Genomic DNA, 55,974 nt, shown 5'->3' with positions numbered 1-55,974 from the left:
TACTCCCTTATAGGATATAGCCAAAACAATATAGTGCAGAATTAAAGGAGATGCAATACTCCTATGATGCTGTAACGAGGGGGGGTGGGGGGGTGGGAAAGAATATCCTGCACGGCGAGTTGAGCTCATTAAGTTGTTAGTATTGGAGATGAAAAAACAGTTGCAGTGAGTATGATCCTTGCTTAAATTTTCACTATCTTTTTATCTGTCTGTATGATAATGCTACTAGCAAAGCAACTTCACCTGTAAGACTCTACACGTTTAAATGATTCTGTAAATCTGTTTCTGTTGGATTAGTTTTATTAAAAAGATGAGGAAGGGATTGTGGAAGATAGGAAGTCTTTGATTCTTGGATGATCTTTAGACTCTCAGACTGCAAGGATAAGCAAAACAAGCTCCATATTTCAGGTCTGTTTGCTTTTTTTAAGTAACCATTTAAATTAATAAGTAAACTTTTTAAAAAAAGACACTGTCCTTAATAGTGCCAAGGTTTTTTAAAATGCATCTGCAGTTTGGTTTTAGTGAGTTGTTCCTTGTCTGTGGCACAAGCTTTGCTCATTGGTTTTCATTCTTTTTCTGTAACAAATTTTTCACTGAGATATTTTATACCTCTTTCCGTTCTGATTACCAAATAGTACAGAAATCTATGTCCAATTACTACCTTCAATAAATGGTTCTTGTTCTGAATTTTGTCTTTTGAACCCAAAACTATTAAAAATAAATGAAAGTATTGACAGTATCAAAAATTATGTTTTGTAGTGTACATGTGCTGGATATATTGGTTTGTGCTCCTTGCTCAATTGGCAAGATTCTTCCTGATCCTGCTCAGTTTGTCTCGATTCACCTTGATTCTTCTCTGCCTAATGGGTCATATTGAAATTTCAGTGCTCTAGAAGGCAACATTCATTAATATAAGAAGAATAAGTAAGATTGCAAACCATCAACATTTCAGTACAAAGTAGATCCTTCCTTCCCTTACAGTGCTTCAGTGAACTACTTAAAATGAGAGGTGAGTGTTTACATCTGTAAAAACTGGTCCTTTAATCTTCCGTGAGCTTCAGCTTGCTTAATGTTAATGAGAATTAGTACTTGTAAGAGGGTTTTTCTTAATTATATTTTATAAAGTTAGGTATAAAGTGGTAGGGAAATGGAAACTATTACATTAATAGGCAGGTTGATCAAGAACACCCTGTTTGATAGGACTCAAAACACAGCTCTGAATACCTCATTCAATTTTTCAACAGGCGACACATTCAAGTTGTGATGTATAATATTTATTAAAATTTAGTATTAGAATTACTTTTTAGAGAGACATGCAAATCATACTGTTTCTTCTGCTCAAATGTTTGCCTTCCTTTATTGAAAGGATTTGTGATGAAGAGATTCCTGCTGATCTTGAGGTCCAAAAACAGGTAGTGCTTTTTTTTGGCAAGCTTGCATGAACAGAGTTTACACCAGCAAGATACTTATTTAAACATGGCTAATTACTGGACCATCCACTGCAGCCCGTAGATTGTTTGTTTGTTTGTTTTCAAAGAGGCACTGGTTCTATAACTTGTAGGTAGTTTTACTAAACCCTTGCACTTAGGCTGCAATGTTGCTGAACTGTTCATTTGCAGGAGTGCTGTTCTTGTCATGTTACACCTACAGTGTAAAAACACATGAAGCCTTAAGCAGTAACACTTGCTTATTTCAGTTGTCTCAGATAGGACAAGTTTTTGAGAGTTGCTGAGCAGCTTCCACAACTATTGCCTTAATGAAAGTATTGCATGAGGAAAGGCTGAATTGAAACCTCGTTGTTTGATCTGTTGTGTCTTACTTGGTCTTTTTGTGAGAATATTCTTTCTGGTTTGCTTTTTTTTCCCTTGACACACATATAATGTCTATTTAGACCAGCACTGTATTAGACATTCATTTGGTTAAATGTTTTCTCACTATATTCAGTATGCTTTGCTGCATCTGGAGCAAAATTTAATAAAGCACACAGTTTAGCGTTTGCTAAAAATAAATAGGAGAGGGTGGCAAGGAATTTCTAATGTAACTATGAAAGTTTTACAACAGCTTCTTTACACAGAAGTCATCATTTTGCATTTCTTTCTGTGTTAATGGAAGTTATTTAGTTAAATCTCCTATACCTTTGGAGAGAATAGACACACATAATTTCTCTTTTAAAATTTTGGTGAAAGGTTCTATGGGAAGCTTTAAGATACAGATCTATCAGCACAGATGTGATTTTTAGTCCAGCATTAGACAGTTGTCAGTGACATAAAAAACAGTTTCAAAATTGACATGAATTGGCATTTTGGCTGGCAACATCACCAGAGAGACGTTTGCCCACTCATGACTGTATTTCTTGCAAGCCAGGATGGAATCCTGCTGAGAAGAAATTTATACTGATGTTGGCACTTCTTAGGCCTCTTTGAGGTAGTACTTAAATGCTCTTTCACAAAAATTAATTCTTTTGATTAACTCCATTGATTCCATAGGATGGTTCAGTGGACTAAAGATAAATGAATTTAATAGAGTAAATAAAGGAAATTTAAATGATTTGAATAAGATACATTTACAATTATGATCCATCTTCATATCTTAATGTTAAAAACTCTTCAAAGGACACCTGTTTGAAGCCAAAGTAGGTGGTGCCCTTACAGATCAGGCCCATCAAAATACAGTAGGTATTCCTACTCAACAGAAATTAAATTTGTACTAAATTTTCCAGGACATTAGTGGCAGATGCAAATCCAAATATGAATTATCTCCCAAGAAGAATATAATTCCTTAATAGATTTACAAGGAATGGATTAACAGAGCTGCTGGATCTTTATTTAACACATTTTAAAATTAATATAAACTCAATTTTCTGCCAGCGATTCAAAATATGCCCTGCCATATTTTTCAGAGGTTCGTTTCTCCACGTGCAAGCTTAAGCATTTGTGGGAAGAAATCAGGGACTTCTGTTCTAAACCCATTTTAGAGTGACAGATATCACAGAATCACAGAATCCCTAAGGTTGGAAAAGACCTGTAAGATCATTGAGTCCAACCATCAACCAGCAAACACCACCATGCCCATTAAACCATGTCCCACAATGCCTCATCCACACGTTCCTTGAACACCTCCAGGGATGGTGACTCCACCACTTCCCTGGGCAGTTTATTCCAGTGTCTCACCACTCCCTCAGTAAAGAAATTTTTCCTAATATCCAATCTGAACCTCCCCTGGCACAACTTGAGGCCATTTCCTCTTGTTCTGTCACTCATCACTTGGGAAAAGAGGCCAACACCCTCTTCTCTGCAACCTAAGATACTAAGGGGAAAACATTTGACTCAAATAAGCAAATTTCCTTTACTGATTGTTTTAAACCCAGTTTTCTTTAGCCAATTTTCCTTGGGAGCTATTTAAAATAATTTTGGATGCTGTAGTATTGGAACTGAGAAAGATGCCTCCGGTTATATAAAAACACTATTAAGTCGCTTCTGACTGAAAGTGGAGGTTAAAATCAGTGATATTTATTTTGTCTCTGTCAGGTGGAGAAGCAAATCACTTTGTTAAATATAAAAAGACAACACTGACAGGGAAGGAAAAGGTTACATATAAAAGGGTGAGAGACTTTTCTTTCAGGGGGAGGGAGAGCTGGGTGTGTGTCTCAATATTCATATATATGGAAACTAATCTTTATGCTTTAAACAGTGACCTGGAATAAAGACCTTGGTTCTGTAATCAGCTCTGTTCCTGATGCTCAGTGATACTCTGTTTTGTAGTAAGCAAATTGTGAATCTTTTGGGGCTTTATTCACAGTTACATTGAAGACCTTTAACACCCCTCTGGCAACTTGCTCAGCCTGCTAGACAATATTCTTTCCGCACCAATAATGTTATCAGAAATATTGAGGAAAACCAACTGAAAATAAAACCATCAACATCCTTTAGTTGATCCAATTATCTGTCTCCAAAAAAAGGTTTTAACACCTCCCACACGGAACAGCAGCTTCAGTAATTTGGCAATGATAACAGCGCATAATCAAGAAACATGAGGCTGTGATATGTGGTAATACATCCCATTTTGTGTACAGGAAGAGTTTTGTTTAAGTAAATATATTTTCTTTTTAAGTACCTTTTGGATTACTTGCTATTAGGTTGCTCAACCCATTAGTCTCATATAGTTACTACAAATGTTTAACTGCAGAAATCGTAAATGGGTGAATCGTAACATTCCTTATGATGGCTGATAGGAGATTAGGCTTTGCATCTTTGGTTTTTTGTGATGTTCATGGTGTATTTGAAGATAGGGAGTAACTGTGACTAACATGTAGAACAAAGGATTGGAAGGTTTGGTTATTTAGCTTCTACCAGTGACTAACTCACAGCTAACCTTAAGTGTACCATCATTATAGAATAGTGCTCTGACAAGTCCTTTTAATGATATGCTGCCATAACTTCCCAGATAATATTACAACATGATGTTTTATCAGCAAATTACATCAAAGGCCTAACATTCAATTATGATAGGGTGGGTTGGGAAATAAAGCAGTCTGCTGTGTTTAAAATGCAATGAATCGTTTTCACTATTGAAATGAGAACACCCTTGCATTGTAAACCTGCTGATAGGCTACAAATGAAGTTTTAAACTTTATGTCTGTAGCTACTACGAACCTCAAAATTATTTACTTACGGAATTTGCATGAGGTCAGTGACAGATCTCAGAAGTACCTTAGACCCTAGACACTGTAGTTGGTAGGTACACTGGATTCACCCATGTAGTTACACCACAGAAGTACAGTGTAGTTTGAATAATGCCAACTAGAAGGAGGCACATTCACATCCAGAGGCCCCAGCCCTGATGTCCATACTCAGTGGAAGGAGATTTGATAGAGTGAAGAATAAAGGACTAACTGTGACGTTTCCACTGGATATTTACAGTATACATAGAGAAAGACCCAGCTGCGTGCTTGTCACCAGCATCAGTTTTACATCACTACGGAGCTATTTAAATTGAGATGGTGGCTGTTTGTACATGAAAAAAAACCAAGTGTTACATATTGCATATTACATCTCACTGATTTTAAAGGGAAAGGACCACATTTTGCCTTCCCGGTCCATAAAATCTACAGACAGCCAGACAAGGAATACTTTGGGACTATTTATTGCTTTATATAGCTTTTAAAAAATAATTCACGATAAGCAGCATAATGCATTAATAATAGTTTACTAAAACAACAAAAGAGACGATTGTCTTCCATATCATTAGTCAAGTAAAATATTTCCCTTGGAAGAAAAATTAGAACATTTCAAAAAATATGGGTCATTTGGTAATACAGTTAGTGTCTTCAAGCCAGAGAGAGGCTATCTGGGGGTAGATGCAGACTTGTTAAGAGGAAAGTAGTTTGATTTTAAGTACATCCCTGTGGTAGGAGAAAAATTACCCTAGAAAAAATTCTTAGTGACAGAGAGGGGTTTAGGCTTATGTTGTGTCTTCCTGGACATCATGTTCCAAGTACTACTTTGAGCACAAAACTTTCCTTTCATGAAGTCCCAGGGGTGTACTCATTGTACATTTCTTTAGACAATCTGTGCTCCCAAAGTCATTATAAAATCTTGACATAATTAGCCTTTTTGCTAAATTATTTGGAAAATGGAAATCTAGTTTGTTAGTCATACGATATTTCCGTATTTCTTCAGAACACTGAGCCCCTGATAGCCTGACTCCCATTTATGCTGCTTAAAACTGTCACCTCGTTTTCATGTACTCTAAATTCAGCAGAATTACAAACCTAAACCTAAACCAGAATAATCCTTATTTCTGAATCCTGCTTCTATCATTAATTTAGCAAGGTCATTTCCAGCCTTGGAAACGCACAGGCTGCAGAGGTAGCTTATGCCCATCTCTGTGTCTAACGAGACTCCTCACGCTCCTCTTCCGCAGAGGAGCACCCGTAACCCAGGCGCGCAGCCCGAGGAGGGGTAGGGAACAGCACGGGGCAGCCGTGTGCCCGCTCCTGCTGCCCTGCGGGCGGGGGGCTGCCGTGGCTCCTCCGGGGAAGCTCTGCCGGAGGGCTCCGGGGCTTCTGAGGGAAGCAGGGTCTGCTTTTGACTGTTTCTCTCGGGTCTCCTCACCTGGGCTCTGGCACAGAGCCGAGCTGCGGATGCGCGGGGGGACAGCTGAACACGGGCTGCCCCGGCGGGGAGCTCGGCCACGACCCCCCGCCGGCGCAGTCGCCGGGGGAGTCTCCAGGCCCAGTCTGGCCTGGAAGAGCAGGACATCGCCGTGGTCTCGGAGACACGAGGGCATAGGTTTGGGCCTGTGCTCCTCGGTGCGGGGGGGATCCCTGCGCAGGGGCTTGTGTCTACGGAAGGGCCCGCCATGGCCGCACGGGGGTCCCAGGGCGCCTTAAGCGCGGCTTCGGGGAGGCCCCGGCGGGCACTGCGGACGGGCGCCGCGCCTGCAGGCGGCGCTGTTCCCGTTCCTCCCGCGTGTCCTGCGCACGGGCTCAGCCAAGCCCCTCCTCCTGCTCCCGCCCTCGGGAAAGGCGCCGCCAGCCGGTTGGCGGAGCGCGCCTTCAATCCGAGGGAAACACCGCCCTCCTCCCGTCTCCCGGAGAGCGGCTTGATTGGCAAGTGCGTTCCGCCGTTCTCGCGCCGCAGCCTTCGCTCGCCCTAGCTCGCCCTCTTCGGAGCGACTGGCTGATCTGGCTGTCAGTCAGGGTTTAACCCCGTCCCAGCCAGTGATCCCGCCTCCTGAGCGGGTTGATTGGTGCATTGGGCTATCAATCAGCAACGCGCTCCACCCCCTCCCGGTCAGGTAGCCCGGAAGATGGCGGCGGCGGCGGTGTCCGCAGGGGCCGGCGGGTTTCTGTGAGGGGAGCGGGTTTGTGGGGTCCGATGCTGCGGGCAGCCGCGCCGCGGAGGCGGGGGGCAGCGGCTGCCGCGGGGGCTCGCCGGAGACGCTGAGAACCTCGAGCCCCTCCTTCAGCGCCGAGCCTCGGGCCGGGAGCGGAGGGCATGCAGAAGCGCGGGGGGCTCGGCGGGGTTGCCGGCCGGCGGGGTGGCGGCTCGCTGCCCCTCGGACCCCGGTGCCCGCTCGGGCTCGTCCTCCTCCTGTGGCTTCTCCTGGGGAGCGGCGGGGCCGCTCCGCTTCCGCGAGCAGGTGCAGGTGAGGCGCGGGAGGCGGCGGAGTGAAGCCGGTTTGGGGGAGCGGTTCCGCGCTGGGGCCTGCGAGGGGAAGCCTGGGAGCGGGACAGCAACGGGGGCCTCGGCGCGAGGTGCCTCCGGTGGGGGCCCGGGGCTCTGTGGTGGTGGAGCGAGGGGGCTGCGGGTTTCCAAATCCCCCGTCCTACCCCCTGTGCTGCGGCCAGGGCTCCGGGCCACGCTCGGCGCTCTCCCCTCGCCGAAGCGTCGGGAAGGGCACGGCGGGTGGATGGGGCTCCCGTCCGGTGGGTCGCGTCCTGTGCTTGTATTGAGCGATACCCCGCTGTAGGTATCTCCGTCTCTGTAGATGGAACTACGTGCTGCTTCTCTCTGTGCGTTTACCCACATACGTTCTTTCTATAGTGGCTGTCGTTCCAGCCTATACAGACCTCAGTGTGATTTATCTTTTTTCTTATTGTGACTGTGAATCACCGGGACTCCCGTTCCTGGGTGGAGGCTCTTCAGGGCAGGCGGCGCTTCCCTCCTTTCCGGTCAGATTAGTTGGATTCCCCCCCGGCCCCCCCGTCCCAGTCTCTCTAAATAGTCATGTAGTTCACATTTATTTGTCTCTTATGTTAGGTAACGCTAACCTCCTTCAATTTTCGTGCTTATTTTCCTGTTTGTCTTAGAAGCACAAACTAAAAAGTATGCCCTCTTAATTGTATCAGTTACTGATTAGAGGTTTATTCATACTGATAGGTAACAACTATCTCTTTGATTCGGGTTTTTTTTTTTATTATTTCATTGGGGCTTGCAACCATAACGTTGTATTGGAACTGAATTTTGTTAGGTTTGGTTTGAATGTGTACTGAGATTCATTTCTAGCTGTGAAGAGCTGAACAGCTGAAATAGACAGTATGTTCAGGGAGGAGGAGGAGCAGTGGGGAGGGAGAGATCTGAAGCACAGAGATTAGGTAATTCAGCTTCTGTTCCACAGCAAGTATCAAAACTCAGAGTGGAACCCATACTTCCTTTATTTTTGGACCTATGCCTCTTTCCCATTTTTTTTTCTTCCCAGGAGTATTTTTGAATTGTTTTTAAGTTACTCCCTCCTTCAGCTTTCTTTGAGATCTTTCATATTTTCTATAAAAGTAAACTTCTGAAAAAGAGAAAACTCAGTCAAATCAGTATTTCCTTTGAGACTAAATGATAGTTTTCTCATATATTAAATACTTGGAAGTTTGTTCAAAATAATATTAATTTGTCATCAAGCCATAAAGTAAGACAGCAGAATCAGTTCTGTGTGTGGGTCTTTTCCACCTTTTCTGTGTCTTACTGTTCCTGAAATGCAGTTAATTTTTCTATTTAAAAGTAGATGTCGGAGTGTCTGCATCAAGGGTTCCCTTCTTTTTTTTTCTTTTTTTTAAATAAAAATTCCTCTTTCCTATCAGGATGATGCTATATACCTTACAAAGCTGGGAGATCAAAACATAACTTCCATCACACTGGTAAAAAGCTTCATTCTCAGAATGAAAAGTTGATTGGACAAAATGCAAGAGATAGTATTAAAGTGTTGGGGTTTTTTAATTTTTTTTTTGAAGGACGAATCAGGCTTGTTAAGTGCAGTACTGCTAAGAGAAGTACTTACGATGTTGTAATATTGGACAAATACAAAATTAATGAGATACCGTTATTTTGTATGTTGTCTTTGGTTATAATTTTAGCCCAAAGTATGTCTGCATGAGATGGTAGCTGAAGTTTAGCAAACTGTGCCAAATCCTGTGATGGAAAACCCAATGAACCCTGGAAACGAAACTGCTGCTTTTTACTGTATCTTTGCCCATATAGTAAGAAGCAATGTATTCAGATTATTTTATTGACAGATATTTAGTATTTAAACCTTTAAAGCCTCAAGAGGGACCTCTTCCAGTTTCACTGGCATCACTTTTTTGCTGGGAAGACTTCCTACTGAATTAAATAATGTGCGCAAATGGGTTTGCGTGCAACGGATTCTTAGTCTGCAGCATGTCCTGTATCATCACTACAGCAGTAACCAGTTAGAAAGCTACAAGGACTCTCTTTTTTTCCTTCCTTTGAATAGCTTACGAGCAGATGGCAATGAGGCTGTTTTGTCTTGAACCTTCTCTGTCATACTAGGCAAATTTTATAACCTGTGTAGAAGACAAACCTGTGACTTTATTCTGCTGGGTTAAGAATCATGAGCTGTGTTTAAAAACGACTTCAGCCATATTGTGAATTTCTCTCTCACATACCCCATGACACGTTGCTTTGATTTCCTGTATTGGGACTGGCAACTGCTGATGGTCTCCGTTCTGGGCTGTGGCAGTTCTTGCAGTTCACTGTAACGCTCAGTCTGACACACACGAGTTGTAAACTTGTGAAGAATTTAATGGGCTTTCATAAAATAATTAGTAACTGGTTTCAGAATTATTTCAGGATCCCACAATTCTTCACTGAGCAAGAAGGGTTGCTTCTTTGACAGTGGCGAAACATTTTGATGTGTCTTGCCCTGACCTTGTCACAGAAAAGGTGGGAATCCACAGAAAAAGGAGGAAAGCGTCTGTAGTTGTTGTAGTGAACTTTGTGGAATAGTTCACGGAATATACCCATAATAAATTAACTTCTCTTTCGGGGAAGAAGCTGGAAAGCAGGAAATAGTGATGGGCAGTTTCTAGCAAGAGTAGATTGGATTCCTTGTTCAAAAATGCTCCATTTTGTGGAACTGCTGTAGAAGTATGCCAGACTGTATGGCTGGGGAACTGTCAAGTTCCCAGGGCCTTGATTGAGATGAATGATGCTGCTCTTTTTAAGTATGGCTTCACAGTGTTTGCAGATGAAGGCGCGCATTGATGATGTGTCCTACATTCATCTTGCATTTTTGAGGTTATATATTTCTAAACTCATTTTTTCTTTTCAACAATAAGGAGAAGAGGTAAAAGAAAGAAGGTTTTAACTGTTCCCCTGGTAGGGTTCATAGCAATTATTGTAGAAAATAGGGAAAACCAAGATGTTGAATATGCTACTAGCTAAAATTACTTTGACCAACTTAGATTTAATTTATTCTGTGAATGGAAAAGGAGGATTCTGATATGTACTGTGATAGTTCTGAATTTAAGGTTTTACTTTATACTGGAGGTGAGAGCTGGGGGTAGGTCTACTGGAAAGGAGTTCATAGAATGAAGTGCTGTAGTTGTTTTGAGCTTGTGGAGTATTAGTGATTTTTACCTGAATGCGTCAGGCTGAGATGACTTCCACTTTTTTAGTACTGTGTGGCTGAAGAAAGAGCATTTGGGAACTACTCTTTAGCAGCAGTATTTTACAGCCAAACATAGTGCATTATAATCAGACACGTCTGCTTTACTGGGCTAAAGCTTTACATTTTCATTCAGACTCTGTTTCTGTTCTTCTGACTTGGATTTCCATACTTGACCTTAATTCAGCTGCCTCTCCAAGGCGGCTGAGAATCTGAATCAAAGGTATGTGTGTAATGTCAGAAAAAGTATTTCTATCATCTCTGTGCTATATGAAGTCTTTGCGAATATCAAGTAACAGGGACTCAAAAATATTCTTATTTTCCTGTAAAACTTGAACAGGTGGTAGCATTTTTAGCAGGTGTGTTCAATTTTATATTTGTGATTAATTATGTAGCCTATTCAGTTGAATAGGCAGCTTGCCTGGCGCCTGCATGCTTTCTTGGTTTGTGCTGAGAACCTTCATCTTGGGACTTCCCTCCTGGACCAGCTGAATGTCATGGCAGTGAGTCCTTGCTGATGAGATTGGTCATGTACAATCTAGGAAAAGATGCTTAGAAATTGGTGTATAGTATCCAGAGACATCCATCTCGAGTATCTAGATATTCATGCAGCTATATCTAATATAATCAGCTGGCCATAGATGACAAGTTAAGACTTTGAGATTAAGTCACTTTTTGTTAAGATGAATTCTGTAGCATGTATATATTCTTGGGAAAATTGTTGCTTTTGAGTTGCTTTGGCTTGATGTTTCACGTGGAGTTCTGTCAGACCGGGGCCCAATTGTGGTTGTGCCCTGTGGTTTGGTACAATGTAAAATGTATGTGACACTTGCACATAATAAGAAAAGCAATTTTCTGTGCATATGCAAGTTAGTGACTCGGATCACTGGAAGTTAAGAAAAATCTTGCTTGTAAAGTGGGGATTTTAATTATATACTTTTCTTGGGAGTGGTCTATCTTTCCTTCCCCTTTCAAGCACTAAACTTGTTTACTTCTCCCTATATTTCTTTTTCTAGCTTCTGTCCCAGACGCCTTATAATTGTAGAGCTACAGCTGCTAAGTTGTCTTTTATCTTTTGTTTCTATCTGTGAGTGTGAGTCTGAGGTAAGAAGCCAACCCTGACTCTTTGGCCTGCAGGGATGTTCCATGCAAGGCTTTGTTCACAGGCTTGGTCTACTTTGTCTGCCTCTGGCTGTGAAGTGTCTGGACTTTGCTACAACTAAAGCAGTCCTTATAGGAGGAGGTCACTTTCTGAGGTCTTTTCTCACATCTTGAATGCTTGGGTGTATTTGATAATTCATCAGGGATCACTGCAGCATATTAAGATACACTTAATAGCAGAGACAGTCTAAAGGTATGTTGTATTAGCATCAGGCACAAGTCATGGGTTTGAAAAGGCCCATTAGTTAGTGCTGATTTGCCCCAGGTCCTGTATAAAAAAAAGGAGTTTGTGTTACATAGTGAGATTCAGCATTCTATTTGAAAAGCACAGAAGACAAAGATACATTTTTTGAGGGCTACTGAACAACTGTCAGGCAAATTTGAATAGAAGTAATTTTCTGGATATTTGCTGTAGTCTGGTTTCAGTCACTATCCACGTATGGTTTACCTGTGCAGGATAAAGGGACCCTCAGTCAGTATAATGCCAGAGGCTACAAAAATCATAGTACTCTGTTCATTTCTAATGCTCCAATTCTGCAGCAGAAGGACAGCACATGGAGTACTGGAGTCTTCCTTAGATATTTATTTTGGGTCTCCCTTTCTATTTGGTGTATGCATCTAGTGTCTGGAGCTTGATATGGTTCTGGATACAATTTGCAGTAGCTTCAATGCTTTTATTGCTCTGTATAAACTCTTTGTTTTCATTGTACTGCTGTTATGAAAGGTCTTGAGCAACATGAGTGATACTAGAAACATTTTGTAGACACTTCCATAAGCAGAAATGTACAAAGTGTGCCAGGATAGCTGTTTCAGTCTACCTGCGTAGTTCAAGCACACCTGTAGCAAGGTGTTGTGTCACACATAGCTTAGGCAAGGTGATGGTGTGAAGCAAGTTATGTCAGTGAATTGTCTTCTGAGGGATTTTCAGTATGAAATGCTGGTACAAAGTAACACCTTGTCCAACACTACTATACTTAAAAAAGTTTCCTTGGTGGTAAGGAAACATCACTGCAGAGACTTAACAGTGATGTGACTTTTTTAGGACTATCTTTGCACCCTGAGATTTCTTTGGAATGAAAGAGATGTAGAAGGCTTTAACAGTAGACTTCTGAGTGCTGGGTTTTAAGCTTTCAGCCCGTAGTCCAGATCCAGTTCTCCAAAATCAGTCATTTGTCCTATGGCCCATTCTTCCGAGGGATCCTTCAGCTATGAATAGGGATGAGAAATAGAGCTGAATAAGCTCTTTTGCCAAAATGCTGTTTTTTTTTCTTTCTTTCCCACATTTCTTAACCCAGTTGTGCATCAGACTTGGAAATGTATCTACTGTAAAATCAAGATTCTAGAAAACCCCGTCACATGAAGGTTACATGTATGGATTCCTTTCACATGAACAGAAAGAAATTAAGTCTCTTCAAAACCAGTAGGTCTTAATAGGTTGTATTCCTGTCAAATGGTGGGAGAAAGAGATACTGATGGTTTGGTTTCCATGCTGCAGGTACTTTTGATGGTTTGAGATATCATGATGTGTAGTCTTCTCATGCTTCTTTAAATGGTTGTGGTCTACCCTGTTTAAAAAAAATCTCAACTCCTGTGGCTCACTGTTGGAGAAATGGTATCGCAAATGAAAACATACTGTACTTGAGCAGGAATTAATTGTCAAAACCAACATCTGGCAGTATAGAATGAAGTGTGCTCTGGAGAATTTTTTGTGTGTGTATATATATATACACACACGCACACTTCAGAATGAGATGCTACGTTTGCAAGATCATAATGCTACCCAGATTTTCCAGAAACACTGACATGAAGGTATAGGATATATAATTATTTAACATGTATATTTTTTACCTTGTCTTAAGATGCCTTTGTGCAAGCATGAGATTCTAACACTGAAACTTCAAACACATCTCGCTCTGTAAACACTTGAAGTACTAGCCTATATTTAGTCCTTATTAAAATTGAGCAGTATGCTGTTGCGTGAGTAATTCTTTGACATTACTGGGAAGAGTTGTAGGGTAATAGAATAAGGACAGAAATGTAAAACTAACCGCAGTGCACAGTTTTACTAGTTACTAACTGTTCAGCCAACACTCAGGCCAGGACAAATGCTCAGAAAAAATGAGCATTGGAACTGTGTTGTTCTGAGGGTGCTGTACTACATGAGAATCCAGGATTGCCCCAGATATTCTTGCCTTAGGATATGTAACCTGTGCCACCCTTATGTACAAAGTGGACCTAAGCAGCTGTAGAAGCTCATTTGAAGCACACTGTAAAATTATTTAGGGGGAGCATGGGATAAAAGTTTGAAAAAGTGTTGGCTTAGATTGCAGGATAGGCTTCTTGTAGTCTTTGTAAGGACAAACGGGAGGACTGAGATAATTTGCCAAGAATTGTTGACATACCGAGTTACACATCCAGTTGTGATATGAAGTAGCTAATATTTCTTCTAGAAAGTATTGTAACTCATTGCATAGGACAGTAATGATTTCAGGGTCACATGTCCGCAAAACACATTTAACTTTGAAACTGGCTTTTGTCACTGTAGAACTAATCCAGAACACACGGTGGGTTGGAGGAGTGTCAGAGGTTTTTTTTTTTATTGCTTCATGGGGAAAAACTCTGTAGGAAATAGCCACTTGCTGTCTTCATTAACCTTACTTCTGATTAACTGTTGTAAAGAAGAAAAACTGGTGGTTTTTCAAAAGAATTGTCTGTGCATATGTATTGACCTTTCATCCTACCCACCTCCCTCATGAGGGACTTAAATAATAGAGTTCTATGGTAAGACAGGGATTGTAATGGACAAGTTGAGTAGAGGGGTGAAATGTTTCCATTTCTATCTAGAAGAATATAGTAGCAGAGTAACCTGTATGTGATTTTTGATTTTATGTTTTTGTTCCACTACCTCTGAAGGTCTTGTCATCTTACTTGCATCTTTCTAAGCATGAGACTTTGATTTGGGACAATTTAAATTTAGGCAGGAAATAGTTTTGTTGACAAACTGTTAATTACTGCTTCTTGTATTCAGAAAGATTAAATACAAGTGTGCACAAGTAACTTGGACAGCTGTAGTTTTAAGTCCTTAAGAAGTTTTTTCTTGAGACTATATCTGGTAGTTAGGATTTTTCCATAATTGTAAGGAAGAAGGGAAAATAAAATCTGGTGATAAAGTGCTTTTGCATAAAGGTACATTTGTAATAACCATACTGAAGGTTACTTCTGTTAGTTCTGCAAACTTTGCATTATCCAATATAAGGGTAGTAATAATGTCATGGGAGGATAGGCTTTTGAAATGACTCTCTACAACTAATACAATTTTCAATAGTTTATTCCAGATTATTTTTATAGTTTTAAAAAGTTTAAACATTTGTGTTTTCTTTTGAATGGCAATAAGTACTAAAAATCTGAAAGCTGAAAAGTTCAGGTATAAACTGAGGGCCTCATTAAAGTTCCTTAAGGAGTGTTAGATATGTGTGTTCTTAGGGATTTACTCAATGAAGGAACATTTCCAGTCTCTGCTTGAAATACTTTGGGCATTTGGAAACAGTTTTAGATTTCATTAAGGTGCTGGCATTGTGTTGAGGACATCAAGTGAATGAAAGTCATCTGCGATCTTGGGAATGTTTCTTCTTGTTGTACTGGTAATGGTCATTCAAATCAAAGGGCTGATTGGAATTTGGAATGCCTCTCTCATAGTAAAATGATCTTTTTTTTTTTTTTCAAAAGAATGTCTGGAGTGCAAATAACACTCCTTCAAAACTTGCGTTAAGTTTCTGTTTGCTTGTGTTGTGTCTTAGTTGAAGGTTGATGGTGATTTGAATGCAGTTCTAATACAGTATTTTAAAGCCTGTTGTAATATAGCATTGCACGCATTTCTGCTGAAACTTGTTCTCAGAAATGATGCTGTTTTTTGGCTCAGTTGTTAAATGGAGCATAGCAGGAAAAAAATGAGATGACGGGAATGCAGTAACTAATGGAATGTGCTCTTGAGTGTTTTGGTGGTTTTTTGTGAAATACAGGAGTTGCAATGCATTTTGTGCTTTACCTTGTCATACAAATCAGACAGAATTGTCTAAAATTGTTTTGAATAGGCTTTTGTTTTAGTATTCTACCTGTTACCCATAGGCCTTCAGAATTTATAGGTCTGTTGCGTCTGTATGGTTTTGTGCCTATTAGTAGCAAACCTCTGAAGATTTCAGGGAGTAAATAAATGTGGGAGAAACCCTTTGTGAGGAAAAGGTAATGATCTGAATCTGACTTGTGAAGAACAGGGTAGGAGTCGAGAACACTTTCCCACTTAATTGCTAGCATAGAAGAGAATGACATTATTTAGGAAAGCTGGGATAACTTTTAAAATCATATTTATCAAAACCACTAGGGTGATATTACAGTCTTTAGATCTGGTTACATTAATATCTGTTAAAAGCAGAGTAAGTAAACTGATCAAGTTTATGAAAGATACCATGGAAGTAGCTAGAGAGCAAAATTAGATTTGGTCATTCATTAGTATTTTAAAGGCTGCTCTGTTCCGACTTGGTTTAGTAAAGTAGCATCTCAGTTCATGATCATATAATTTGAGGGTGTCCAAGAGACAGGTTAAGTGACTGCTGTCATGATAGATTTGTGCTGAAAATAGTTACAGCTATTAGTGCAGAACTGCCATTTATATAGCTGCTCTTGAAAGAAAAGAGGCTCTTGCTTATGCAGTGGGACCGTTGTCGCATAGCAACTACTGTGCTGAAAGCTAAAAATCAGATGCTCCCTTGAAGCTCACTGTGCCCTAATAATGCTTAATTTATCTGGGCCTTGCACTGCCTTTATCACAGTAATGAATGTCTTTTATTAGTGTACTCAGTAATGTCTGTCATGTACATTTACTTTTCTTTTTTCCCCAAGCTTAGAACTGTGTGATGTTGTGCATTTTTTAGCCCAATTTCCTGAAGGTTGAGACCTTAATAACATGATTAGTCACATTCAACCAAATTTGAGAGAGTCGGAGTTCAAGCGTCATGGCCTCTCATAATCTGGTAGTAGAAGAAAGGCGAGCCTGCCATCCCTCATATGGACAGGCAGTTACTTCTGGTCCTGTATCGTTCTGCGTGGTGGCTGTTGGATGGCAAGTGAACATGAATGGACTGTTTGGCTAGCTGCCATGCCTGTTGCTCCTAATTAAAGGTAGCAAAGGAAGCCACAGGTGGATGACATACATGGGTATTTGAGGTTATTGTGGGCAGACTGGGAAATTGGACAGAGAAGGAAATCAGTTCTAGTGAGAAATAAACTTTTGTTTGCTTAGTTGTTGCATTTGGTAGTCAGTGAACTATTTTATGAAGAAAGTAGACTTGAAAGAAACTTAGGAATGTATAGAGAATCCTGACCTATATAAATTGCTTTGAAATATACTTTGTATGAAAATAACATTTTTCCACCCCTTGAAACATGCTAATACATACTGAAGTATATGTTCTCATGTCTATACTTGATCTTGAGAATGCCAGCGTAATTTATCATCGTTTTTTCAGTGAGCATGTTCATGTACTTGCCTGCGTACAGGGTTTGACTCCCAATGTGCTGTGCTCGAATTTAGACTTTAGTGTAAAACTTGCTTATGAAGTGGCAGTCTTCAGAGGTGCTGAAGAATCTGCTTCAATAGCTGTTAATTAAATACCTACATCAGCCAGGGCTTTGAATTGTTTATGTACTTTTAAAAAGTGGGTAAATAATAGCATAGAATCAGTATTTAATACTGTGAGGCTTTGAAAAAAGACCTTATGTTCTGTGTTGATAATTTAGGATCATCTAGATGCCATTTTGAGATGGAACGTTTACTAGCACAGAGTTCTTTGTAAAGCATTATGTTGTGTTAACCTTGCGGTAACACATATAGTAACACAGACACTGCATCTCCTGCTTATTTTAATGTAGTAGTGATATAATCCACGGCCTCTTCCTCCTGCATAAGTAGTTTGGATATACCAGGCCAAAGTAGTCTAGACTGTTTGTATTAACTGACAGGAAGCCTTATATTGTTTGCCTTTTATATATAGTATTTTTTGGATCTGTTTTGCAGTTCCTTTCCTAAAGAATAGATTCTAACTTCTGGATAGATAGTGAGACGTAGTAGGTTGTTACTGCGTAGGGTTACATTAAATAGGGTAGGTTTTTAAACAGATTATATGCTGAGTAAATTTATTAAATTCTCTCCTTTTAGAATCTATTATGTTAAGATTCTTACCTTGTGCATTCATTATGAAATTGTGAGTGATATTTATTGGATTTTTTTATCTAGGTTTAATTTAAAATTAATTAAATTTAGAATATATTTAAACAGGTTTTTCTATTAAAGAAAACTGTTTCCTGTCATAACTATATAAAATGTTTCTCTGCATTTAATTGAACAGATTTCTTTCTGGTTGCTTTTTCAGTCAGGATCTTATAATAAATAGCTGTCATTCCTTCATACTTTCAGAATTTACAAACAAAAGGAGGTATTAAACATCTCCTACCTTTTCAGTTCCGAGTCATTTTACTAAGCTCCAGTGAATTAATCATTGGATGGAAATAGTTGAAAAATGCAAAAGAGTTTATACTGCAGCAGATTTTTCAGCACTTTGTCAAACACCAGTTCCAATACTTAATCAGTGACTTCCATCACTGAATATGTATTTATGCAAGCTATTAAAATAATTTCACTTGTAATAAATTTTAGCCCAATTATAGGTTGCCATAATTTTATACTTAATTTTACATTCATTTTTTTCAAGTGCAAATTTTTAAAAAATATCACTTATTAATGACTATCTGAGAGACTTCAAAGTTTATCCAAATAGAGATGGATTCTGTAATTCTTAGTAAGTAGCTCTTACATGTATGAGTCATCTGAAATGCTGTTCTGTAAGTGTTGCAGAAACTTGCCCATGATAATTGGCATTTTTCTTGTATTAAAGCATCTTTGTATGTGAAACGTTCCTTGTGCTTTTGGAAGTTTAGATGACTTCCATTTTCTTAATGAACTGTTAATGGTTATCTGCCTTTCAAAGGTGATCTTTGCTTTCTTTTTTTTTTTAAAAAACTTCATTACTTTCTCCAATTAATTGCTGTTAGTTCACACGCTTTCTTGTCTTGGGAATTATAAAAGGTCTGTAAGGTTAGGAAGTAACGTAATGAACAGCAGCAATATTTTTTTTTCTGTATTAATTCCAGGACACTTAAGAGATGGTTACATTATGGAGAAGAGTGTAACTTGCATAAATCACTTAGATTTTAGGCTTGATAAATGTGCAGTTTTCTTTACAGAAGGATTTCCAACCAAAATATGTTGTCTTTTTCATATGAAATAGCTGAATACATGTGCAGTGCATCTAACATGTACAATAAATGCAGCTTACGATTGTTAGTGCTCATTTTGTCTTATTTTGAGTTAAGCCAGAAGACTGGCATAAGACCACCAGGAGTTTGAATCCTCCTAGTTGGATTTGCTGTGATAACTTTGGGAGGTCAAAAGTGGGATCTTAAGTTGGCGTGAGCGTGGTAATGTTTATGTTGTGGTCATGCTGCTGTAGTTGTGATAGTTCAAGGGCTCGAGTGAGAAGTTTGTAGGTAGAGATAACATCTTGTACTAGACCAGCTAACATAATGGCAATAGATGCACTTTTGTGTGCACAAGTCCCTTGTCAGGTTTTGAAAGGAAGCAGTAAGATTGAAAGCGGTAAAGCAAACGTTGAAGAATTGTTCCAAGTTTCAGTACAGGCTGGTCAAAAAGACCATCTAGAAGAAGATAGGGGAGCAGGGGAGGATGCTAATGAGAGGTGGTAATGCTCATCTCCTGTCAGGAACAGGAAGCCACTGTAAAATTCATGTTAGCCATGTGGGCATCAACAAGGAGACATTATAGTGTACCATAAACCCCAAATAAAAGTTTGATAGCTTTTTTTAGTGTTTTATACAGTTGACAGCTGAGGTGCTTTATACCTCCCTCTTAAGGATCTGGTCTGAAGTTAGTCCTTGAATAGCAGTCTTTTAAGACATGCTAGTAATGCATTCTGTGAATAATAAAAGGTGCTCTTGGTGTCAGAGTTCATCGTGTAGAGATTTACTTTTGCTTGACTAACTTTCCCAAATGCATCTGGTATTCTGGATGAAACATTCTAGGGGGTTCAGGACTCTTGATCATCTTCTACTGGGAGGAATAGATACTGTAATTGTCATGATGTATTCACGTGTTGGGGAAAATCTGCATCTGTTCAGTAGATGGTCTGTGGTGAGTTGACTTCTCAGTGAAGTTGGTGGTGAACGTGAGGAAGCTTTTTGGAAATTAAGTGGAGTGGTTTTGGAAAAATGTCTTTCATTTTAATTAGTAATACCTGATAATATAAATATGTTTATTTTTTTGTAGTAAAGCTACCTTTTATTATTTGGTTTCAGTTAGAAGTTCAAAGGCATCTCTTAAATTTTATCTAAAGCTGTATTACTTGTGTGTATATTTGCTACATTAATTTAGCTAATGACTTCGCAAAATGCTTGTATTTGTGGTTTAGGTAATTTTCAGTCTTCTTAGTAAGGTTACTGAATATCTGAAGGAAGTAAACATAAATCAGCTGTTAACCTTCCCCTTTTTTCTTGAAGCTTACAAATGGAAAAATACATGGGTGTTATGTGGAGGACTTGATTTAAATGAACATTAATTGTACTACTGAGAGGCCTCTTCAGAGATTTGTTTTTTTTCCTCTTCAGAATTTTGACTAAAAGGTGGTGAGCAGCCTCACATCATGGCTGATCTGTGTTTGAAGAATACGTATTATCTAGAAATGGAGTATGTATGTTCTCTAATGAGGTTAGAATGCCAGAGCTATTGTGAAAACTAGAAACAGTATCACTTGTTTGAAAACCTGCCTTTCTTGGTTTGCTTTTACTGTTGTATAAATAATGGTCCTAGTATATAGTACAGAAAATATGTGATCTTCCGAAAGTATGCTAACACTTTTTGAAGCAGTATTTTGATTATGTCAATTTACTTTTCACATGTAATTAAAATCAGTAAGTATTCTGTGGAACATGATGAAAAGCTGTAGCTTTTTCTGGAAATCTTTTAATTACTTTTTGTAGTTTTTTGAAGGTATAAGAGGTAGGTGGAGAGGTTTGTATGTCCCTTAACTAGTGATCAACTTCTGATTTTCTTTCTTTTTCAGGCTTCATTTATACTGTATTCTGTTCCCAGATGTTCCTATTGCTACTCAGATGTTCCCAAAAAATCCAGTCAGTCCAAGACACCTGACATGGTTTAACTTTAACATTGATGTAATATCTAAATATATTTTAATAGGGTATGGTCCAACTACTACTCTTCCAGTCCCCCATGGCACCTGTTTAAAAAGAAACAACAACAACAGAAACAACCCCTCAAGATGTGTGCTGTGGTCTCCTAGGGAACTACATACCTTTATTCTCAATTGAAAACAGGGATGAAAATATGTTTAATTCCCCTGGCAAAGACTTAAGATTTTTACAAAATGCCATTTGAAGCTTTTGATCCTGTGTGAATAATAATAACAACCTGACTTAATCATAGAAAATGTGTTGTAGAATGTTTATATATAAAATTTTGGAAAATTATTTGGAAGTGTGTTTGCAAAATGGTTAGGGATCATGTCTAAAATTCTTGAAATGGAGAAATCACCTAGTGAATCACAAGAAATAGAAATTGGCGTGGAGCTGATTAGATCCATTACACTTAGGAAAGCAACCTGTGTATTTGGCAGACTGTCATGAATGCATTTATTGAAAGAGGCAATACTGCCTTATAGGAATGTATTTTAAATTTGTACACAGTTTAAGTGAGGATGTCTTCTAGCTGCCTTTTCTCTTAGGACAGGTGTTTTGGCTCATGGGAAATGTCTTCAAAAAGACCAAATTTCTAATATCTGTGTTTAGATATCTATATAAGTTTGTCAACTTAAAAAGAATCCTGAGGCTTGGGACTATCACTGTTCATCACCTACTTAACTTAGTCATGTTGGCTGTGGCCTCTAAGCTCGAATCAAGTAAGTCCAAAACAGGCAGGTGGGTGGTAGAGCATAGATATATTTTACCAGCACGTCCTTTCTGTTCAGTTTCCTCTTATTTTTGGTCATATCCACAGAGTTAAATGTTCAAACTCCGTGTTTTAAATAAATGCAGATGGATAATATCTTTTGAAGGAACTTCTTAAAATGATAAACATGTTTCTATAATACTACATACATGCTTATTTCTAGGAGGAGCTACAGCTGAAGTTTCCTCATCTTTTGTGATTCTGTCTGTATGTACTCTAGTAGTACTGGTAATACTGCTTGCAAACTGTGTCTCCTGCTGTAAAGACCCTGAGATAGATTTCAAGGTAAGCATCTGAAGTTACAAATGTATATACAAGTGGTATTCTTAGCTGCATTCAGATATCCAGAATACTTACTTGATTATTTGTGCTAATACTCTGCAGTTATTGACACTTCAGTGTCACTGTACATTCTTTCTTCTGAAGTAGCCAGCAACTGTTTTTCTACATGCTGTAAAATCTTCCTACAACCATTTATTTTAAGTACTTGGTCCATGCTGCAGTAGGTATCTTTAATGTCTTTTCAAAATCATTACTGGCTATCAGGATAAATAGTAAAAATATACCTTTGAGACAATTTTGCTATAAAGAACCTTTTGTTTTTCTGTGTATTCTTAAGTTGTTTTTCTTAAGTCTGCTGACAGGGTTTAAGACATTCCTGTTGAATAAGAATACTGAAGATATATATCCAGTGTAGCAAAACTCTTGAGGGGAAATTGTAATCATGAGAGAACAGTTACTTTTGCAACATGAGTTATTGGTGTTCCTAAAATTGAGTTTTGCTCTCATTTCTAAATGGAGAATATTTGGTCTTGGCAGTTCATGGTAATTCATTCAAAGCCAGGGATAGCATTTAAAGTAAAAAAACTGAAAACCCCAAACAAAAAAACCAATCCCAACCCCCCCCCTTTTTGTTTAAAAACAGTACTTGATACTTTAATCTCTTTGTATCAGTAATAAATTGAAAATAAGGAATAGAAAACTAAAAATCTACCACTGTCCTTTGGAAAAAGCTAAGCTTCCTTAACATTGCTCATTCAAACTAAAAGAACTGTATTAGTGGTAATTTTAAGACAAAGATCAGCTTGTTTACGAAGACTATGGGTTTTTTTTTTCAGGAATTTGAAGATAACTTTGATGATGAAATAGATTTTACACCTCCAGCAGAAGATACTCCATCTGTTCAGTCTCCAGCGGAAGTGTTTACTCTTTCAGTTCCAAATATTGCTTTACCAACTCCCTCCCAGTTTCCATCTCGTACAGGTAAAATACTGTTTTTCAATGAAAAACCAAAAGTAGGCAATTTCAGTATCAAAAATGGAGTGTAGCTGATTATGTTTAAATTTACTGCAACAAATTAATTGTTACAAACTTACATAAACTGAGTAAATGTATTTTGTAGGGTATAGGATAAAATGTGAAATATTACTTCAAAAATGTTAACTTATGGCAGAGTGCCACAAAAGGTAGCTTAAGAGAATGAAATTAGCTTAAATAGAGTACTTTCATTATGCCTCTATATACATAAAGGGTTTGAAGTACTCTAGGATGTTAGTGATTTCTGCTTTTTAGTGGTTTTCTTCATGGCTAAGTTGTCATTGGATTTTAGCCATTAGCCTTAAATGGAAGCAAGAGTGAATCTCTTACTTGACAGCAGTGCTACTGTTTCAGCTGCATTGCTTTCTTAATGTCACTGTAGACTTTTCAGGCTGTAAATGTGATACTGGTAAGACTGAGCATCAGATTTCTTTTCTGTGTGAAAGGGTTTTTTTTGGAATGTATTGTTTAAAATACAATTTTTGTAAAAGGAAACTTAAGCATCTTAAATATTACAAGCATAGTTTAGCATACAGTAGTTCTCATACTACTTCACATTTAATTTTTACATATATTGCTTGTGTTGCTTAATCATTAGATGTTCAGGGAAGCTTCTAGTAAAATTTCTGTACCTACAGATTTCAAGAAACTGTCAGTGTGCCTTTAATACAAAAGAAATGTTACTCCTCGGTGTTCTAGTGAGGGAAAATTATCTGTGGAAAAATTTTATGTCAGCTCTTCTACATTGACATAATTGTTAAAGCTATAGTTTCTGTCACTAGAAGTTATTTTGCCAGAAATAAGGCAGTGTACTTGAGTAAGGTACACTGGTAAAAATGTAGTTGTACCAATATAGCCTTCTCCGTGCTTAGGAGGAGCATGTTGACAGCTATAGCTGTTCTAGTAAAGTAATACTGGTGTGAATGTGGTTTAATGAAATAAAAAATGTGGGCTAGAATTCTCAGTCAGATAAGGAGTAATGTTGGAAAGTTTTTGTGTACATCTATTTATTAGTGTTCCTAACCAATTAGGCAGCAGAGGGATAAACATTGCTGAATCTCTTCTATAGTATAGAGTCTGCCATTGTTAACTGTCCATCCTCTACCAAGATCTGGGTCTTGTTTTCTATCCTTTCCCTCTGTGGGCTCTTTACATGAAGTATTTTTAGTTGGAAAATGTCCTCCTTCCAGATGGTAGCTGTAAGTAGGGCAATTGGGCTGAAGAGTAAAGCAGTCGAACCTTTTCTCTTAAAATGGTAACTCTCTATATAACTATAAATGTTAAGATGTACAAGCAATGAGTGTTGTCTTGGGTTTTCTACTTCTATTTACGTAGGAAACTTCTGTAAGTAGGTTATTTGCTCTACCCAACTACAGGGTATGATACACTTTTATATTGGAATTGGAACTCAGCCTTTTTGCTTTCTTACTGAATGTGTTAAAAAAATTAGAAGTTTATGTTTCGTAAGAATCACTGTGTTTTTGTAGGGAGTGTATTCTAGTATTGTGTAGAACCTGGAGCTGAGAAAAGTTTCACTTGAGTGCTATTGTCACAACGTTACCTTCGTACTTTATGTCTAACTAGGTTTTGTTGCTTGGTCTGAATGTATGCACGTAATTGCGAATAAATATTGTAAGAGCATGCATTGTTTCCTCAACAGTTAGGTAACTTTGGCCATCTGAGTGGTTTGATACACGTTGCATTTGTTTTGTTGTGTGTGACAGATGGATCAAAGTCTCAAGTTGCACGTCAGAGTCTAAACTACATCCAGGAAATTGGAAATGGGTGGTTTGGAAAGGTAAGAAGTTATCTTCTAATACCGTACTGCAGTTTGAATCTTACTCCTAACTGACTAGTCTACTGTATTTCCTTTAAAATGGTACTCGTAAAAAAAAAAAAAAAAAAAAAAAAAAAAAAAAAAAAGTAATAGCATAAGAAAAACTGAAGTTGAAATTAGATGTTTCCTTGCATGCACTTTTTAGCTGTAATCACAGCACTAATCGGTGCTTCTTTATTTTACATGTAGTTTCTTACCAGAGTTACTTACTAGGTAGGCATTGCACTTCCATGGATTTGAATTAATACATTACTGTTGTTACAAATTATTTCTAGGAAAAAAAATCTTAAGTAAATAAGTAGTCTTCACTAGAAAACATGTTTTCTGAAAGTTGATGTGTAGCTCAATTGTCAAGATTTATTAAGTACAGATGTTTAATTATCAAAGCTCCACATGTGTTGAGGAAAAAAAGCCGGAAAATCTTTCTTGCAGCATGTTTTTAGCTCTTGGTTTGTTGGTTTTTTTTTTGGCAGGGAAACTCCAAATTTTTTTCCCTCTGCTTAAAGATACAATGGTTATCTTTTTTTCAGGTTCTGCTTGGAGAGATCTACACAGGCACTAGTGTAGCAAGGGTAATAGTGAAGGAGTTGAAGGCAAGTGCAGGTCCCAAGGAGCAAGAACAGTTTTTAAGAAATGGAGAACCATATTAGTAAGTAATGTTTGCCAGCTTGGTTAACTTACACACTTCATACTACTGTATATGATTTATGGACATTTCTTCTGTTCAGTGTTACTGTCTCTACTTGCCCTCCCTTATAACTGAAATGCGTGTCTTTTTTAAAAGTGAAATACAGTCAATCCAAAGTGAGCAAAACTTGAGTTTGCTTAGAAATAAAAATAAGCTCTTTGCTTCAGTGTGTTTGGTTGTTATTATTCATGACTGGAAAACACACTTGGTTTGGTTTATCAGTTTTTCTTCTACAGCTGTTTGGAACAAACTCCTGATGTTGCAAACTAACCTTATGCCTAATTACTTTTCTCTGAGAACTGAGGTTTAACTCCTGTACTTGGCTTTTCTGTTAGAAGCAGGGGAACTGGCAACACTTTGCCTGTTATCAGGTACATGTTAATTTCATTAAAGTTTCCTTTTCTAAAAAATTAAATGCAACATAGATAAAAACTAATTTTGTTCAGGAGGAGGCTTGTGCACAAAAAAATACAGAATTACACTAACTTCAGTCCAGTAGTACTCTACAATTGAGAAATCTTTGATCTGACTGGAGATGTCAATAAAACAGGATTGTTTGGTGTTCTCTTCCTCCTGTGTTAATGCTCGAAGGACATGCACTTCTAGGGGTTGAGTCTTTGTATACTAGAAAGGAATTTGGTATATTAAAGGGAGTGCAATTTCTCTTCCCATGATTTGGGAATAGTGAGAATTTTCTGAAGACCTAACTGTTGCGAATTAATGGCTTTTGTAGATGTCTGGAAAAGAGAGGCATGTTGTAGTTCACTAGACATGCCTCATAGCGTGGTTTACTTTGCCTGAATATGCTACAAGTGAATGGTCGTAGACAGCTTTCTGTTCTTAATGCTTTCTAATGTCCTAGTTATATTTGCATTTAGGCTTAAATTGTTGGCAGTTGTCAGAAGAAGAAATCTCATGTCTTCTGCTGCATTGGCACAAGTGTTTTTGAAGCAATTTAGAAAAAATGATCTGGCTGGGAACTAACCTGGCTAAAAAAAGGTTTAGCTTTTACCCAGATCAGTTCCTCGGTGTATTTCACGAACCAGCTGCATGCACTTATTTTTGGTATAAGGGATGGTGGGAGGATGGGTGTGACTTTCTTGTGGCAGTGGTGGCTTTTGTGGTTTTGAGATCCTCTTGAGCTTCAGCTGCTCTCAATGAAATGCTGCAGCAATACAAAGGAGTTACAAAGGTGCAAATGGACTCTGTGGTCTGGATACTTGCACCTTCTGTTCGTGCTGCCCCCCCCGCCTATGTTATGTGTTGAAACTTCTGGTAGGGATTTCAGTGTCTTGCGTTATATGGCAAATAATGTGTACTGTGATCTTTCTGGTTTTAACTGTATTTTTTCACTCCAGCATTCTTCAGCATCCAAATGTTCTCCAGTGTATTGGGCAATGTGTGGAAGCCATTCCTTATCTCCTAGTTTTTGAGTTCTGTGATTTGGTAAGTGCACTTAACAAAAGGCTGCAGTTGTTTTTCCATTGGTGTAAATTGTATGTAGTGTATTTACTGCCCTTCACTTATGAAATGATTCTTTTTCTTTCTGGGAAGTTTTTTGAATAACCATCTTTTCAGAAGACAGACTTTTTTATGGTTTAGAGACAGACCACAAGTGTAATTTTTTTGTTTATATTTTTTCAATTAATCTTGTAAATTCTAGGTGCTTATGGAATGTTCTGAAGAGGAAAATAGCCATTCTTTCTTTGATAACAGAATTACTAGTCTCTTTCAGTCTGCCTACATCATCTAACAGGGAGCGTGGAGGGGAAAGGAAGCTTTTTATTGCAGTCCAGTATCACATGCACATGCTCACAACCACATCCTAAACTCTGTTTCCTGTCTGTGCAGCCTTAATGTACTTTATCACCATGTGTATGAAAATGTTAATTGAGGAAACAGGAAGAATTTCCTCCCTTTTTCCTCCCCGCCCTTCAGGGTGCCCAAACTTTACCCATGCTGTTCAGCTTTGGGCTAAAATGCAATGCTGTGGTCACTTCCAGAATTGGTAATGAGCGTGTTCTAGTAGCTAGAGTTTTCAGTATCATCCTAGTCTCTTCCTGATCCTTTCTGTTACTGTATTCTTATTTTCTGTACTCTTATTCTTCTTTTCTTTCCCTCCCCACCCCAAGCAACTGCCTTATTATGCTTCCTGAACGCCAAAGGAAGTGCTAAGAGCCCAGTGAAGGGGGTTCTCACTGCTTTCTGCTCTGCTGTTAGTGTCACAAAGGCCACTGAGGATGGGAAGGATGGTTGCACAACAACCTTGCTCAGCCACTGCATTCCTGGGCATGTGGTGGAATTTACATGAATGTTGTGAGAAAGAGGGTGGTATGCATCTGTAGAAACTTTGAACTGTGCCTAGTATACAGAGTCTTCGGAGGCTAAAATTTGGATATGGTGATGGATCCATGCTCTGGAAAGACTTGAATTGCTTTATTGTAGCATAACACATTATTAAAAAACAAGCAAACCCAGAACTCCAGGTGGCTGTCTAAACATTGGTTCAATAGCTGCTTTAGAGTTTATGGTCTAGATACCATTTAAAGCAGAGTGTCTTGAAAAATGTCAAGACAGAAATGAACTCAGAAGTGCATGTATATGTTACTAAGAAATAAGTCTTTCAGAAGTAAGATAGTTTGCATTTATAAAATTCAGCAAGATCCTTTTTTACCGGCTTCACTACTACAGAATTTTCCTTTAAACTCAGGTGCACAAATACGGTTCTAGTTGCATCAGTTGCCTCAAGCAATTTGAATAAGAGTTAACATGAACTTTTGAGTTTTCTTGAGAAACATCAGTTAATCTGTGACCTTAAATAACTACATTTTTCATTACTGCTCTTTTGCTCAAATTTATTAGCTGTGGTAAATTAATGAGGCAGAAGTGCTGATAAAATAATTCTTTTCTAAATGGAAGAAGTGCCTGAACTTTTTAAGTGACTGATCAAAGTGAAATGTTCTGGTTTTGCTAAGAATTAAAAAGTAGGTGCCTAAGGTTAACCAGATAATGTTTTTTGTCGTTTTTCAATAGGTAGAAATGGAATACTTACTGATTTGAAACCTGCTACTCAATTGGAGGTTCTTTAAAAGGATACTTGAAAAGAGAATTGCATTTCATAGTCTAACAGATATAAATCTAAATATTTAATCAGATTTAATTGCTGCCATGTTTTTAAATAGTTATGCTATTTAATCCAACTTTGAATTTGAAGATGGAATAACTTTTAAAGATTGCCCTACTTTAAGTGTACAGGAAAAAATAATATCCTTGTTTGATGCCTGATGATTAATGCTAGAAATTGTCAGGATCCTGCAGAGTAATCTGGGAAGGATTTTACTTAAGGGGATAAAATAGATTTTTCACTTGAACTGGGGGCAGTAAGCTTGACAGCCAAAGTGGTAGTTTTATAAATTCGAATGTAGTTAGGTAATTTCTTTGGAATGGAAAATAAATGTCTGTGCTGATTTCTATTCCAAGTGAACTAAAACTTGGTTTTAGAAAATTATATTATAGCGAGTTAAACATGTTTTTCATACTGAAAGTCTGGCTCACTTGAAGAGTTCTTACTTGGTTAGCTTGGTAAGTTAGCTCAGTATAATTGTATGTCACTCATTCTTATTGTAGTCCCAGGGCCTAGTGTGGGAGGTAGCAATATTGAAGTGAGGGGAGAGGAGAGACATGAAGAAGGGAGAAATGTGAAGGAAGCCAGACGGCACCATTTGGAATAGAAGGTATGGCTAGATAGCTTTTTTAGTAGACAGGTTTTTAGTGGAGTGCCAGTAGGCTGATATTCTAGAAGCTGCTTTTTATCACTGTGGCTGGGATGGCAGTTACTTTTATTTTACAGGCTTTTAGTAAGTGATCTTGAAAGCTGGTAGTATCTTTTGTACTTTTTTCCTGAAATTGGGTAAATTGGGGGATATGGAGGTCCTTCCAAAACACACGAGTCTGATTCTTCAGCAGAAAGACCACAGGGACAGACACAGTTGAAGTGGTTGACTAAAGGTTATAGTGTCTCTGGTAACTATATATTGTTCAAATGGGAAGGGTAAGAAACATGTTTGTTTTGCTAGCAGTAGTATAATGCTATGTGAAAGTTCTTTACCTTGTGTTACTGGTGTTGTATATGTATATACAACAAAGAATAAACTTGTTTTAATTCCTTGTACTTATGTGATTAAGAATCTGATGGTTAAGAAAAAGGTGGCAATTATGTCAACTGCGGTGGACAGGAAATGTAAATGTCTTCAAATGACAAGTTCTTCTGAGGCTCTTTCAGCAATATAGACTTCATTTTGCAAGTTTGGCATGTTAAGTAATGAAAAATGTGGCTATTCTACTGACCAACATAGTCTAGAGGGTACAGTGGTTGTTTTCTTTGCACTCCTTCAAATTCATAGCCTATCACAGCATGTACCCCTTTTGCAACTTCTCTTACTAGGGTGCATAGGCTTTTTACGACTGCTTGACCTTGTCTTGTCTGCTCAGGCAGCTCTTTTGGATTATCAGTTCCCAGGCTCCTTGGCACTGAAAGGTCTTGATCAGAGGCACTGGAAACTGTAGTGCAGAGATACCAGAGCTGTCACGGTAGCAACACTGAATGTCATGCAGGCTAACTTACTTGTTTTCTTGGCTGTATAAACTACTTACACCTTCCTGTTACTTGAGATTGCTTGGTTGTATATGCAGTAACTGTATTTGCTAGCATTTAGCCTATTTTATGACGTAATCCAAGTTCCTCTGTGTCCATTGCTTTGCAGAGCTGGCCAAGAAGCAAGAGAGATCAGTTTCTCATAAGTGATTTAAAGTTTTTTAAATCCTAATTTTCCTTTGCCTGTGTTTTAAATTGTTTAAAAAATGGTAAATACTAAAAGAAATGCTCAGTAAGTTCTTAACCCCTCCACCCGTATTAGTTTGCTTAGTATGTTGGTGCAGTCTTTTATGAATAGTTAACTGTTCACTGTTAAACATTGTAGATTGATGCCAGGTTAAAAATAGTGGTAGCTGGCTTATTAACTTTAACATATTACTCAGCCATGTGTGGCCAGCATTTTGTCAGCACAGCAAGTCCTGTAATGGATTGACATAATTTATGAGTAAAGGAAAGTTATTCAAATGTGGAAGTAGCACGTATATTGTGAGTCTGATTTGCCTATCAAATTCTTACTGAAATTCTTCAAGTCTTGCAATTCCCTGAGCAGATGAGATCAGCAGGGTGCAGTATTTGCCTAGAATGCCCTGTAGCTTGCTTTAGGGATGTTGCTGTTAGTGCAAGTGCTTGCCTGCAGTGGTTGGTTCTTTCTTTCGTTTGGGCTTTTTCTAATTACTGCCATTTGAAAACATTATCTTAAACTAAAAAAAAAGAATCTTTGCAATGAAGACTTAACTAAAGAGTTCAACAAATCTGTTCAATAATCATAGTCAATATCAATATGAGGCAAATAGTAGATAGATCAGTGGTGTGTTGTTAAAAAAAGGGGGGGGTGACAGTTCATGACAACTTCAGAAATCATGTCTGTTGGGTTCAAAGATTCCTTGTACTCTCAGAACTGTTTAATATTTCTTGAACTTACACATGCCTAAACAACTTTCTGATGGTATAGGTGCTCTATACCATATACCACTTGCAGGCATTTTAATGGTAGTGACCGCAGGTACTTCCACTGTGAAGCAATGTTGGAGGGGGAGGGAGGGATAATATTTTCAGTTGTCTGAAATCTTCAAAAGGGGCAATTATGTGATATTGTAGGACTTAGATAGCTTTCTAACATGGCAGAAAGTGTTCAGTAGACATAATTTGGTAACCTCTTTACACTTTTAAAATCCTATCAACAGTACCTACTGGTTTAAAAAGTCATGTCAGCTATTTCTTTGGGTGTTCAGATGGACTAAATGTGGAATTTGCACGAACAAGAAAACTACGGAAGAGTACTATGTGTAAACATGCCCCCAGCTTCTGGCTGTTACAGAGTAAAAACATATTAAGACTTACAAAGATGGCTGAATTGATCCTGACTTGAACTGAGAAGGATGGGAGGAAAAATGAAACCTAGTTCTTCATGGAATCCCAGGAGAGGAGGGAAGAGGTAGAGTAGCAGAGGAAGTTGGAGAGAAAGTAGAGTCTTCCTCAAGCATGATTACTGAGCTTTTTATATTTAGGTGTCCAAGCAGTGAATTTTGCAGAACTGTATTTATTCAGATACGTATAACCTTTGACACTTACTGTGTTAAAAAGTCTGTATGATAAAGGGCCACTTTGTGGCTCATAAAATAGTATGGGAATAGTATTGACGTATTGCTGTTGTCTGCTTGTAGGCAGGGAATCATCATAAGATAATTCAGGCTGGCACATAGGATAATTCAGGCTGGCAAGGAGCTTGTGAGGCCTCCACTCCAACCTCCTGCTCAAAGCAGTGTCAGCCTGAGGTTAGACCAGATTTCTGAGGGCTTTTTCCAGTTGGATCCTGAAAACATCCAAGGATGGAAACTGCTCAGTCTCTCTGGGCAACATGCACTTCTGTTCCAGTGTCCTCATGTGGAAAACAGTTTTCCTTATACTCAGTCTGAACTTCCCATGTTTCAACTCACGCCTGTTGTCTCTCATCCTCCCTCCATGCTCCACAGTGAAGAGCCTGGCTCAGTCTTTAATAACTTCATACATACTGGACAGCTGCTATTAGGTGCTCCCAAAATCTTCCTTTCTCCAGGCTGAATGAGCCCAGTTCCCTCAGCTTCTCCTCATGGTGAAATGCTCTGACCCCCTGAGTGTCTTGGCCCTCTACTGAACTTGTTCCAGTTTGTCTGTCTTGTTTTGGGGCAGCCAATACTGGACACAGGATCTAAATGTGGACTAACAAGAGCTGAATAGAAGGGGATAATCCCTTCCCTTGGTCTACTGGCTATGGTCCTGTTTGCAAGCAGCCTCCTGGGCTGCATAGTCATTGCTGCCAGGGCACACAGGAGGTTGATGTTCAGCTTGCTGTCTACGAAGATGCCTGGGTCCCTTCCTGTAGAGCTGCTGCCCAGCTGGTCAGTCCGCAGTCTGTATTGTTACAAGGGGTTTTTCCTTCCCACATGCAATACTTTGCATTTGTCCTTCTGGAGTTTCATAAGGTTCCTGTTGGACCCTTCTTCCATCCTGTCCAGGTCCCTCTGGATGGCAGTCCAGCACTTGAGGGTATTCATTGGTTCCCCCCAGTTTGGTCCTTTTAAAGCAGTACCAAAAAAAAAGGTTTATGTTTTTAACCTTGATTGCAGCCTTAATTAGAATAGAAAGGGAAAACAGAACCAGTATGTTTCAAGGTGCTGGGTTTAATGCCAGTTTTATTTCCTACAAAAATGTGTGCCTACATGAATTATTTAGTAAACAAGGGATGCCACACAGCACTGCTGTTACTAATGCATTGAAAAACTAAAAAGTAAATCCTTGGTGCATTTCAGGAATCCTAGGAACTTAATCCACCTGGGACAAACCTTAAGTAACCAGTTGCTGCTTTAGTGAATGACAACAATTTTGGAGAGTTTGACTTTCTTCAGGCACTTGCTGCCACCTAGAGTCAGTTAAGCTCTGTATTTTGTGCTTGCTTATATTCGTTATGCTATGCAATTGGGAATCTGTGTGTCCTATGGACACTGGCAAGGTAGAAAGGGGTATGCGTGTATATATATAATGTTTATACATATAGACATGAGCCAGTATGATATTAAAGCTGTAATTGTAAATCAGAAGAATCTTCCAGGAAACATTTTTAAAAATGTAATACTGTAGGATGCAAATACTTAAATGTTACCTAATTAGTAGCTAAAACCAGGATAAAGATAATGTAATGAAGGCTTCTACAACATTAAACAGTATTAGAAGTTATGCATGCTTTCTCACAAGGTGGTATAGCTTCTTGTAGCATAAGTAGTATGCATAAAGCAGATGAAGATAGCATATGCTGCTTGTGTGTACTGTAGAATCTATGCATGTTTTAAAAAAAAAATTAAAATGACACTGTTTTACAAAGGAGTAGTATCTGCTTTTAAGTCCCATTTCTTCTTATTTTATTAAATACAACCCAGGTTTGTGACTGTCCAGCCAGTCTCCTCAGCTATCACTGCACTGTTAGATTTTAATGTACCACATAGACATCTACTGCTTGAACTAATAGAAATGTAAATTGTTATCCTCAGTTAACCATGTTAAGGAGGAATGAGATGCTTCAGTTATAGCTCCATAATGTACATGAGCACCAGAGGAACAGGAAATTTAGTGATCTTCAGTCTTTTCTGAACATTAGAGCACTTTTTCGCCAGTGCAGAGACTGCCTTCTTGTCTGGTCAATCTCAAGACTTCCCTTTAGTCTCCTTCCTGGCTTATGTTTTAGTTAGATAATGGACCTGGACAGTTAGAGCCCAGAATGTTACGCTGGTGAAACAAGTTGTGATGTAGTATGTTGTGCAGTCTCAACACAAAAATGCCCTCTGAAATAATTTGCTAAACTTACAGAACATCTGTATTTTAAATAACAAAAATATAAGAGTGCTAGATTAAAAGTCCAAATGTGAAAGTAGCAACAATAATGGCATGAGAAACAAACTTGTTCTTTTTCCTTGCTTGAATTCACTTACTGTAGTCTTGCTTTTCCTGAATGTTTGACAACTTTCAGTTATTTTTCCCTCTATTTCAAAGTTGTTCTTTTTATAGTAATTTATGGAGTGCTTCTGTGGACTCATTAATTATGTGGCTGTTGCTCAGCATTGCCTAGGTTCAGTAAAACTGCTGCCATCCTCTGAATTCTTTGACTGGAGTGGAGTGTATTACAATGCTTTTTATATCTAAATCTCTAGTGAGCTGGCAATGTCTGAAACCCTTTTCTTTGGTCTCTCCCTTCTGTCCCCTTGCAAATTCCAGACAGTCAGCTTTGCTGATTTGGAGCAGTTGAAAACTCATCTCATTTAAAAACAGAAGCTCATCAAACTCTCCTTTTTAATGGAAAGTATTGTATGACAGTTAGGTTTTATGTGGCAGTCTGATCTAGAATGTTAATTCCTAAATGATTTTACTAAAAATCCTTAAGAGGACAATACCATATGCCTTAGATGACTTCTATAAGAATCCTTATGGAGACTGGAAACTTGAGGAGATTTTTTATTAAGCACAAATGTGGTTAATAAATGTGGTTAGTTGGTTCTTCATTAAATATTTTTCAGATTCAACCAACGTACAAGGCTGATAAGTATTTTCAAATTCTTTTACAGGGTGACCTAAAAACTTACATCTGCAATGAGCAGGAACACATTAAAGGAGATTCACAAATAATGCTGCTACAGAGAATGGCGTGCGAGATTGCTGCTGGACTTGCTGTAATGCATAAACATAATTTTGTGCATAGGTATGCTTTCCAAATAAATTGCTTTTTAGTTATGATGCTCTCTAAAACTCGTGTAGATATTTTCATTAAAATCCATGTGTATTGAAGATTGTGTTTCAAACTTCTGCCTAACTTGCATATCCTAAGTCATGAAGGTGTGATGCTTATGAAGATGCTAATTTAACTGCAGTGGTGTGGTGTTACAGCTCCCACGTGGCTGAAAGCTGATCGCCTACTTTTTAGGTTTGCAGCCCGTAGAACACAACCTACTGCTATGCCAATCTAGAAGATGTAGTTGTTAGATTAGTTGTTGGCCAAGTTAAATTTGTTTTGTTTATTGTGGGGGGGAGGGATGTTAGAATTTTGTTAGAATGAATCTTAACCTGCTTTGTATTTTTTATAGATTATAGCAATTTAGAACTTCTGTTTGGTAATCTGTTACCTTTGTTACTTACTAAAAATGGAAAAAAAATAAAACTGCTGCCTTTCTAATGCAACAAGGGAGAAGCTGACATTAGATGAAAAATCTGACTGAAACAGGTGTTCTCTCACTGAATGATTGTTCATGTAACCTTTTAATCTTCAGTAATGAAGGTAGTCAGATTTAGAAGAAATCATGATGGGAGAACAATTTTGTATTAATCAGGGGAGAAATGCTAGATTTCTTTATTTTTATTTAGTTAATGCAGTTGATACTGAAAGAATGGCAGTAGTAGTAAAAGGCTGGGAAAAAATATATTCATTAAACTAATTTCTCAGAAATATGCCAAAATATTTTTTTTTTGCTTTAAATGAAAAGTTGTTAAGGAACTGAAAGACATCAACCTTAACTTGCAATGACTAAAATATTAGAGAGTATTTGTTCTCCGAACATGGCTTACCTGATGAAACCTTGGGTGTCACAAGATAATTTACTTTATTTTGGTTTTAGGTTGGGTCAATCTGTTCTTTGCTGTAGAAACAGCACTTGCATCATCCCTTTGAGCAAGTTAGGAACGTGTGCTAGAGCTTATCAATGCACATCTTGCTACTTAGAGAAAGCAGAGACCTTGTGTTCAGGGAGAAGCTGAACTATTAAACTGAAGTCTTAAAAGGTGCAGGTGTAAAACAACAGCAAAAGGACTCAGCTGGTGGCTGATGGGCAGAGCTATTCTTGTAACCTGTGTAACAATTTCAAATGACTTGAAGGTAGTAATAAGAATTATACCTGTCAAACTGCGTGATCGCTGTTTCTTGCATTGCAGCAGCATGGCTTTGTAGGTATTACACTTAACTGTATTTCACTGAAAACGTACTGTTAAACTTGATAAATAATTATTCTGTGGATCTGCAAGATTCTCATTGTAAATGTTTACTTCTAGCAACACTATCCTGATGCTGTCAGAGTAAGTGGTAAAGCTCCAGCATCAGTGATTTTGTTGTTAGTGGTAAATTCAAGCAGCCAAAATGTTATTATTTTTCTCTTCCAGGATATTTAAATAGTATAAAACAAGTTGGAAAGCTTTGGGGTGTACTTGAGGGTTACAGATATGTTTCTGACCTCCGTGGTTCAATGACTCTGGAAAGGAAAACATTTTCTTCTTTCTTTGAAGTTGGGAAACTGTGTGGCTTTCATACCGTTTGTACTTCAGAGACATTTTTTTTAAGCCACACACAAGCAATGGTAGAGTTCTTCCAGTGCACTTAATTGCCTGGCACCCTTCTGAGAAACTGAGAAGCAAAATATTGGAGCAATTAGTCTACGGAGCTCTTTGCTGTCACAGCTACTGTTTCATAGTAAGCATGCAGCTTCATTAAACTTGCATAAATTTCTGAGCTTGCATGATGGGTTTTCTAAAACAGATTCTTGGTATTATTACAGCAGCACTGCTGGCTATAAGTACTTGTGTTCTGGTTTCTGGTGGAAACTGGAAACAACTTCTGTGTGTATTCAAGAACTTTTTCATTTGTTTATTAAAGGACTGTCAAGAAATACATTACTTTTTCTGATGGTCTTTTCTTTAGTTCTAGTTCATATGTAATGTATGGTTTTGTTATTTAGGGGAACTTAACTGTAGGTGTAAGATATTACTAGTTGCTTAGTATCATACTGTAAATTGTTAAGTATTTAAACCTGATCTGAATTGTTGATAGATTTTGCTCATGACAATTAAAATGCAAGACATACAATGATAGGTGTTAGGTAAAGAGGGACCTACATCACTCTAGCATGTGAACAGCCTAAGTAATCTCCATCATAGGATTATTACTAGAATGAAATAAATGCATATAAATTCTGTGAGTAGTTTGAATGCTTAAGAGTATACTTCACTTCTCTAGAGAAGTGACTATATTTTGAACTTTTTTATAAAGGACAGCATAATAGTCTAGGTGTTTTTGTATAAAATCTTTAAATGTGATTGCCTTGTCACTATATTTAGTTTTGTTTGGATTCCAGAATGCAGATGCCTCTGGATTGTGTGGCTTTAAATTGATTCTGTTTTGAAAATCTGGAAGGGCCTAAGGGCAATCATATCCTTGTGTCCACAAAACAAATCTTGTCCAATAAGTCTATTGTAAGGAGAGACCCTAATCAGTGTCTGTTTTTTCTGAAAGTGATGGGTGTTTATATAGAACTATGGTGTTCCCAGCACTCCAGTGAGATATGGGATCAATTGTTGGCTTGTATAGGTTCTAAAACTTAATGAAAATGTAAGCAACAAGAGAACTATCTTAACATTTAGTTTGGATCAAAATTGTACTTTTGAAATTAATGTCCCTGTTACTGTGCCTGGGTGTGCATTATGAGTTGGTCTTCTGGAGTGCATGGACTGGTTTAATTTCACCCAAAAAGAATCAGAAAGGTAGCTCCAGGAGAACACCTTTCTTGCACCTAGCTTGCTTCAGCCTTTAGTAGGATTTAGGTGTATGGGATCAGACTACAGCTCATGTGAGTAAAATCGCTGAAGTCTATGTAGTGTGGATGTTGAATCCTTAGCCCTAGTTGTTTCGTATTATTGACCTGCTCCTACTATGGCCTGCTACTTCCTACTGTAACCTATAACTGTACAAACTCCTTGATTTTTTTATTTCTTTTTTTTTGTAGAATTTTATTGGCTTTTCATTTGATACTTTAAGCTGTGGCCTGACTGTTCCAAGAAGTGTCACTGCTGTTAACCTGCTTGTCTTAATTTGCACTGAAGACTTCTTGGTTTGGTCTTATTATTTGTTTTTTTGCTTTTTCAGTGACTTGGCCTTACGGAATTGCTTCCTTACATCCGATTTAAATGTCAAAGTAGGAGATTATGGTATAGGATTCAGTCGATATAAGGTAAGTTAATCTAGTCATGTACCACTTTTTTTAAAGGATTTGGGGCTTTAAGGTTATAACAAGCATACTTTAAAGTTATAAACTGATACTAGATTGTCCTTTATTTGAATAATGGACTTTGAAAGTATACCTGGCAAATAACTGTAGCAAGCTCATGTAATGGAATAGATGATCTTTCTAGAGATGAGTGGAGTTCATGCTTGTAGAAGGAAGCTTCTGGTTAAATCTGGCTTTTTTAGGTCCTATTTACAGTAGTCCTAAAATCTGCACAGATTCATTTTAATGTTTTAAGAAAGGAAAAATTAAATCAAATTTATTAATGAAAATGTTAAAAGTATTCAAATCTATCAAGAAGTGAAAAATTCAAGGCATTAATTAAGTGTTTTCTGAGTACCAAACCTTAAACGAGAAGTTGGCATTCAGTTTTTCTACTTTACAGGGGATTGTGAATGCCTTTTCTGTATAGCGTTATTCTCTGCTACTTGGGGAAAATGGGATTAATTTTTTTAATTCTAATTTTTTTTGCATAGGGATCACATAAAAAGAGATTAAGGAAAGGACTGTCAACTTCTGGAAGTTGATCCAATGTTTGTTCAGTCTTTTTCTGTGTTTTTGTCAATAATTTAGGAAGATTATATTGAGACAGATGAGAAGAAACTTGTTCCTCTCCGATGGACTGCACCTGAGTTAGTAACAAGTTTTCAAGACAGACTGTTATCAGCAGAGCAAAATAAATACAGTAACATATGGTATGTAGTAGGCTTTAAAATAATTTCAATTAGAGATTTGTGAACATATTTTCAAATGTTACACAAAGGAGTAAGTAATATTTGTAGTTAAATTGAATATTGGCCTGACGCACTGCTTTATTTCATCAGATGTACAGTAGGTTAATATCTACAAACATGAATCTATATCTTGCTTTGAAAAGATGCTTAGAAATCTGTTGAGAAAACAGTTAGATTAAGAAAAAATGTTTAGCAGAAGAATAGGTGTTTATACTTATAGAAGTAATTATTGTATATTTGCCAAATGCCTTCAAATGTTTATAAAGGTAGGAGATGGTAAATGTAATATAATAGCTGTGGATGACATAAAGTTGATCCCACTAGAGCCAGATTAAGTTCCATTGGTAGAACAGTACCATCTTAATTTCTTGCTGCAGCATTTGAGGGCTGCAATTAACTGTTTGTCTCTGCTACCAAAGAGCGTATAGAAAAAGGCTAGTGAAAATCTTGGTGATTTCAAAAAAGTTAATCTTCAAGTTTTGCTTCAGTTCTCAAGTCCTAAGAAATTTGGATAAAGGAAATTGGGGCTTAGGCTAACATTTCTGAAAACAATGTAGTTGAATCCCTGCTTTTATATTCTAAGGGCATTAAATATTAAACTAGGTTTTGTTTGCTAATTTAAAGGTAGGGTTGCAAAAAGCAACTGGGATAGATAGAAATTATCTCAATACTGATTTCCTTGCATCTTTCAAGCAGACTTCTTCAAATCATACTGTTCGTCTGAACTACAAGCAGCCAGGGTCTTTCCAACTTGAATTTTAATGCCACTTATACAGAGCTGCTTTGAACGGGTTTGGACTAGATGACTTCCAGAGACCCCTTCCAATCTAAACTACTCTACCGTAATACGTGCAGAGTTAGTTACTTTGCATTTTGAGCAAGAGAAGGTTGCCCAAAGATCAGCATCAACTCTAATCACTGAAAATGGGATTAGTGTTGTATACAGCACTGAGCAAAAGAGGTGGCTTCTGACCACTGCAGCTTAAAAATAATTTTATGAAAACTGAAAGATAAGTTTTCTAACAGTTTGACCCGTAACTGCAATTTCTGATGAAAGCTTTTCCTACTGTTGGACTGAACCGAAGGTTTATTAATCTTCCTTCTCTAAATAGGCACTTTCTACTTTTTTAATATGTGGGTGTTTCCTCCATAGTTGAATCACTTGAGGCCTCTTGTATTTTGTTGCCTTCACTGGTGTTGCCTTCATTGTCATTGCCTTCAAGCAACTTTATTCTTGAGGCTTCTAGCATTCTGTCAAGTAAAATGAGTTAACAGGTTCTGAATTAGAGCCAATGGGAGAGTGATATTTGTTTCTTCTTGCTTTGCATAATCCTTACTTTCGTAGAAAAGCAACTTTAAAATAGCTCTTAGAATGCACAGTCATTTGCTGCTCTTTTTCAGGTCCCTGGGTGTCACATTATGGGAGCTGTTTGAGAATGCTGCTCAGCCTTACTCAGACTTTTCTGACAGGGAAGTCCTAACCCATGTCATAAAGGAGAAGCAGGTTAAACTCTTCAAGCCACGTCTGGAGCAGCCATACTCTGATAGATGGTGAACTTTGAATGTTTTTATTTATTCTTAAAGCTGCTGAAGAAGTTTCTCAAATTACTCAGTTCTCTTAAATATATTGAAAATGCTACATGGAATCGTGCTCCGGGCAAAGACACCCTACATAAAAGTAAAAGGAGTTGCTATAGATGGAAATTCCTGCCAGTGATGTTGTTACTCCTTAGCTTGTTAGATATCTGAATTTTATAAATTCCTTTTAGTGTGAAACCTATTGAAACATGTTTCTTATTTGTATAGGTACGAAGTTCTACAGTTCTGTTGGCTACCTCCAGAAAAGAGACCAACAGCCGAAGAAGTGCATAGACTGTTAACTTACCTTCGCATGCAAAGCCAAAGGGACTCAGAGATTGATTTTGAACAGCAGTGGAATGCTCTTAAACCAAACACCTCAAACAGAGAAACGAATAATTCTGCATTTCCAATCTTAGATCACTTTACAGGAGATAGACTTGGCCATGAGATGGAGGAAGTTCTTACTGTAACTGAAACAAGCCAGGGTCTCAGCTTTGAATATATCTGGGAGGCAGCTAAACACGATCATTTTGATGAATGTGGTCATGTGAATCCTGATGAAGCAATGACATACACAAGTATTTTCTTTCCAGTAGAGGTTTTTGAGAGGTCACTTTCAGAGCAAGGGTCAGGAGCACAGGATGGAGGTGGTCAAGAAGCATCACTTGCTGTCCCTGGAGTGTTACCTGTGTTTGATGCACACAAGCTTTCTGTTGGAAATGACTACTATATCCAGTTAGAGGAAAAAGGAAGTGGCTGCAGCATGAATTTTGATAACCAATCAGTTGTACTAACTACGGAAGTTGATCATCAAGAAGCTGTACAAGAAAAAAGTTCTCATTTCACAGTTCTCAGGGATCTTGACGTTGAAGAATCTAGCACCGATGGGGACTTCTTCCACTACAATACAGATCCTAAAGAGGAATTTTTGCCTGCTACTAGTAGTCCAGAAAGTCCTTTCCAGAATGTCTTTAATGACATTGACAGATCAGAAGAATTGACAAACAGAAAAATACTCAGTTTTGGTGAAACAAATGATATTCCTAAAGACTTTAAACCAGCTGGTTTAAACTCAAACACGGATGCTAGAAAGGCAGTAGGCCTTTCTGAGAAGGAGCATTCTAGCCACGCTTCTAAAAATGAAACAGTTTCCTTATGTGAAAATATCTCTAACCAGTCTGACTTGGTAACTTTAGAAGAACTGTCCAATAACTTCTTATTTCTTCAAGAGAAAAACTTATTAACAGGGTTATTGTCTAACCAAACCAGCAGTGATTTTGGGCAAAACCCGGAAGATGTTCTAAAAAGTATATTAGAAACCTCAAGTAGAAACTCTGTGGATCCTGAGCCTGTGTTGGCTGAAAATGCACAGGTCTTTTCTTTAATAAATGAAAGTCTTAGAACAGTGAAAGATGAAAATTTTAACCCAGTGACAATGAATAAAGATCTGAATTCTCAGTCTCAGACTACTATAGAGGTGCAGGCATCCTCTAGTCCATCTGGAGCATATAAGTCATGTGATAAACATACAACTCTTCCTTATTTGAAGGATGAGGGAGAACTTTTAAATGTGGAAGTCAAAGAAGTCATGTCCTGTAACATTGATATTCTCTGTCAAGAAGAGCTATCCAATAATGCCAAAAATAATAATGTTGGAAACAATCCATGTTACGGTGTTGCTCTTGAAACAGATGAGTGTGATGCACAAATAAGACAGAGAATGCTTTTCAAGTCTGATGAAATAGCTTTTAGTAGAGAAAAATGTGATCAGGAAGATATGAAAAGAAACTTGCAAGATAAGTCTGCTGTATTAAAAAAAGATGAATGTTTATTGGAGGAAAATCAAGAAACATCAAATCATTTTGAGAACTGTAAGGATGTTCCAGAAGAGGGGACCTTAATTTCTGTTGCTACTTCAGATTGTACAAGTCAGGATAGTCTTTTGGAAGACAGCCCATCTCCTAGACAAACTGTAGAACAAGCCTTAGAGACACCTGATTCTTTGGATTCTTTAGATGTAAATGAGGCTTTAGAATCTTTACAGGCTCAAAGTCCTCAGAAACTTTTGCCACCTGATAAACCTGCTGACAGTGGCTATGAAACGGAGAACCTGGAATCTCCAGAATGGACTTCCCATATCACTGTTGAGGATGCTTCTAGTGTAGATACAGCTGTCTGTGTTGTCAGCGAGAACAATGTCAGTTCTTTACCTTCTAATCCAGTCATAATTGTTTCAGAAGCAGCAGCTTGTTTAGATGCAGTGAACAGCAATTTTGAAATAACCCCAAAGGTTTTTCTGGGTGGAAATCAAAACTCGTATAGAGACTCTGCCTATTTCTCTGATAATGATTCTGAGCCAGATAAAAAAACAGAAGAGACTGTAAATCTGTCAAAAGAGACTATGTGTGTTGTTTCTTCAAATAGAGGAGAGAATAATACTGAAAAGGATTACAGTTTTGAAGAGAGACAGCAAAAGTGTGATGTAAGGAATTACCAGGATACCAATAATCAAAGTGCAAAACTAGAACTAAATCACAACTTAGAGATGCAAGAGATGAATGTAAGGATGCAGGGGTGCCCTGATGAGTGGGCTGAGGCAACTCTGAATTCCCTGGAAGTATCGGTAGGAAGTAACCTAAGGGATGAAATAAAACTATCTGAGACTTCACATAAAACTGTCTCTTGTGTTGGCACTAATACTTCAGAACTTCTTTCACACAGAGACTTGAAGTCTGTGCATAACATACACAGTCCTTTAGATTTGAGTAACAGTGAGAAGTCCTTCTATCACATTGAAGGACAAAAACTGAAAGAGCCAGATATTGAAGGAAAATACCTTGGCAAACTCGATGTTTCTGGAATGCTTGATTTAGAAGATGGTGATGATGCAGATGAGGAAGATGAAAACAGTGATTCTGAGGATGACATGAGGACTTTTCATATGCACAGTCTGAGTTCTGACAGTGAAGATGAAACTGTTCATCAAGTACCTGAGATACTTACTGACAAGGATGATGGAAAACATCTGAGAAGCTTGTTGAAACTTCCAAAACCTCTTAATGAAAGGCAACACAAGCACTGGAAAAATGAGAAAAAGGCTGTAACGTTCTTTGATGATGTGACAGTCTATTTGTTTGATCAGGTATCTTTTTTTTTTAATTACCAAGTAAAGTTTTTGTTGGTTTTGGGTTTTTTTAAACAAGATGTGGTAGAATAGCTTAATATTAGTGGACACATTATTACAAGATCACTCATCTTGGCAGGGTTGGATCTTGTTTGTGATGTGGGTCATTTTTTCTTTCTATATAAAGAAAAAAGGAACTTTTTTCTTGGCTGGGTGCAGTTGTGTGCTGCTGATAGAATAGCAGCACTAATTTGAAGTGAAGGAGGGTTTTGCTTTGGGCAGGGCTGGTTGCCAAATCCTGAATCTCCATTGCTTTTGGCCCCTTGACTGCATGCGCTGAATGAAACGTGGTTTTCAGTGATGCGTTTATGATGTTTATAAGCTGTATTTCATATGAATATGTATTCCATATATGAATATGTGAGACAGCGTCATTATAGATGAGATTTGATTAATTTATTTTACCAGAATGTTGTTGTAACTTTACAGAAGCAGTTTATCTGTTTAATGAGTTTGAGGACTTTAAGTTCAAATGCTTTTATAAAAGAAAAGGGAAAATAAAAAGACCCCAAAATGCAAACCACAACCTAACTCTGAATGTTGTGTTAGTTAGCATTAAGGTAGACTTACCTCAAACCATAATCAAAGATGAGAACAGTATTTAAATGATAATGTTACTTTTTATTAATCCAATGTGATTGGTGAAATACTAATCTGCTTATAAAATTCAAGGTTACCTTTGTTTCCCTGTCTGCTTTATCAATTTTTAACTTCTGTAACTTGATACAGAGGAGATTGTATTTTAACATTATAGCAACTAAACTAGTACAGTGAGTTTAAAATAACAGTCACATTGTCAAGCTTTGGAAATGTTGCTTATGATGACGCACATAAATATTAGAGATAATTGTGGTTTGGAATAGAAAACTTAAGTGATCTATTTGTGTTTAGGCAGTCTGTAGAATAGTAATCCTTTTGTCAGAGGGGAAGGGAAAAAATAAGCTGTGTTTAAACTGCTCTTAGTTGTTGAACTCTTTACTTATTATTACAGTAACTGATAACATGTTGGCTACTTCAGATACTGGTCATACAAAGTCTGTCTCTTTATCCTGAAGCATGATTAAAGAGTGGAAAAAAAAAAAAAATTTAAAAAAAGTTGGGAGATGGGGATAAGGCTTTATTAAATAGAAAAAAAACCCTACCTGTGACAGGCTGATAAGGAAACTGTTTTCAATTGGAAGATGTTTTAGCTTTGTTCCTAGAAATATGAAACCTTTTTATATCATAAATAGTATTTAAGTAGTCATTTCCTGCATGCATTTTAGTGTAGACTTGATACAACTTCCTTTAGAAATAGAAGTACGTGCGTGCATATGCTTAATCTATAACTCAAAGTTTTGTTGTGTGGTAATAACTTGAGTTTACAGACCATTATATTCCATAGTAGATTTGATGACAGGGATGGGGGAGTGTATTTTTGAATGCTTGCATCTATAGGCATGGATACATTCTGTGTACAAGAGAGTTAAATAAGTTATTTTGTTTGCCTTAGGAAATGCCAACGAAGGCGCTGGGAAACCGTGCAGCAGACTTGAACGGCGAAGGCTCTCACAGCACTCCTGTTCCATCTTCGAGTTTTAGTTACTTAAACAGATTTGCAAATTCAGAAAGCTCAACAGATGAAGAAGGTACTTCAATATATTTATACACAGCAGGGGCTGAGACAGTTCTATGCATAGGTTTTAATGAAGTGTCATTTAAACTATATGTGATTTGTAAATTCACCATATGATACCGTTTCAGTTTTGCATCCTAAGCATATACTTCAGCTAGGCTCAGATACTAGTGTTACTGATTATCAAAGTTTGTGGCGTAATACTGGTTGTTTATATATTGATGTGGCTAGGGTATCTTGAGAGGCAACCAAACTGTGGATGACAATCCCCGGGGCTAGAACAGAAAAGCTACAAGTTTTGTTTTGGGTTAATGCAGTCTTCCAGGGCCTTGTTTTTAAAACTGTGTATGACCTTACATTACTGTAAATTGCCTCTCTTTTCTTTTCTCTTTTTTTTTTCTCCCCCAAGGTGGGGGTTTTGAATGGGATGATGACTTCTCTTCACCAGAGCCATCCTTTATATCAAAGGCAGCTAATAGTCTTATTAGTTCTAAACCACCTCTTCAGTCATCAAAGTACTTTTCTCCACCTCCACCTTCCCGGACTCTTGATCAGAACTGGTCACATTCATCCCCTTATTCCAGATTCTCTATCTCTCCTGCAAACATGGCAAGCTTTTCTCTTACGCATCTTACAGATTCAGATATAGAGCAAGGAGGTAAGTGATTTAGTTATAATAATTATTTCAAAACTACAAATTAAAAACTTTATGCAAAGATAGAAGTAATAGATATAAGTATTTAAAATGGAACAAGATTAACTTAGGAATATATTTTTAACACTATAAAAGTTATGTCTGGTCTTGTATTTCAGTTAAGACATAGCTTTCCATTTACATTGAGATTATTTACATCCAAGTTGCTACAAACTTGTGGTTGAATATTCTACAGAACATTTACAGGCCAAGCTCATAATTTTTCTGTTAAAAAAACTAGTGCTATATTTATATAAATGAAATCTATGCAGTCCTTAAGCACTTCTGTATAGCTGCCACACTATGGCAGTTGAATAATTCTTGTTATTGCACTGTCATAAGTCACAACTTTGTTTTCATTGCACAGGGTGAGGATGCTAGGAACATAATGTTTCTGCCACTGTTGTTTAAGCTTATTTTAAGGTTCAGTTTCTTTTCATATTGCTTTTTAGAAAGTGCATTCTTGACATTCTCAAGAATTGCAGCAAGTTTTCTAGAGCTGTGAGTAGGGTAATTTCTGTTAGGAGAACCAAACAGTCTGTTCATAGCAATATTGAGTACTAGCAGTATTTATTAACAGAAGCTTTTTGTCTGTAACAAAAAGGGTTTTTTTTAAGCTTTGATAAATTTTTGAGGGTTAAGAGAAGCAAAAATGAGCAGACTTGAATCAGTTCAGCATATTATTAATCTTGATAAAATGTTGCATTATTAAAAATAAATATTACTGATTGCTGAGCCTTGCTAATGGTCAATGTCTATAAAAATTGAATCGGTGATTATATATAGAACTGTATTGTTCTTGTATTGTGCTTATTGATTAGATAATGTTTGTTGCTTAGTAACTTGCAGATAAGAGAGATTATTTTGGCAATCCTACATTGCCTTACGTGTCCTAAGAAGTGACATTGAACTCTGCGATTTAAGCAGATGTCTACGTATAAATGTACCAAATGTTTACAGTAGTTGAAAGCTCTAGGGAAAGATTAACCAAAACTTGGAAGTGCGAAACAGCAGGATGCCAAGTTCTAGGGAGAGTCTTAGAAAGAAGCGAGGGTTGTGCAGAAGAATCTCACTGTACCTTATGACCTTTCCTCTACTAATAGGAAGCAGTGAAGATGGAGAAAAAGATTAAATGAATTAAAACTTCCTTGGATTACATACATAAAACACACAGACTTTGTGTCTGAGACTTCTTTATCTAAACTCTGGATTCTCCTGGAGTAACACAGGTAATCAGAAGTACTAAGAAATGAAAGTAAACACTGAAAGCAATGTTAAATCAGGACATTAATTTGAATGTGTATTTAACTTTGTAATGTATTTTTAAATCAGTGCAATTTTGCTTTTCATTGAAAGATGATTCTGCCGCTGTTTTCAAGTACTTGAAGTATTTTTCAGATAACTTAAGAAACAAGTAAAGCAATTACACTACAGTCTGGTTTATGTATGAGGTTGTATAATAGTCTTTTTATATTTTTCCATGTAGTTCATGACTTATTTGAAAATACACCTGTTGTAGAATTGTGTATAACTGTCCTGTGCAACAGGTGGCTGTGTTGCTGAAACTGTATGAATGATAGTTGATCAGTAGTGAGCCATATTTATTCAAAAAGATATCACTACATATTACTTTGCTTATTACAATTGCACTATGGATTATTCTTCCTTTATTTCCTGATGTTGTACAGAATCAAAATCTTAAATCTTTCAAGGAAAATAAGACAAGTTGAATTGGCCCAGTTATCCAGTTTAATTTGTCCTTTTTGTAGCCTTTGCTATGCACGGTACCTGTAAATCGTACATAACTTCTGAGTGTTATGTTAGACTTGCTGAAACCTTATATTCAGTACCATTTCTAAATGATAATGATTATAGATTGATTGTTAGTGTTCATGTTTTATAGGAAACTGGAAAAGAATATATGATATACTCTGGAATTTTTAGATGAAAGAGATAATGTCTCTTAATTCTTGAAAATGATCCTACTGACTGCTTAAACTGTAGTAGCATCTGACTATATCATAATTAAGGGCCTTCCAGTTTTTATTACAATTTCTGCCTTGAAGAGAGAAGAGGAAAAATTGGCTGTACAAAACTGTGACATTTATGAATCTTACAAAAAGTCTAATTTCAATAGACTGGATTTGGGCACACTTGGCCCTTCAGTTGTATGTTCTGTGAATTTTGAAGCTCACTCTTCTGACTGCAGATTGGGGCTGCCATTCAGAGGCCTGTGGTAAATCTACCTCTCAGTGATGTTATGGCAATTAAGAGTTAGATTAGTGGTTAATGCCCAATTTTGTACCCTTTATAAGGCCAGACCTATTTTAAGATGTCTGCAAGGCTCCATGGTACATCTTGAAATGCATACTGACCAAAAGATGCAGTAAAGTTTGCTCTGAAGCTGTCTGTAGGGAAGGGAATACAATGTGGCTTTTTTAACCTTCATACTCTACCATGCATTTAGCTAGTTTAATCCTTTAAACTGCTTGGGAAAAAAAAAAAATATCCTTATTACTCCAAAGTGAGTTCAGTTGAGAAACAAATCTCTGACCTCTTGGAATGCCTTATGCAGCTGCAGATCTGTAGGAAACACTAATAGGAACGGTTTACCTGGCTTTGTATTTTAGTGTACTAAAATACAAAGTACTTTGCATTATAGTTGCTATTTTGGCAGGCCTTCAGTATAATGGTGGTCCAAGTGCTCTGCGTTCAGATCCAGTCACCAGAGAATTTTCATTACATGAAGTATGGGAGGACTAGATATTTTCAGATGTGTAAAGTTTGGTTTTGTATACCTCTATATGCATTTTGATTTTTTAAGTATATTTTAAAATTACAGGACTATGTTAATTGCTTTTTTCCAGCATTATTTAGTCCTTAACCAGAATGGTTTCCATACCAATCAAAAGGGAATGATTTAGTTATAATGTTATTTAAAGTTGCCAATGTATTGTTGAGAGAACTCTTTCTGATGAGGCACTCAGGTTCAGAGTTAGTCAACTGTTGTTGATTATGAAGTGAGGAACTGAATTTTTCACGGACTTTTCCCAAAACATGATTTAAGAGGCAAAGCCAAGTAATTCTTAATACGGGCTTACAGTATACACTGTAGAGGGTTTAAGGAAGCTGTGTGCTACTCTCAATATTTTAAAATATGGGTAATAGACTTTGTGCACAAATTATTGCTTAGAAATTCCATAATTCCAACATTAAACTCCTTGATATACAGCTAGATTAACATATCTCATCCGTCTTCTGTAATTCTCACCATAGTAAGAATGAAACTCCACAATGGTCTGCAAAGAATGTGTGGGCTTACCTGCCTTGCGTGGTGAAAAATCTACTGTATCAGACCTGGAGTTCAACCTTAATTTTGAATCATTTGATTTAAAATATAGTCTAAGGTTAAATAAAAGCTTATACTCCAGAATGTTATAATTTGGCTGTGCATTTTGTTTCTTATAATTCTGGAAAATCAGATGTTTATCTTGCACATCAGGAATTTCCTTTGCTTGATGGAAATCTAAGATTTGTATTCTTTACCTGGGTTTAAAGAAAATCTTAAACAAGAAGTGAAAGTTTACTCCTTTGTCCAAATGGACTCATTGTTAATGAATTGCCAAAGGACCATTTTTTCCAAAATGAGCTGGGATGTGTATGATATTAAGCAAGGTAATGTCCTTTTCAGCTGTACAATGAAGAGAAAGAAATATTTAAAGTTGACTCACCTCACTTAAACGATGAATTTTAATTTCAGTAATCCAGTAGGCTGGATTGCAATAATATAAAAGGTCTTTTTTTGAAAAATTTATAGTTAAAAATCTGATCAACTACTAGCAATATTTAAATACCTGCCTAGCAGTCAGTGGCACAATGAAGACGAATCAGTAATTCCAACGTGTGACATCATAATAAGGGGATTTGCTACAACTCATTAAACTATATGTAATTTCTTGCACTAGCTACTTAAGCATGGTTTCCGTTTTAGAAGTACATTTATCTATTTTCAATGGTTTATTATGAGGACTGGTTACATTTTAATTCCTTCTCTAGTAGAATACCTTGATTATTTGAGTATTGAAGGCATTGTCTCAATTTGGCTACTGAAGTTATTTAAAAGATCTGATTTTTCCCACCTAAGGAAGTGTGTTTAAAAAGGAGGATATGTAGTGAGAAGCCAACAGAGCAAGAAGTGTCCAGTTTTAATGGAAACACCTGTACTCTCCCAAATCCCCAAGCTGCAGATATGTTGTGTGTATAACTGCATTTATGGAAACTGCCATTTTCATGGAAATGAGCAGATTAAACATTTTTTCATATCCTTATTGATGCACTAATGAAAGCCATTTAAGCCTCATTCTTTTTATCAGTATTTTTAGCACATTTTTATGTAGTACTCAATCTTTTTCATGAGGAGGCTGGTTGGTAGAAAGATTTTTTGTTTTATAATTAAGCACTATGCTAAAATGTCGGTGTTGTCAGGTGTTAGTGACATGGCTATTTTTGTTGGAGTTGGTGAAAGGTGGAATCCAAGTATATTAGCCTTATAAGAAATAGCCTTAAATAAGAATGGAGTGTACAAAATTACTTCAGCTTTAAGTCATACAGAAATATCCTTGTATGTTAATGGTTTTGGTACAAGACTGGAGAAAATCTAGAGGAGAGTCAAACATCATATAAACTTATTGAAAATAAGTATTTGTAATACCAGCAGCCTGTTTTTCAGAAACTTGAATATGACTTAGTCTTGTTTATGAAATTGTTTGAACTTGCACAGATGTAGGTGTAACTTAAATGATAAATGGTACTGATGTGTGTGTATATATAATGTTTAATTCTATTTGTAAATGAGAAACTATGTAACAAAATCATAGGTATGAGGTTTTCCTATTGTAATTTAATACAGGTATGAGGTTTATGGCAATATATCATAGTTAATGAAATTTCAGGTCAAAATGTCTTTAAATTGTGTACATTTTTAAATTGTAATTTCTACTGTATATTGATTATCATGCATAGTGTGATTCAAGAAACTGCTTGTAATTTAAAAATATTTAATATTAAAAATAAAATACAGTTATATATTTATAATCTCTTTGTCTATGTTTGTTCATTCTTAAACAGATGCCAGCAATGGATCAGGTCCACAGTATAGTATAGATCTACTTGTAAGATGTATTTGTTAGTGTCCAGAGTTTGAGAAAGTACCAAAAGCTCAAAGCTACAGTCCCAGCAGATGAGCCTACACTAAATAGTGTAATCACCTTTGATTTCTTCTAATATCACCCTTGTGTGAACTTCAGGTAATGTGTATACGCAGTCAGTAGAGAAACAATACTTAAAAATACTTAAAAAAACAATACTTAAAAAACCCCAGTGTAATTCTAAAAACTGAATATTGCTTTTAATCCTAGAATTAAGCATCTGTAGGAAGAATGGAGATTTCAGATTTTTTAAGTACCCTTCAGGAAACAGTTCAATGATATGTTTTGTCAGTATTTATTGAATTTATTTCTAGAAGATTATTTTATTGTTTTTTTAATCTAAGTGCATATGCTGAATGGACCTAAGATCACCAGGTAAATGTAGTACTTGTGTGTATTGGTAGCTGCTTTCACATGAGATGGAGACTGTTGCAGTCTGGGCACTCTGTGATGCAGGAGGAGAGTGTGGGGTTTTTTCCCCTCTTAACCTGTTGACTGTTAAGGTTGTGATGACACATCTCAGCAATGTCTGTAGTTAACGGAGGCTGTTGTGGAAGCTCCCACATCGTATCACAGCTGTTCTGAGTCCTGGCAACTGTTGAGACCTGGAAATAAGCAACTGATACCAAGATGATTTAACTTCATTAGGTAAAATGTAACTACTGGGCTGAAATTTGACCAAGACAGTGGTCATTACTGAGAACAGATGTGAAAGATCCCATGGCACTAAATTGGTCATATGATACAGAACCCTTATCAAAGAATTTGAGCACTTGCAATCTCTATCATAGCCGCCTTCTTGCAAGGGATGGAGGTGCTCTGTCTGTGGGCCTTTCTTCACACAGGTGGTACGATAACTGGCGTAGCCCTCGGCAGAACAGAGCTGAGACAGACTCTTTCCTCCCCCACCTGAGGACACTCCACCCGCTGAAGTAAGTGCTAGACTGACCCCTCCTGTAGCGACATTGACCTGCCTGGCTTAGCTTCCATCAGTCTGGCGGCAGCACCTCCATCCATACACAGGCTGCTGCGGTGCTGGCTGAGTGCTGCCTCCCCCTCCCATTTTGTTGTCACTCGGAGCCCTGTGAGCATCCAAAACCCGGGAGCCTTGTGCTGGCTGCTGTCTCCAGGCGCTGCCCCGCTCCCCGCCCCGGTAATGCCAATAGCTGGGGGCCCTGCGTGACTCCTCTGCCTGGGCCTGGTGTTTCGCCTCCGTACACGCGAGCCGCGTTACGGGGGTGCCCCTTCCCCACGAGGACGGTTACTTCGCGGGCCGGCAGCTGAGGCGCGGAACACCCGCCTGCGCCGGGCCGGGCCCGCCCCTGCCGCTAAAGCGACGTGTCGCGGCGGGCGCGCGGCAGCGCAGCCACCTGCCGGCGCGGCGGACAGCAGGGCCGCCTCCGCCGGGCAGGGTCGGGGCCGGGCTGCCGCTCCGGGTAGAGCTCCGGGCCGCGGGCGCGGCAGCAGCGCCTGCCTGGGGGCCTCCTGGCAGCGCTTCCCCGCCTCGTCCCTGGGGCTCTCCCCAGCGTGAGGCAGGTCCTGGTTCCTTCACAGGCTCCTGCTGACGGACCCTGGCCCAGCCCAGCGGACAGGCAGTGCCCCTGCTGCCCCCACAGACCCTCCTGCTGCTCCTGGCTTCCCACAGGTCTGGGCTATGTCACCCCTCGGGCCCTAGGCACCTTCTCCACAGCTGGTGGCAGGGGTAAGTCACGGAGGAGGGACACCAGTCCTGATGGACGGGTGCAGAGGGTGGAAAACTGGTATTTGGCTGCTCGCTCTCTTTGGTTTCTCTTGACCAGCCCACCAAGAGACCACCCCTGCTCCTGATCCCCTCTCCATCTCCATTTTCTCCTTCCACACCTATGCCACCTCCCTGGGGGGCCTGGCAGCCTGGCTATGGCTCCACGAGGTAGTTTCTCAGGGGGTTACAGCAGTGTATAGCAGTCTGAAAGCAAACCTCGGCCAGCTGAGCATCCTCTTAACCCACATCATCCCATTTGCTTTCCCTTAGCCTGACAGACTACTTCGCTCCGGCAGTTTGCTGACGCTTCCTTTTTCTTGGACTTTTCGTCCAGCTTTCTCTGCACGCTGCCTCCACGAACCTCCTCTTCACCAAGTCCTGCGGGCTGTTTTCCTTTCAAACAGCAGCTGCTTGTTTCTCTGCTCTCCCCAACAGCACTCTTCGCACTGGAGGGGGGGAAGTTGACTGGTCTCCTTTGTGCCTGCCTTTACTTTTCTGTCCTGCAGTTACGCCTTTTCTGCCAAGTGAGTTAGACTAAGAGCCCATAACAAGCCCAGTGCTTGGCTTTAGTCCTGTTTTCTTGCTTAAGATACCTGTGTGTCTAACATTTCTTCTAGGCTCCCACAACACAAGCTATTCGGTGCTGTCTTTCAGCATTTGTCACCTGGGTGCTACTCTAACCAAACTGCTTTGTGAATTGCTGTCCTTTCTGGCAAAACTGCCTCACTAGTGCTAAGGCCCCTGGGGATGGCCAGGATGCCCTTGCAGGCAGAGAACTGAGTCACTGTGAATGCCGAGCAGCTGAAGATGCCTCTAAAGAAATGAGAGAGGAAGTGATATTTACCACAGCACACCCGGGAACTGCTCACCACCTGCTCCAGCTAAGGTTGATGTCCTATACTGGGACAGTCAAGCACCTGTGGCTAGTTTGGTTATTTTTTATTGGTTCACCAACTCTCTAACTGCTTGTACATAATAACATCAGCATAAAAATTTTTTTTTTAAGACCAAACATTTCTATGACTACGTGAACCGGAAGAGAGTGGAAGGAAGTATTTTGGAAACGGTGTCTCTGTAACATTGATTGTTGGTGTTAAAGGCAGGGTTGCTGTGAGGCTGCTGTCTTCAGATGTAGTGTTGGCACAGAATCTAGCCTGCGGGAGGGTAAAATTTCAATGCTGTCATCTGCCTTGCTAACATGTGAGGAAGGAACATTGCTGTGTCTTTTTGGAGAGCCTGGAGAATAAATACTGCTCTGCTCCAGTTGAACTGGGGCAGAAACTGCAATTAAGCCCCACCATTATTTGATTGTTGTTGCAAGAGGGAAATGCTTTTTTGTGTGTGTGTGGTGGGGACCAGCCCAGAATGCAGAGATGCTGTGGGTGAAAACATGTTGCTGGCTAGGAGTTTCTGAGCCTCTGTATGAGTTAGCGTGTTGTGTTTCCCTCTAGTGGACTGCTCATAAATACAGTGGAAACCTATTCCTACAAAAAGCAATTACCAGGAGTTCAAGAAGAGATTACTTTCTGAGTGAGAGCCTGACGGTTCTGTCTAATACCCCACACATAAGCCTGCATATGTACAACAAGGCGGTGTATCGTTTTTTATAACTTGTGGTAACTAGAGCTGGGAGAAAACAGAAGCATGCGAGATCTAAAAACAGAGGCAATGTGTTATCAAACCGAATTGACCATCGTACTTCTGATATTTTTTTGAGTTGTGGTTCACTCTTCCTGCAGGAAGACTGGATCAGCTTGGAGACGGTTTTCTTACGTGCAGTGTGAGAGAAGTCTCTCTGGTTCGAGGCCTGCTTATAAGAAGGTAGAGAGGTGTCTGTTTTTCACTTGGCTTCCCATATGTGAGGATACCAGTAGGTGATTCACTGCATTTTTGTTTCAATTATTCCGTTCACTTGGCCTCTGCTCCCTCTGTAACTTCTTCCTTCCAGCTGAAGGAGGATCTGTTGTTCCTAAAAAAGGATTTTCCTCCTTTGTTCATCTGCACAGGTCATCTTGACTAATAACATTCGCAACTTCTAAAACGAACCTCACTAAATTTAGAGAGACAGTAGTGAACAAGTAAACAAACATCAAACAAACAAACTTGCCTCAGATCATTTGTTCAGCATGAAACTGTGCAACAGTTAAAGATACTGGTGTCATGTTTTTACAGCACATTGATGCTTAATACCAGTACGTCTACTCAAACAATGAAGACTAAAACCAAAGGAAAGAAGCAAAGGCATACTGTTGACAAAGAAGCATTTTCTGAGGAGTCAGCAATGAGAAAAAAAGAACTGGTGAATTGTTTGCGACACAAAGAAAGGAGGAATGGGGGAAACAAGGAGAGCAGCAAGATCACTACAACCAGAGCCAAGCATCCTTGGAGCAATAAGGACAGGCATTTGAGGAGACTGGAAAGCAACGAGCGGGAGAGGCAGAGAATGCACAAGCTTAACAATGCGTTCCAGGCCTTGCGGGAGGTGATCCCTCATGTGAGAGCTGAAAATAAACTTTCCAAAATAGAGACTCTCACACTGGCCAAAAATTACATTAAATCCTTGACCTCCATTATACTCAGTATGTCCAATGGACACTTTCCAGCAGCAGAAGGGGTGGGGGAAGCCTGGATGTCCAAATTGTACCAGCATTATCAACAGCAACATGGGGATGATGATCATGAGGAACAGCTATAAAAATATTCCACATAGATTCACAGCTTCAGCCAAAACACCTACAGTTAGCTACCACTGTAATTCTTTTTTCTTCTTCTTGCATGATAATACATGTCAGTACATAGAGGTTTTAAGAGATTATTTTTGCCTCCAGCTGTCCTCTATTTTTTCTTAAGACAAACAGGTAACACTCATGGCTATAGCTTATATGGCATATTAAAAAATTACCTTAAATTATAAGAATTTTTCAAAGCTTAATGGATATATTTGTGTGGTGCATCAGGGTCTGGAAACCTATCCTATAACGTTGTAGTTGACTTGAAAGTAAAG

General features: G+C 38.3%; 2 protein-coding genes across 2 annotated transcripts; both read left to right on the top strand.

Moving 5' to 3' along the window:
• Positions 1-16,568: 16,568 nt before the first annotated feature.
• On the top strand, positions 16,569-47,436 carry LMTK2 (lemur tyrosine kinase 2). Its single transcript, XM_059826593.1, is given in 17 exon segments — positions 16,569-16,675; positions 20,748-20,882; positions 21,490-21,574; positions 21,576-21,618; positions 21,813-21,934; positions 22,768-22,912; positions 24,691-24,764; positions 25,334-25,452; positions 26,850-26,937; positions 34,738-34,871; positions 38,076-38,160; positions 38,788-38,909; positions 40,350-40,499; positions 40,755-43,671; positions 45,206-45,341; positions 45,738-45,986; positions 47,126-47,436. Coding segments are annotated over 17 exon segments (4,740 nt in total). The 3' UTR covers positions 47,155-47,436.
• A 7,743-nt stretch (positions 47,437-55,179) lies between these two features.
• Positions 55,180-55,665, top strand: BHLHA15 (basic helix-loop-helix family member a15). Its single transcript, XM_009809760.1, has one exon. The coding sequence runs from the start codon at positions 55,180-55,182 to the stop codon at positions 55,663-55,665; it is 486 nt and encodes a 161-aa protein (XP_009808062.1).
• Positions 55,666-55,974: the final 309 nt, after the last annotated feature.

The sequence above is a fragment of the Gavia stellata genome, chromosome 18 (genome assembly GCF_030936135.1).
Source record: "Gavia stellata isolate bGavSte3 chromosome 18, bGavSte3.hap2, whole genome shotgun sequence".
Lineage (NCBI taxonomy): Eukaryota > Metazoa > Chordata > Aves > Gaviiformes > Gaviidae > Gavia > Gavia stellata.
Note: the sequence above shows the minus strand (reverse complement) of the source record. Positions and strands in the feature narration are given on the sequence as shown.

Coding starts and splice junctions, on each gene's coding strand:
- BHLHA15 (XM_009809760.1), top strand. CDS start 55,180: ATGAAGACTAAAACCAAAGGAAAGAAGCAAAGGCATACTGTTGACAAA.